The sequence below is a fragment of the Anopheles moucheti genome, chromosome X (assembly GCF_943734755.1).
Source record: "Anopheles moucheti chromosome X, idAnoMoucSN_F20_07, whole genome shotgun sequence".
NCBI lineage: Eukaryota > Metazoa > Arthropoda > Insecta > Diptera > Culicidae > Anopheles > Anopheles moucheti.
In genome coordinates, this window is record NC_069142.1 from 10,564,939 (window position 1) to 10,636,250 (window position 71,312).

At 46.2% G+C, this 71,312-nt stretch overlaps 5 protein-coding genes across 6 annotated transcripts in view; 2 read left to right on the top strand and 3 right to left on the bottom strand.

The window, feature by feature from the left end:
- Positions 1–3,609: 3,609 nt before the first annotated feature.
- LOC128307334 (histone-lysine N-methyltransferase Suv4-20-like) lies at positions 3,610–35,299 on the top strand. Of its 2 annotated transcripts, XM_053045114.1 has the most exons (5): positions 3,610–3,859; positions 12,571–13,620; positions 13,712–19,138; positions 33,237–33,704; positions 33,790–35,299. In XM_053045114.1, exons 2-5 carry the CDS (start codon positions 13,252–13,254, stop codon positions 33,904–33,906), a joined length of 6,381 nt encoding a protein of 2,126 aa, XP_052901074.1. In that variant the 5' UTR covers positions 3,610–3,859; positions 12,571–13,251; the 3' UTR covers positions 33,907–35,299. The 2 variants fall into 2 exon arrangements, with proteins under 2 accessions (XP_052901074.1, XP_052901075.1); XM_053045115.1 differs by lacking the exons at positions 33,237–33,704; positions 33,790–35,299 and adding an exon at positions 19,213–20,875.
- A 627-nt stretch (positions 35,300–35,926) lies between these two features.
- Positions 35,927–40,522, bottom strand: LOC128307173 (monocarboxylate transporter 12). The gene is given in 5 exon segments (XM_053044912.1): positions 35,927–36,487; positions 36,573–37,571; positions 37,642–38,076; positions 38,151–38,270; positions 40,363–40,522. Coding segments are annotated over 5 exon segments (1,875 nt in total). The 3' UTR covers positions 35,927–36,326.
- A 7,003-nt stretch (positions 40,523–47,525) lies between these two features.
- Positions 47,526–52,655, bottom strand: LOC128306813 (gamma-aminobutyric acid receptor subunit alpha-6). Its single transcript, XM_053044431.1, has 7 exons — positions 52,603–52,655; positions 50,861–51,013; positions 50,080–50,777; positions 49,948–50,015; positions 48,989–49,741; positions 48,583–48,919; positions 47,526–48,515 (listed from the first exon to the last, which is right to left on the bottom strand). The coding sequence occupies exons 1-7, from the start codon at positions 52,653–52,655 to the stop codon at positions 48,361–48,363; spliced, it is 2,217 nt and encodes a 738-aa protein (XP_052900391.1). The 3' UTR covers positions 47,526–48,360.
- A 7,254-nt stretch (positions 52,656–59,909) lies between these two features.
- On the top strand, positions 59,910–63,090 carry LOC128306435 (gamma-aminobutyric acid receptor subunit beta-like). The gene is made up of 8 exons (XM_053043956.1): positions 59,910–60,216; positions 60,489–60,592; positions 60,663–60,730; positions 60,814–61,180; positions 61,248–61,363; positions 61,504–61,891; positions 61,991–62,206; positions 62,266–63,090. Exons 1-8 carry the CDS (start codon positions 60,155–60,157, stop codon positions 62,436–62,438), a joined length of 1,494 nt encoding a protein of 497 aa, XP_052899916.1. The 5' UTR covers positions 59,910–60,154; the 3' UTR covers positions 62,439–63,090.
- A 5,762-nt stretch (positions 63,091–68,852) lies between these two features.
- Positions 68,853–71,312, bottom strand: part of LOC128307350 (low-density lipoprotein receptor-related protein 4) — a 12,178-nt gene continuing 9,718 nt past the window's right edge. The window contains 3 exon segments of the mRNA XM_053045138.1: positions 68,853–70,040; positions 70,113–70,285; positions 70,771–71,312. The exon segment at positions 70,771–71,312 is cut by the window's right edge and continues 536 nt beyond it. Of these exon segments, the coding sequence (XP_052901098.1) occupies positions 69,921–70,040; positions 70,113–70,285; positions 70,771–71,312 (835 nt within the window). The 3' untranslated portion in view covers positions 68,853–69,920.

Sequence of the window (71,312 nt, forward strand, 5' to 3'; positions counted from 1 at the left end):
AGAATAATGGGCAATACTTTGATGGACCCAGTGTTTACAAATATAAATGCTACAAATAAAAATACAATACAATAAAACGCTACAATAAATGCTACAATAAAACGGCCATTATTTACTTGCAGGCCTAACAACATAAAAAATCCCCCAACCAGTTCTCGATTGCAAAATGATTAACGATGCGTAATTCAACATTTGCACGAATTATTAACTCGTATAGGCAGATGTAGGCGTGCGTACGTGATCGCAAGTGTGGTTTTTTTCCTCTTTGGGTTCTTTGCTTGCTAATCGGGTTGATTGAAGTCTTCGGTTTCACTTTCGCACCCGTCGAGCGTCCAACGTCGCAGGGTAGTTTTTATTGATTGCAGAGTGAAACATGTACGCGACACGCACAGTCACTGACACTCACACACGGAAAGGAACACAGATACCTTATTGTACCTAATATCTTACGTTTTCCCACGTCTTGTTGCGCTTACCGGAAAAATACAACAGCAGCAATAGTTTGAAAATCAGCCACTGATAACGGAGTTCCCTCGGAGTAACTCTATCACGTTAGTGTGCGACTTAGCTAACATCAAAAAACGCTTTCTTAACGGTGATGCGAATCTTTGGCCTCTACTGTACCGTATCTGGCAGCATGTGTCAGCCATTGCCCAGCTGACACTGTCCCGAACATAGTCGACCCGAAGCAAACACGTTCGCGCCAGATCACTGAGACCCTTGCTCACACACAAGCCGCATCGTGAGATGCGAAAGCGAAAGGGCAATCGATGTTTTAAAGGGCTCGTGCGTTTGTGATTTAGCAGTTGCCAAAAAAAGCCCACCTTAACAGAGTCCACCATACCTGTTCAACTAAAAGATTACAAGAACATCAAAACCAGCAGAATATGGAATAAATCTGTCCGGTATAGGTTTATCAAGATTCTGAAACCTCCACAGTCTGAGACACAGTGTTAAGAACAGCATTGTTCGCTGTGTAAACTTCATTGAAAAAAAAGTTGCATGCGTATTAGTGCGTATGAGCCTTCATTAACACACTCGCAAAAGCGCGCGCTCATTTCCACACCCCATTACGACGTAGAACGAAATTAGCGAATGATTTTCAGCTATCATTCAACAGCAACCACCACAACTACAAATATACGCGCCCTTGGAAACCGGTACAATTTGTATTGCCGCCAACGTGAATTTGGCGTCGGTGTGGACAGATTTTTTCCACTTCATCCCACCATTTTCGTCCGGGGGAACAACGCTCAGAAAGTCACTTTCACTGCTTACCGCTTAAAATAATTTCTTACAGCGCTAGAATTACGTACACTTTTCACTAGGGTTGAAAACAAGGGATATTGATTGATGATTGGTGCGTTCGCGTTTCGTCCAGCACGCGTGTATAAAGTCACCCGTTTTACTAACGTCGCTGACATTTACCCCCCTTGAGTTTACACGACTCGCAGGCGTACTGTTTTAAAAAGCCGGGCAGATGTTACTCTATTAAAATCAACGTATGTAATGGTCGAATCAAACGAAACGTATTACGCACGGTACTAGCGAACGCTCCGTTCCGCGTACACGTCCTTTCGCTTTGACGTTTACTTGGCAAGTGTACCCGGCGTCACTGTGTATACCGCGCGGACTTTTTTACTGCGTGTGGCCGAACGGTGAACGAATCGATCGTATCGAACCGAGTCGGCACAACCAAGGTGTATTCATTTCGAAGGTGACGGATTTGGCTGCGAACCATTTTAGTGTACATCTGTCAAAACTTTGTTTACAAAATGAGCGATAGAGGTACGGTGTTTTTAAAGCCAATTAAAAGTTCCAAAATAATGTTTCTACCATGTTAAATACTTTTCCGAAAGTGCAAATATAAATTTAAGTTTATAATATTAAAATGTAAATTTTTCTTGGAAAAAATTAAAATTTGACAAATAAAAAATCAATTCCACTATTACACGAACTGTCACAATTTTGAGCTTCGCGTAACTCGAATCCACGTAACTGGAGTGTCGCGTAACTCGGGAAAAGACTGTATGAGAAACTCTGAACTACAAGCAAACCTACTTCCACCCTCCTTCATTTTCAAACGCAATGCCGCACCAAGGAACTGTCATGTTCTGTCATGTTGAGAAACGTCAACTCCTTATAGCTTTACATCCTATATTCCTATACCTTGGCCACGACGGTAAAATGTTTCTCTAACTCCTATTAACGCTCTAGTGAATAATTCCACCAATTGACAATTGTTTTTGATGGTGTACAATCACGAAAAAGGCATCAAATTGTAGGCAAGTTTTACACAAACTAAATGTTTGTTAACATCAACGTTTCGTGATGTTGGTGAAACGTTGCTGTGAAAATACAAATTATTAATCTATTATTGATATTTGCTCTGATGGCTCTTATTGCTAATGAAAACCCTTTTTTAAATGAGTAATAAAACAAATTATTACAAAATACTTTTTTTCGGAAAACACGATAGAAAAGTTAATGAATCTTTCCCGCTGTGCTCGAATGTTTGCTTGACAAGAAAACTCTGTACACTATAGTTTCTTTACGCGAAGCGTCGAAGTACTGCTGATCCAGATGTAGTGATGGGCAGATCGGAGCGTAGCTAGACTATTCGTCAGGAATCATAAACCATTGGTTGTGAAAGACTCCCAATCAATACAAAGTTTTTTTTTAATAAAACGTAATATATTTTATTTTTGAGCTGTATGTTGTATCTCGCGTATATGCATGCAGAAGAATACTAATTCGTATGAATGGAAGTATGAATGAGTTGAATGCGTCTATTTTGTGGGTACGATAAAGCAGAGTCGACCGCAACGAAAATACCATAACTAACTTGCTACAAATCTTGCTGAAGAATAATACAGAGAAGAAGAAAGGCGATAAAACCTCAATCACAATCCAGACCCTCGTATGAAAAAGTATGTGATTCATTATTTTACATTTTGAAACGGTTTAAACATGCATCTACATTGGGTGATCGAGGATAGGATTTTGGACTGGTCCGTTCGTGTTGTGATTATCGCCGCTACTACCATGCCACCGGGCCGCTCTACAATAGTATCTAATATACCCAAATGCCCAAAATTTGTTACATCGTACTGTTACGCTACTTGCAGGCTTTAATTAGATACCATAAACTATTGTGATCATGAAATTATTTTATTGAACCCTACTCCGTATTAGAAGAAAAATCTCATATTTATCCTTTGGCATATCCTAATTTTAGTTATGCGGATAATGCGTTCCAGAGGATGCTGCATAACTTGAGTTTCTTTTAAAACATCGTGTTAAGGGATCGAAAACTCATTGAAATTTTTTTCGTTTATAACGACCGTCAGTGTAAAATTTCATTAGCAGTAATTTTTCTAATAAAAAATATAACGAGGTTTACTTCCAATCAGCAAATTAAAAATTGAGTTCTGCAAGCTTAAGTCTGCCAAATGTCAGATTTATAAATGACTTGAGAACCGCGTAATTCGAGTATTGAAACACGGTTGCTTTCCGGATCGTGTAAGTGACACTAAAGATCCAGCGGATGACAGAATCCAATCGACTGCAGGTTCGCTGTGTGCGCAAGCAGTCCGTCGACGATGTTTGTGTGTGGTAGTAGCGGACAGAAAATCCACCTGTATTTTCATCGTTCCGTAAGCAAGCAGTTTTCCGTGCTACAATCGATGCGTAGGGCTGTAACCGTGAACCGAGCCCTGTAGCTAAAAGCGAAAGAAAATAACAAACAGCCAGACAGCACCTTCGACAGGAAAGCAACGTTTCAATCGCCACAATTACAATTGTCCGAAGGTTGTACCGTGCAAATAATGGCTTTATCTTGGATGCCGATGCGAAATTCGTAAGTATTTGCAACTTTCCTTAATTGAAGCAACCAGAGTATGAAAAAAGCCAAGATGGCGAAGTATACGTTTGTTTGGTGTGGTTTGCGATGCTGTGCGTGTGTGCGGTTGTGTGCGTGTGCAGTGCGTACGGTACGGGTTTTTGTATTGCCTTTCTTGAATACGACGGTACGAAGCGCAGCCATATTGGAAAGCCAAGTTTGGGGTTGGGAATGTACCGTGTCCGTGTGTGTGTGCGCTGGTGCTGGTGGTGCTAGTGTGCTAAGAAACATCACACAAAGAGGATAAAATAGTTTGATTTAGAAATTGTTCTATAGAGCATTTGTTATGAGCAAATCGCATTCATTTATCGTAATGCAAATTTACAAATGTCCATACCATTTCCTCTCATGATCCTAGTTGGTTTCGTTCGTCAGAAATTGCTTCGAACAGCACTTTTTTTATCCTATCCCTATCATAGGAAAAGCAAAACCAGCAAACGATATCAATAGAACAATAGAACGAGCGAGACGGCAAGACGATTAAATCATCCCTTCTCTCCTCGTTCCTTGGTAACATGTGAGAAGAGTCGAGAACACGAGCGAGTTTAGATGGAGCGATCGTTTACGAGAGAGGAGAGAGAGAGAGAGAGAGAGAGAGAGAGAGAGAGAGAGAGAGAGCGAAAGATATGATCGGTATCCATCATTAGTGCTGGGCGCTATAGAGCGAGAGACTCAGTGCGCTATGCATCTACGTATATCTCTTGCGCTACGCCAGTGGTCACCAGGCGAGAAGTTGTGCAGGGTCCCAAGACGTGCGATTGTTGCATTGGCGTGAATAGTGCGACAAGAATGATAAGGAGAGAAATATCAGCCCTCAACAAGCAATCATCACCTCGCAATACCTGTCGTCGTAGGTGTTGTTATTGATTGCAAGGTAGCAAAGTAAAGCAGAAAATGTGCGTATATCAAGTAATCGTGCATTCTGTCGCAAAGCAAACATTTAACTAAAGACAGACCTTTTATGGGCTGGCATCTCTCTTTCTTTCCCCCCCCCCCTCTTTCTCTCTCATTCTGTCTCCATCCCTCCTCTCTCTCTCTCTCTCTCTCTCTCTTTCTCTCTCTCTATCCCTTTATCTCTCTCTCGTTCTTTTTAATTTATTTGCAGTACTTTTGTTTGAGATGTGTGAAGATTTCAAACAAATGCACACGCACCACTAAACCGACCCTGTAATGCGATATTTTTCCCTACGCCTGAGTGGCTGGGGCATCGAGTTGCATTAAACTGGCGATCGGTTTGGGCCAACATCAGCTCAAAAAAGCTTACATCCTCACAGAGATCAGTTCTCTATCTACTGACAAACAGGAAAATAGCTCATGGAGATTTATTTTTAAAGATGAATAGAGGATCATCAGCGTGCACAGAATGCTCTGGTGTGGATACACTGGAACACAAATTTGCTTTGTGTTCCAGAGTGTCGTCGGCCTGGAGTATTCTGCTGCAAGCCATCCACAACATCGACCCCTCCCTGAACCCTTCTTTCCAATCCCTCCGCTTACCTGTACTAATGAATATTAGCAAAAGTAAGCGGATCCTAATCCTACGTTTGTTTGCTAACTATACATCCACATTATTTGAAACAACAATGCTGTGATTGATATAGAAGTCCTTAAATGTTCACTGTAACCTAGTTTCTTGTTTTCTCCGTTTTTTTCTCTCCTTGTTTTCAATTGTAAGTTAGTATTTAAATATAATATAAAGGCACAGAGAGTCACAAATAGCTGCAATAGCAATTGCTCAAGGAGCTTTTATTGCAGGTTTACTTCGTAGGGTTACCGATCGGCCATCGGTCCGGTCCCTTCGTCCTCGCCCTCCTCTAATTGTTCCAGTGCGCCGAACGCTATTTGGTTCTAATGGCCCGCTTTTATTGTGTTTTCGACAGTTCAATGTTCTTTCCACCCATTTTGACTATGGCATTTCCCTGTCTTCATTTCGCTCTCGTATGTTATCCTCTGTTTCTGATTACCTATATTATATTTTCTTTTCTCTTTCTCTTTTTCTTCTCGCTCTATTTACTTTGTTTTGTGGCTTGCCTATTTCCTCTCTTATTTGTTTCCTTTCTTTTTGTTTGACTGGTTTAGTTGTACTCGCTTGTTCCTGCAGTTTTCTTAATTTCTTCTTTTCGTCTAAGGGTTTAGTTTAGGGCTTCTTCAGTTATTTTTTACCATTGTACAGCCCACTAGGCAAACAATATGATTAAATAAAAAAATAGCAGGCCTATACCTCCTGAAGTTGTTTGCCGATGAAGAAGAAGAAGAATCGTAAAAAGTAGTGTTTGGTGCCACCATCTTGGCTATCATTTTGACAGTTGACAGCTGTGTGTATGTGGTGGTGATTTGTTTATGTAAAATTAATTTCTGGTGTCGTTTCTTGGGTTGTATTGCTGGTCGGTAGATAACAGAGGATATATCCTCACTCGCAAACGAAAAAGAATGGACGAATAAACACCAATTGCTGTATATTTTGTCCCATTTTGCTAATATCGAATGATAGCGGTCCTTTTTGTTAACTTTGTTGCAAAATAAACCGTAAAGGTATGCGTGAGTTGTTTGAGAGTGCAAGAGTGAATGAGAAAAAACATCACACTCCGTGGTTGTTCACACTGAATCACAAAATCGATTTCTCAACTGTACGCACACACAGACTCACCAAACCGGTGACAAATTTTAGCTCTGACTCTTTTGTTGGTGTATCTCGCCCTATCTTCTATCCCACTCACGCATGTAAATGGCAAAGAGAAAGCCCTATAATAGTGTTTTCTTTTACTCTTCTCACTAAACCAATTCCGAAAGGTAAAGCCGAAGCAAACCTATTGGCTTCTCTCGTATTTTCCATGACCCATCAGGAGAAAGCGAGAGACCAACAACAAGCGTGAACCCAACTGTCTCATCTCGAAATGTCAGCTGGGTGAACCGTCGCCATTGTGACACTTCTTAATGTGAGGTTTTTAGGGAAGGGAACGTAGTGATGTTCCAATTGATTGAGTTATTGCATTTTTGTTAAAATTGTTGTAATACACCTAGAGAGTTTGCAGGCACAATTTACAGCAGAAAAAACATGGTTCAACCTGTTAGCTGGAATGTGAAGGTTCTTACGCTGTGCTTCATTTTTTTGGAGAAATGAGAGTAAGTCCTGTGTATATGCATGTATAAATATACGTGTGTGAGTGTAGGCTATGCAATCGAATCTTCTAATTTTTTTTGCGTTCGCTTGCGTGTGTTTGTGTCTTATTCAATCACTAAATAACGCACTCAACCAATACGGTTGAAACAACAGAAGAATTTTCCAGCAAATGAATTTTCACTGTTGGTGTGCGTTTTTTGTGTGTTGGTGCTCTAGTGAAAAATTAAGAAGTTCCACGGTGTTGTTAGTTTCACGCTATAGCCTCAGCCGAGTATCGTTCCACATAGCCACACACATACATACTGCATACATACTCTTTTGCTCACGCTCTCTCATTTTACCTCACTCTCAGCACGTTCTCACCCAGCGAATTGTTTTCCGAGCCGCCCTGTTCTCGTTGCGTAGGGTGGGCCATTCGATTTTGACAGCTCGTTCGGCAGATCAGTCTGGCCTGTCCGACCGCTTATCGATCGCACTAAGCGATGTTCTAAATTTTGCCAATTTAAGAATAAGTATTCATATATGTGTGATGTGGTAGTGTGTGATTTGTGTAAGTGTTACAGGGATTTCTTCGACCTAGCACAGTTGTTAAGATGTTTCCTTTATTAAATAGGAGGGCGTTACGTCGACTGGAGTAGGAACAGTGTGATGGATACGCGGTGCGGTGAGCAGTGGAAGTGTGAATTGCGTTTGAAAGTCAGAACCAGTGCGATATGGTAGTGGTGGTAGTGAAAGACGGAAACTGAAACCGTAGTGAAACGGCAAACACGAAGTGCAATCGAGTGCATTTTTGTGGTTGACAGTCTCGTATACGCTGTCCCTGTTTTATTTTTTTGCATATTACCCTGCCCTGGCCGGAACAGTTCTTGCGCGTGTTTGTGTGCTGTATTCGTCAATATATATATACTTATATATGTGTGTGTGCGTGTCCTGTCAATCAACCAATTAAAACGCTACCAATCAGTAAATCAATCAACCGTCCAGCCAAAAAGGAGAAAGATAAACTATCCAATTTGAAGAAGAAATACGCTTACATTCAAGGGTGAATCGTCATCTCCTTCTTGCACGGCATAGTTCCATCTCGTTTTGGTGCAGCCAAAACTATGCACATTGCTCGTACATTCGCTCTCGCACGCACGCAGTTTCGTGAGATTGAACTGGTCGTCTGGGTGGTAGAAGGAATGCAGTGTGAAAACGTAACTAGATTTTCGTTGTGAATTTTCCACCCAATGCACACCGGGGTAGGGGAACAACTTTTCCACCTCGGCGAGTCTTGCTCTTTCTGCCTCTCTCGTTTTCTCTCGTAATCAGCGCTACTCACGCGAACAGTGTGTGGCAACAGAATGGTCGGTATTTCAAACATTTCCCAACGTGCAAAAAAGCTAGAAAAGGGTTGTATATAAAAGCCAGAAAGTTAGAGGTGAATGCAACATCAAAATATTATTCCAAATGCCACCGAGCAAACTAGTTTAAACCATATTGTGTTAAGGTTTCATAAAAGAATACCAGTAGCAGTCTAAGTTATGAAATGTCAAGCTACATGTGAATTGAAGTATAGGAAAAGTAACAAAAATGTCTTCAAATCGAAAAACGAAGGCAACGAAGGAAATAACCAACAAAAAAGCTGCCATCAACCGCTCTCTACATTCTTGGTGTTTTATGTTGTCTATCTTACAGATTCCGTCCATCAAACGCAATGCTGTAATGTTACGTAGTTGGAAGAGGAAGTTGTTTCCACTTTTGCTCCAGCTGCGACGCAAATACGAATTTTTTTTGCTACCACGGATGTAACAGTTCAATACCTTCAATCATTGATACACACCACCTACACAGTGTCACTGGTTGCGCATGATGCAGCACAACCCAGGGAGAAACGGTCGCGTGTGTATGTGTGCTGTACATGTGTGATTTGGCGAGGTGTAAAAAAAGATCTAGAAGAAAGCGTCTCTCTAACCGTTTTGTCTAGACAATCTCGCATAAGCAACGTTTCGCAAAGGTGCAGCAGCACTTGCAGCAGTGGGTATAACAAAGAAACACTGTTTTAGGAAGGGTTGATGAGGAGGACGAATGGTGGGAAACCAAACAAGCAGGGCGATGAGATGATTGCACCAACACATCGCTATGGAATCGCTCTTGGGAAATCAACTACAGGCAGTACTCGAGATGCGCGTTTCCTCTTATTTGCGAATTTGACAATATGCGGTTTTTTTTTTAATTTGACAGCTATACTACTTTATAGTACAAAATTTGAACTAAAAGCTGAACAATTGGTCGAAAATACCTTTCTTTGTCATATAAAATATTAATTTTTAGGCATAGGTTCTGAGGCTTGAGGAGTTGTTAGTCCGTAGGCGCTCCGGCGAATCGGGCAGACTGTGGTGATTCCTGTTTTAACAAGCTTCCTTGGCAAGGATGTGGGTACTCTATGAAGATTCTCTCCTATGACAATCCAAAAGAAGTATAAACAACCTTACTCGCGGATTCAACTTACGTGGAAAACCGAGATACGCTGATTTTCCCGGGTTAGAACAGTCCGCTATAGAAGTGTATTTCGGAAACTGCCTGAACATAAAGGGTGCCCCGAAAGTATGAACACGATTTCTAAATGACGTTTCTAGATAACGGATGACGTAAAACAGCTGATTCTTGATATGTTTGATTGTTTACATTCAAAGCTATATTGATTTTGTCCAATAGCGTCTGTTGAAATGCGAGGCATTTCCGTCGAAAAGCGCAACAGCATTGTGCACAAATGGAGCTCGACTCCTAACATTTCGTTAAGTCAATTAGCGAAATCGGAAGGTGTGAGTATCCGAGTCGTACGAACCGCCATCCGAAAGTTTCGGAAGGAGTCCAGCTTCGAGGATGCGCCGAAAATTGACCGAAATCCTGGTCCTGTCGATCAACAGTTGGACCGGGAAATAGCAAAAGCATGCAAGCAAAGAAAGGAAATTTTCATTCGCGATGTGGCTCAAAAACTGGATACATCAAAAATTAACATCCAACGTGCCAAGGCAAGATTGAATTCGAAAACGCATAACAAACAAAAGAAACCGAAACGTTGTACAAAGCAAGCCGCATGCGTCAAATTTTGGGCTCGGAAGCTGTACGACAGGCTGCTGCGTCGCCAATCCTCAATCGTGATGGACGATGAGTCGCACGTAAATGTTGACTACAAAACTCTTACGGGTAGTCAATACTACACCGTGCCGGAAAGCCAGGATGTCGAAGAAGCCGACAAATCTATATTTCTCGAAAAATTTGAAAAAAAGGCGATGGTGTGGCAAACCATTTGCGAATGCTGGATGATGTCCGAACCGTTTGTGACAACGGAGACGATGTGGACCGATACCTACAACCGGGAGTGCTTGAATCGACGTGTGCTGCCCATGGTACGAAAACATGTTGCTCCAGTGTTGTTTTGGCCGGATTTAGCCTCTGTTCATTATGCCAAAGACATGATCGCATGGTATGAAGAACATTATTACGGTACGTGCCGAAAGAAATGAATCCCCCGAATTGCCCTGAAGCCAGACCGATTGAGTTAGTTTAAAATTATGGTGTATAAACACTAAGCAGCAAGAATTGAATTGAGAATCAATGCGACGCCAGTGATAGGGCCCAACAGGGAGGTAGCGTATCAGTCGACTGCGACAACCTCGAGGTATTGGAGGAATTCTGCTATCTTGGGAGGGTCGTTACTTCGGACAGCGAAATCCGAAGACGCATTGTGCAGGGGAATCGTGCATATTACGGGCTTCACCATCTGCTGAGATCCAGAAGACTACGAGACCGCACGAAATGTGAGATATACTGCACATTGATTTGTGCGGTGGTCCTCTATGGACATAAGTCTTGGACCATCTTTGGCGGTGTGCTCTAGCATGAAGTATGGAGAAGGAGGATGAACCACGAGCTTTCTGAGCTGAACGACGAACCGGACATCCTGACGGTGGTAAAAGCCGGCAGGATACGATGGCTGGAGTACGTAATGAGGATGACGGACTCATGCCCCACCAAGAAGGTGTTCGATAGCGACCCTAAATTCGGCACGCGGCGCCTGTCGAAAACCTGTCGAAAACCGGGAGTCTCCATGGATGGAAAGCTGCAGCCAGGGACCGAGCATCCTGGAGAATTATTGTTGACCTGGCCATGTCATGACGACGTGCTCCGAGAGAGAGCGAGAGAGAAACACCGGGGGCTTTGCTTTGTGGGGATTGTTACCACGAGCGATTGCTCCTTGGCGATCGTTTGCCATAAGTTCAACTTTTATCTTCGATCGGTTTAGCTCATATCTCAGTCTCTTGTAATGTTCAAACCCAACAGTGTGGAAGATAGAATGTTTTGTTTTCCATTCCATCAGGAAACCCTGCATTGAGGCATTACTACTAACATGCACAGTCCGTAACATACAGAGGTTTGATCCATATAATGGAACTGTTCAATCACTTGGGAGAACATTTCAAACGGATAGTGGGACATTGCAATCATAATGCGGAAGTTTGCAATCATATTGCAAGTTTGCGCAATTGCAATGTTCTGTTCAAATCTAATTGGAGCATTCTCCTGTATGATTGAATAATCGAAACCACCTCTATTAAGGAGTAGTAGGCTACTAGCCTATGAGCATTTATAGAAAAATTGTTCAATTTCCACAAACTTGTAGTATGTATCCATTATATAAAAAGAAAAATAAATCGACCAATGCCGCTTGAAACTATTTCTCTGCAGATGTGGTTTGCAGACGATCCGCTCCCATCTACGGTAAGATGTGTGAGTGCGGAGATGCCTTTACGCAGTGTTTTATAGCATTCTTTTATTGCTCCTCACCTGTTTCCCACTACGCACAGAAATGTGGAGTATGCTATTTACGGAACCACGAATTAAATTGCTTTAGTTTAACGATAAACTGTTGTTGATGTTCTGCAAAGAGACGAGTTTTCTTGGTCAAGCACAAAGCAAAATTATTCAGCGAAACGAAGCAAATTATTTGTAGATAATTCGCCTTTCTACATATGGTTAGGATGAATATTGAGTTTTGCCCTACCCTACCGGTTTTTAGCAATTGCATAGCATGTCGTTCAAGCAATTCAATAAGAGGAATCATATGCAGTCCCTGAGATACGCTATTATAGCGGACCACTATCCGCGTATCTCGTATTTCCGCGAAAGTCGAATCCTGGTTCAATTTCGTTTATACTTCAAAGTCACAGAGTCGACTCCTTTCCTGTACTTAATTTATCCAATAAATTATGCAACTATTTGAAAGAATACATTAAACTCAAATAAAAATTAATGTTGTATATGACAAAGGAAGATATTTTCGACCAACTTTTCACCTTAATAATAATAAATAATAATAATAATAACATCAGCAATACCACAAGCAAGCGATCTGGCATTTGTGGATTGAAAATGTCACTGTTGGGCGGTGGTGTGGGTGTGTGTGTGTAAAAATGATTTATTGAACAATTCTTGGAAACTTATTTATCATTTGCTTTATAATGCAGAATAAACTTATTTATTTCCGTTTTCTATTGTGTTTTAGATTAAAAAGGCCACAATTTTAGTGCAAATGCTGCCAACATCATCTTTATAGGCACCGCAGCCGCATACCCTAACGTATCTTCACCCTGCATTCGCTCGACAGCGCGTATACGGTGGTTGACCTACGAACGGAGTAAGCCACAGTGATTGATTCGGCTTTTCAATACCCGTTTAGTTTTCGGCTGGTGCGCGTAGCTACTCGTAGCTGTGTAGACCCGGTACGAAACCAACGGAAGTGGTGGCGGCTGCGGTAGACGAAGCATCCGACGAAGGTGGACGCAGTGCGAGTGGCGACGGTAGACGTACGGCAGGAAAGGCAACGCAACAGCGGGTTGAGGTGACGGGCGAGTGCGTTGGCGGTAGTCAGCGTCGCGCCGCTAGAATTACAGGACCATCCAGCACTAGGAAGCAGCAGCGGCAGCACGCTGGAGCAGATACGAAGGCGAAACCGTCGTCGTCGTCGTCGTCGTTCTCGCCAGCAGGAGCAGCAGCAGCATTGTCAGGGATACAGCAGGCAGGTGAGTGCGTAACAGCGGCCGCATCCACCTCCACTGCATCGGCGTCGTCCTGTGGCGCCCTCAACCCACCACGGTCCGCTGCTGGTAGCGGAGGGGGAGCAACAGCCGAGGTGTCATCCTGTGACGACGGTACCACCAGCATCACCACTACCAGCACCGGCAGGATGGTGGTAGCGTCGTCCGGACACGCATCGGGCAGTGCCGGACATCAGCAGGCACGCAACAGCAACCACCAGCACAGGCTTGCCCAGGTTGCCAGCCCCGGCACGGGCATGACACCGAAGGAGCTGTCCGACAATGACGACATCGCAACCGGTCTGGTGCTCGACACGATACTCGGGTTTCAGACACACAAGATGAGCCTGAAGTATCGGCCACTCAAGGCAAACAAGGACGAGATCAAGAACATCATCGAGGAGTTTATACGTACGCAAAACTATGGCAAATGCTACCAGCAGCTTATGAACGGCAACTGGATGCCACGGTCCGTGTTGAACAAGAACAAGCTGGCATTGAAGCGGCTAGAAGCACACGTAAGGCACCGGGAGCTATAAAGTTTACTATATATTTGCAATAACGTCATTTTACTCACGTGTTCTCTTATTTTCCTCTCGCCGTAACCAGATCTACCGCTACCTTCGAGTGTTTGATCAGCATTCCGGTTTTGTGATCGAGGCCTGTTATCGTTACTCGCTCGAGGGTCAGAAAGGTGCCAAAATCTGTTCCACCCGGCGCTGGATGAAGAATGAGAAGATCGAGTGTCTGGTGGGCTGCATCGCGGAGCTGACCGAGCGCGAGGAAGCGGATCTGCTGTACCCGGGACGGAACGATTTCTCCGTAATGTACAGCTGCCGCAAGAACTGCGCCCAGCTATGGTTAGGACCGGCCGCGTACATCAACCATGACTGCCGCGCAAACTGCAAGTTCGTAGCGACTGGGCGCGATACCGCCTGCGTGAAGGTGTTACGGGACATTGAGGTGGGCGAAGAAATTACCTGCTTCTATGGGGAGGATTTTTTCGGCGATAACAACTGCTACTGCGAGTGTGAAACGTGCGAAAGGCGTGGTACCGGTGCGTTTGCTTCACGCACCCAGCGGGTGATAGAGAGTGCGGCACTGTACAATGGTGCGGGCGATACAAGCTCGAGCGGCAGTGGCAGTACCGTCGGTGCCGGCGGCACTGGAAGCGAAGGACCCGACGGCAGTGCAAGTTACGATTCGGCACTGGCGGGGATCGGTGTGAATGGGGTTGTGGTCGGCATCGTCGGTACGGCGAACGGTGCCGGCGTACGGTACAGGCTACGCGAGACCGACAATCGGTTAAACAGGATGAAGAACAAGCGCAACAATGGGGCCGGCACCGGTACCGGTAGTGATCTAAGCGGTGCAAAGTTGACAGCAATCGGGAAGGAACCACCGCCCGCGCTCGGTATGCTGACGATGCGCGAACTGCGCGACAAGGGCATGACGAAGTACGATGCGGAGATGCTACTCGCACAGCAGAAGCCCTACTGCACGAATCCGTCGCTCGTTACTCCGCTAGCGCCGCACGGACGGGCACACGACGGGTCTTCGTCTAGCGGCCAGTTTGGTGTGGAGCTGGACGACAGTAGTAAGGCCGATAGTAAAAAGGTTGTGGCAGAGAAAAGTGCGGCACAGCTAAAACGTGCCACCCGCTCATCGACCTGCAGTAGTATGAAAGCGTTGGCTGCGAAACCGGATGAATGTGCAAAGGTGCAGGAAAAGAAACGTGACGAACCGTTCGAGGGGGGAAATGGTAAAGTGCAGCATCAGAGTCGCTCGCTCAGCACCAAGCCGAACCCGCGGCGAAGGTACAGCAGCTACAGTATTGTCGATACGACACCGTTTGGTGAGACCGTGGCCGGAAAACTGTCCGCGTGCACCTCTACCACCCGTCAACCGGCGCACGATACGAAGCGGAAAAAGCAGAAACATTCAACCGAGAACGTTCCACGGCAACGGTCGGCCTCGGTCGCACCCGGGAAGGTACGGGAATCGCGCTCGGGGAAGGATATTGCCGACGATGTGATCATAATCGATGATGATTGCAGCAGCAGCAGTATGCACTCGTGCAATTCGGGCCCCGACGCCACACATCTGCCCTTTGGTCAACAATTCGTGCGCAATCGGAAGCGCCGGGCCAGCATGTACACTAGCAGCAGCCGAAGCATCTATACGTTCCACGATGACACGTTCGACGGGACGCCACCGAACGGGTGTTACGCACTCCGCAACCCTCATCATCAGCCCAACAGTCAGCGTCGGAATAGTACGAATCCGTTCGCTGCCGGCATCGCGGTAGAGGAGTCGCAACAGTCATCTACCGCCGCCAGCCGCAAACAACAACCGGTTACGCATCGTGCAGCCTCCCAGCTCGCAACACCGAGTCGCAAACGGCCCCGTGAAACGACACCGGACGGGCTGGGCGGGAATGGGTCGGCTAAGCGTCCCGGCACCACCACGGGACCCGGCAACAACGGTTCCCAGCAAATCATGACCCGACGGATGTCGTTGCGCGTGGCGAACGCTTCCAACCTGGCCACGGGAATGGGTACGGGTGAGACCGTCACCGCACAGCCGGCGATTGCAGATTCCGAATCTGAGATTAGCCCGCGGGTAACGCGCGGCATGTTACGCCTGCTGGAAGATAACGACGCTGCGACCGAACCGGCTGGGAAGCAACACACCAAACCGTCTCGTTCCTCCGCGCCACGGACCGAGGCGGAGGACACTGGGAGTGAAGGGGTGAGAGTGAATGGTGATAGTCATCGGTTTAGAAGACGTTGGTCAACGGTTACGAGCACACTGGGCGATGAGGAGCATACAACCGCGTCCCCAGAGCAGCAACCACGCATGAGTAAGGCTACGTCATCGAACAGGGGGGGTCGAAGTCGGAAAACGAAGGCCCATACGCCACGGTTACGCGAAGAGGCCGAACAGCAACCGGCAGATGTGGATGGTACGAATGCTACTGGTCGGGGGGAAGCCGGTGCACTGCTGAAGCGCTTGCAGCAGCAGTCACGGGGGCTCTCGACGGGCGGGAGCGTCCGTACGCGGAAGCAGCTGTCACCAACGAAAAGATCTCGCGGTAAGGATTCGGTTGTCAATGGGAGGTCGGTCGGTGGGCAAATTAATCACACTTGGAAGCAAGCATCCGTCAACGCTACGGAAACAGGGGACTTAACGGGTGAAGGGTTCGGATATGAGGAGGAAGAGGAAGAAGAGGATCACGACGATGAGGACGATGTGTTGTGGCAGCATCCTGCGTCGCTTGTTGGAGGGAAAGGCAGCAGCAGTAGCAGCAGTAGCAGCAGCAGCAGTAGCAGCAGCAGCAGCATCAACATCATCCCGACGAGCTCCAGCGCATTCGGGTTGCAGAAGCGTACTACCGACCGTAGTCCCATCTCGTCGAACTTTTCTTCCTCTTCCTCCTCATCGTCCTGTTCCTCGTCATCCGTGTCGTCCATCTCGTCGGTTTCGTCTGCAAGGCAGAAGGGTCCCGCGCAACCGAAGATAGCTGACCAGCACCGTTTAAAGCTGAAGCTGCGCATGAAACCTGTCTCCACGACGGACGACGACGATGGTGATGGAGGTGTCGCTGCGGGTCCGCATTCCGATCCGCACCGGGTGAACGTCGATCGGTTACGGCAGCCATGGTCATCGGCCGGTATACGGCCGGCACAGGTTCCCAGCACCGCAAGCAGTAATGAATCTGGTGGGAAACGTGCCGTCGCTGGGGCATCGCGCAGAAGGGACGCGCACAATGGGGATGGGCAGTCCACGTCGGTAGGGAGCACTACGTTCGGTAGGGATGGTGACGGTAGCGAGCAACCGACACCTGTGACGACCGTTTCGGATGAGGACGATGAGGACGACATCATACTGTCGAAGATACTGCAGTGTGGTGGGAAGCAGCGCTCGACGGCAGAGGGTGACGGCAGTGCGTATCGGGAGCGGCGGGGGGAACAGGATGCGGCTACACACACCCACGGTTCCAACAGCATCAGCAGCATGGCAATCAGTTCCTCCACCCCGTCGCAGGCAGAGAACGTTGCGTTGCTTGCTACCGTCACTACCGGCGCTACCATATCGACCAGCGGTGCCAGCTCGAAGTTATCTCCTTCCTCCTCCACGGTGCCTACGATGGAACCGTTGATGAGAACTCCCGAACGTAGGTTGAAGCTGACGCTGCGCATGAAACGGAGCCCGGTGATCGATGAGATCATCGAGTCTGGCAACAGTCTTAGCGACGCGGACAACAGTGGCAGCCCGAGTGCGTTCCGGCGCGAGTACGAAATACTCCGCATGGAAGGTTTGCGGGATCTCGATGAGGAGGAGGAGGAGGAGGAGGAGGGGACAGAGGAAACAGACCGGCCGTACCGATCGACGTGTCGTGCGGCAAATCTTAGCAGACGATCCCTTACATACGATTCACCAGCCAACAGTAGTACTCATTCACTAAGCGATATGGCACTTCATTCTAGAGCGAAACCGGAAGAAGCGTTCCGGCACGACGGCACCGAGCCAGCGAACGCTGGCGACAAGCGACAGCAGCAGCACCACCACAAAGAATGGACGCGTGAAGCGGACGAGGCCGCGAAGATCGAAGAGGAGGAGGAAGATCTTACGTCGTATAGCAGCAGCTGTAGCAGCCTGGTGTCACAGAAGCGCAAAAAGCGCCACAAGGCATCGAAGGAGGCGCGCCGGCTCCGGAAGGAGGCGAAACGCCAACGTCGACTGCAGCTGTATGACGCCGTTTGTTCGGAGCAGAGCGAACTGGTGAAGGAAAAGCTCAAGTGTCGAAGCTTTATAACACCGCAGGATACTGTTCCGCTCGAGGATAACGACGAAGCGGGTGGGGACGGTGGGGATGGTGGTGGTGCGGTGGTAGTACCACCACCACCACCACCTCCTCCGCCACCACCACCAGTTCCGTTGACTCTCGGGGCGGGGACGGCCGGAATTGGGCCGCACAATGGATCTACGGTCACCAGCATCATCACCACCACCACCACAACAACTACCGCCACGCCATCCAAGTGTGGACCGGCCGGGGATGCACCGGTATACCAGCGGACACACTACCCCACTAACTACTTCCCCCATCCCCACCAACAACAACCACTACAGTCTGTGATACTGCAGCCGACGGCACTGCGCGGTGTACGCACCGAACCGACCGGTGTCGCCGGGAGGGACGAGTGGGGTGATGAGATGCACCGGATAAATGTACGATGGTCGCTTGCGAACCCATCCACCGGTGGTGCAATGTACGGCGATACGGTAACCAGCGCCGCTACGGCATCCGGCACGTGCGAGGGTGTTGGGAATGGGGGGATTGGGCTACCGATGAAGCGATTGCGGTTGATCTTTGGCAACGAAACGCACACGCGGGACATTCCGTTGCTGGAAGCACCGAACACGGCGAACACGGCGAACACGGCGAACACGGCGAACACCAGCACGGCGAACGGTGTTATTATGGCACCGTCCAACGTACACTGTTCGTCGCCGAGTGTGGCACCGATGTCGCCGATTGCGGTCCCGCCATCCAACACCGGTGCGCTGCTCCGGCCCGGCAACGAGAGTGTAACGCTACTGCGCAACGGGGAGCACACCGGCAAGGCCCACTGTCCCGTGTCGAACTTGATCATCAGCAACACGCCGGGTGTGATTGTGGGACCGGCACGGGCGATGACGATGCAGCAGCCACACCATTCCCCGACACCAGCGCTGATAGTAAACACCGGTAGCAATGGCGTTATCAACAGCACTGGTGGTGGTGCCGCTGGACCGGGCAGCAATGGCATACTGCAACGACCGCAACAACCCTTAACAACACCACCTGGTCCGGCGGGGGATGCCACTGGTGGTGGTGGTGGTAATGGATTGATGCTACGCGCCCAGTACGTTCAGCAACCACCCGCAACGCTCTCGACCGATGTACCGTGCGGGGCAACCTATCCACCTGCACCGGGCGGTGGAGACGTGCAGCGGAGCAGCAGTACGGTTGGCGGGCTGCAAGCAACAGTGAGTATCGTTCGTCACGGATCGATTCGTCGTACGCGATGGTTTTACAAGTTTTTCGTTACATTTTTTTTCAGAGATTCCTACTCCTGTCGTTCCCACCGACGCTTGACGTTCAACCGTGTGCCGGTAATGGTACGAGCTGGTAGCGCGGAACATCCACGGCGTTGGACGATAGTGTACCGCTGGGTGGAGGATACGATGATGCTTTCACCGCTTAGCACCCCGTGCTGGTGTTCAATCCCGCAAAGAATCGATTGCAGCCAGAGGCACAAATTTAGACAACGTTCTAAATGGGCGGCACGTCCGGGAGCTCCTAACGTCGGTACACCTCTTGAGGTTACTGATACCGATACAGAAGAGGATACATTTTGTTTATGTATTTGGAGAATTCGCTACTCTTTCACCAGCGATCTCGTTTTTCATTTTGGTAGTGTAACACCCCACGCAGAGTAGGCGAGAAGAAAACAACCCCCCCTCGCTCGAAAGAGGAAAAGGAGAGGGAAGATATTGTTTGAAGCAGCACGTGAAATTACTGCAGACTATCTAGGTTATTATTGGTCTAGTCGACGATCTCAAAACACGTTAAACACGAAAGCACAACAATTGGTTATTATGCGTGCGTGCGCGCGTGCATGTGTGTACGTTGTATGTAGAGAGGGGCATTTTCTGCCACCTGGACCACACACCGTACACGATATCCCCCCATACCGTCAGAAAAAAAAACACAGAATACCCTTTTCCCGGGTCGGAAGATCTAGCCTGCAATAAGCGCAACTGGATCACTATGTGTACAGTAATATGGTTTAGAGATGTAGACTTAAGCAGGATTAAGTAATTAACCCCGTCCTTATAAGCATCGTGCAAATGTGAAAGATAATGACGTTACTCTTATCTTTTTTTGGGTAGTTAAAGCCTATTATTTCGGCAATGTATTGATTTTTTCATAATCATTTACCTAGTTTCCGATCGTTCTGCTATCGAAACTAGTGTTGTGTATATTGTTAATACTTATCATTTAGTTATATGGTTTTTAAACTTTTTTTTTGTTGTTTCTGTTTATTGTGTAATTACGAATTTGACGATTTTTAACCGAAAATGACAACAGCTTAATAACGCTGGCTTGTTTTGATGGTGTTTACATTTACAAACTGTATAAGTGTGCGCCTGTATTTGTACTGTATCGTTTGAAAATTGCATTTTATATGTATTGCTTTCTCCGCATAATACAATCGTGTCGTGTCATGCGGAGAAAATTATATCGTCGTCAGTCGTTTGGTGAAGCGTTCGCGCACTACCAAAAAATGTAGGGTGTAGGGGTCAATGTTTTGGCTATGTGGACTGAAATACGCAACGCTAATGTTGTGTTGTAACATGAACCTTATATGTTTTGGATGTTTTTTTTTATTTTAGTGGGCCAGTTCAGGCAAATATGTTCTACACATACACGTCCCCACACGTACTTTTTAAAACAAAATGGTGATGTTTTTTTTTGCCCCGTTTTTTTGACAGATATGTCTGTGCGTACGCGTGTCTGCTGTACGATGATGTTCCATAACGCCTGGGGTAAACTTGGCTATGATGAAAAGATGCGGACTAGATCGAAAAAGTATTCGAGACACAAAAATGAAGCATTCAATGCTTCGTTTGTTTTACCGAAAAAGTTTAGGCAGACTTACGTGATATAGCCCCTATGATTTACCGACGAAATAGAGCTTTGAATGTGTTTTTTCCCATCGACTACTACTGTTCAGCTAAAACGACTTGTAAAACAACCACACTTTTTTTTGTTTTGTTTCGTTAGAACGGCCTGGCCGTATCGACTTATTTTACCAGGATAGTCCAGCCGGATAGTCAGTCCTTGCTACGCGGGGGATTGGTCCGGATGGGAATTTGGTCCGGTCCGTTCGTGTGAAGACCGGCTCCGCTACCATCATGCTACCGGGCCGCTCCAAAACAACCACACTTATGTTGCAGACTTTTGTGACGTACAGACGTGCAGGAAGTAGTGATCCAGATGCGAATCGCGGACGGTCAGTCGAGGGGGTCAGGGTTAGGAGGGTATATCGCCGTACACATCTTCAATAGTGCAATAAGTTCAATACTTGCACGTTACTTACACACGGTGCATTTAAACGTTGAACGGCACGCAAACTGCTGAAATGAGGTACCTAGCTGCTACACTTTCCCGTAAATAACACGGTTTAAAATATACGCGCTACACCAAGCCCGACGGTATATAGCGTTCCAGCTCGCTACATTAGCCAGAGCTCCGATTGTTCTTATGATTTATTCAATGTAAGCTTAGCTGTATCGCGTTCACCACCCTCCATCGATGATGTGCGGTGTTTGGAAGGGGGCGCACATAAGGAAAGGGAAGAAAGGAGAAGTGGGTGGGGAGCGAGACCATTAGTTTTTATCTATATTTTTTGTTTAATATTGTGTTTTTAATGTAACTAACCTAGCGTACGATAGCCGCTAGAAATAAGCCACACATATAGTTCAGGTAACAGCAGTAACACACGCGCTCCACCCAACCGTGAAGTGTTGTGCTCGATGCAATCAAAGATTAAATTGGCATCTAGATGTACTTCCCCCAGAAGCTTGCCCCCCAAAATCGGTTGCGGGGAAATGCAGTTGGCTAACGAATTCCTATTTGTCACCCTGGCGCTGACTGTGACTGTTGGCTCGGGATGTGCACTTATGATTAGGAGTAAAAGCGAAAAGCTGTTAGCTGGAAAAAAAGAAAAACGCATCCACAATGCCAGAAACGTCCCAAATGCGAACAGCAGGGGTGGGATGCGGGATGTGGAAGAGATTGGGGGAGGGGGGGGGGGGGGGGGGTAGGAGTTTAGCGACACGACATTTATATTGTACGATACTGAAGTGTAATTTAGATGTAATAAGCTCGTAGACTGACTGGAGTCGGATGAATAAAACGGTCTCATCATGTACTGCCATTTCATACTGCTGTTTCTCTTTCTCGCGCGCTCTCTATCTATTTCCCCTTCCCTTTCCGTTCTGCCACTTCCTTTCTATGCTTTCTTTCTGTTTTCTCCACTCTATGAGATTAGTTTTTAACTCCATGTCAAAGGGATAGCTTAAGGCAAACCTAGTATGTAACGCGGCCCATTTGTGCGGGGTGGTGGAGTAGGCAAAGAATGTCGAACAATTTCGAACAAACAACAATGCCATGGCAGATCGATGTTAAGTTTTAAGGATGTGCGATACCTCATTGTCCTGATGCGACAGGGTATAAAGAGTAGTTAGGCGAGGGTAGGGCAGTTGTGTAACAGAGACATTAGATGGGGATGTGTTAAGCCGCAGGTTAAGTTACATCCGTGTCCGCTGAGCGAATCGGTAAGGCAGAAGAGAAGCATGCACCGAAAAGCAAATAGTTTGTTTGGAATAGTTACGGTGTATGGATGGGGGACATTGAAGCACTTATCTATGCACGGCCGGTACTAGACTGTGGGATGTATTTATGTAGTTCGGTTTTGTCCAACTCTGATTTACGACGGGCAATTCGCTATCATCCTAGTATTGATGTACGTCATTGGTAGATGTGCTAGCTTCTGATGGCCAGAAAGGATAATGCTTAATCTGATACGAACAAGCAACTTCCTCAAGGTATTTTCACTTAGCACTGGTAGCTACTATTCCACAACAATTAAGCTGCTACGGTTGGTCCCTTCGACAGAATGTAGAATTTTCTTCTAACCACGCCAATGAGTTTTTAAACGTAGGTTACAATATGGTACTTTCTACGACTGATTGGAACTCAACTAGTGTCAGCAGGTTAGCGCTGGAAGGTGGTAATGATGGTAAATCAGCAGAAAAAAGTAGCGAAGCATAAACAGGCGTCACAAAGAAGTGCGTCCTACGAAGTTTGTTGGAATTATGTCCAGATGGTTTAGTGCACCGGTTTTGACCTTTCATAACAGCGGAGAAAGCTATTGGCAGGGATAGACGATGGCGGCAGGTACGGCAACTACAACAAACACCCCTACAAAATATGCCAAACCTAGCGTGTAAGATCGCTAGTGGCCAAGCAAGAACATGCGGAAGAAATTAGAAGAAAAAGAAAAACAAACAAAGGAAAGAAGGTGATTGTGATAGTCAAAATGGTCGTACGGTGGACACGGGAGCCTCTGTGTAGCTTAGGTGATTGGAAGACATTGTGAATACTGCGACTAATTTGAATGTAATGATTATGAAATAGTTTAGTATCTAACTTGAAAGTGCATAAACAAAGAGGAAAACAGAACCCACACATACACACAGCAAAAGTGAGAAGATATTAGCGTTGGGCGCAGCGCCATGAAGATGGAAGGTGCTGCTGCATAATAATCATAGTAACCGTAACGATAACACTAATAAACTACATGATATAGAATTGCAAACACACGTGCGATAAAAGAATGTATATCTAGTGGCAGAGGTACTTTGTTTTTGCGACTGTTTCGTTCGTTTTTCTTTAAAATACTTTTTTTATTTCCTGGTCACGGCACCAACGATTATTTTGTTTGAAGCGATAGTAGTGGAACGTTATCACTAATATTCCACTCTGTTAAGAAAACCGTTTGAAGGCAGCTTTTCCCAGGGAACGGTTTTGAATATGAACGAGGAACTCTTTATGGCGTAATCAAGTATGAAAACAGATTTTTCATGACCCTCTTCGGGGCCAGTTTATGACGCTAAAACATGCGCCAAAAAATATGAACGGTATTAATGTTTTTTTTTTGTTTTGCTTCTTGTTTTCATGCCAACCCAAGAAAGCATTGGGTAATAAAGCGTTTCAGGTAATGGAGCAGTTTTATCGGTACCTGTCCCTTAACCAAGCTTAATGGGTTTTTGCGAAAGAGGGTCGAGAAGCCAAAAACTATAGTAGCACTCAACACAACCCCAATCCTCCCGCCTAGATCCTACCCCCGAACGTGCGTTTTAGCCTAAAGTTGTGAAGTTTCGCTTCTCACCAGTCGTTAATAATAAATGGCAAGCAAATTGAATTATTTTTATACGGCCAATAAGCAGGTCTGCTTGTGTACAGCGGATTTGCAGACTGGCAGAGATGGAGCAGTGGAAGCTAGATGTTGCGTGTGTTTTATGGAAATAAGTTTTTGTTTCCACTTTCTCGTGCGGGGTTTGATTTTGTTTGCTTGTTCCGTCGGGGTTTGCGTCTCTCGCTTTCGGTAAGTTTTGGGATAGTTAGTCAAAAATCAAAGAAAAATCCCAGTGGAATGCCACTCATAAACTCGACTGCGACTCGTGCCAGAAACCTCCGAAACCGTTAGCACGGACACATAAATTTCAATCATTTTGACAGCGCGGAAGAACATTCCGGCCGTTCGGTTTCAGTTACCGCTGCTTGCCGGACAGAAAGACGATTGGCACGTTCGTGCAAAAAAGCGTTACCTCTCTCCCGTGCGTTTCGGTGTTCGCTAGCCAAATCGATGCGAATGTCCCCTGCCCCGAACGGTCTAGTGGTTTTGAGGAAAATGGTTGAAAAAAAATCTACCTTTTTGGCATCAAGACTGACAACGCAGAATAAAAAGGCAGACCCCCCCGGCAGTATGGTGTCGGTTTTCTTCGCACTGGTCCTAACAAACACGAGACATATCAGTTGATCGATTTGTAGAGACGAAAACGTTAGCCAAAAAATTGGTGTTTTATTAGCAAATGGGACTTGTTCCGTATGCAGTTGGCAACATGACGCGAACTGCACACGAAGAAACCGATTAAAGCAGTGTCATATATCACCGAAAACGATATTTAAGGGCGACTAGAGCAGATGATTAGTCTACCAGGTCGGAAGATATGGGAATCTTGAACAGCTGCCCACTGCATCTGACCTTTTGGGGGAAAATCAGACAGAGGGGGTGATATTTAAGGATCTGCAACGGCACGGGTTCATTATTATCAAAATGACATACCCATGCCATTTCAGGAGTTGGGGTTCCACAGATACCTGAACTTTGAATGTTTGATATTGCGGAACCGTTGTGTAAATACGTTCTAATCATCTCAATTTTATCAAGATTAAGTATAGTAGCCAGAGAAAATAATGCGACACAATCAATTTCTTTCTCAGAATCAACGAATTGGCCGCTTTACTTCTTTAGAACTCTGGAATATGGCCAACGAGCCGAGCCAGTGATGGAAGCGACTGCCAAACTGTTTATTCTGACACGGGAAATAGCATCCTCAAGGACTCCAAACAACTTTTTCCATGCCTGTGCCTTATGGAAGTTTGCTAAATCTAGTCACGCAAGCTTGTGCTGCCGCGACTGTTGTCCTCTCGCTTACCAGGCATCCTGTTATTGAAGATCTCACAAGAATCTTTACAGTTGTTTGGTATCATTCTTATAGCGTGTTCCGAATGCCAAAATTCCACTGAGTTACCTGCGGTACTCAAAAGTGAGGAGCAAATATGTCTATTTCTTCCTTCGACTACTGGCTTTGTCGCTGTCAAGAAGAATTTCCAAAATACGACCAAATATACCTTGGGTGGAGAGAAACCTCTGAATATTTTATGTTAACAAACCATCACAGGCCAAACCAGGCTGGCGGTATACTGCAGCTGAGCAATATTAGTTATGGAACAGCCACTTTTCCTCCATTTGTTCCCCTTAGCAGATACAGATATTGTACTTGTGAGCATCTCCTAAAATCTCCCCTGAAGTTGAACAAGTTGTACATCACATATCCATCAAGTCAATGCGGTATGGGGGCCCACTTCTGGAAAATTACGCTTACACCACTGGCATGTGGAGGAGGGAACGGTAATGAAGTTGGAAAACTTGTTGCTGGTGTATTTCACCTTCACCTCAATGTTTCGTCCTGCTCCTGCAACCTTTGTCACATCGCACTGGTTTGAATTTTTTATGAGTACTCCGCCACTAGGCATATCCCCGCTGCTCAGGGAGAGTCCTTGCCTTTTACTGCAGTCTCTATGTTGAAATTGTGTTCGCGTGCGTGTGTGTGTGTCCACGCGCATTCGCATTAGTTCGGGCACGGTATGTGTGTTCGGTGTTGTGTTTGTCCACAACCGCACAAAGAAAAAAACGTGACCCGGAGAGCACGTCCGAAAAGCACTCTTCCGCACAGCGTGTGTAATAAGGATACGTTTGGCAGGCTTGGAGCCGCATTTATCAGCGACCGTAGTTTCCGAAGCCTCTCGCAATCTCTCGCCATTCTTATCACGGTCATGCCTCTCTCCGTGGTTAGCGGGCAGGATATACTGCAAGATTCTTGTTTTGGTCTGCCTCCCTTTGCCAACGTTCTGCCAACCGCGTTATCACGCTCGAGAAGGGATGTTGAGGATGTTCTACCCGTGTTTCCTCCAAAGTAGCACGGTCTCGGCAGACTGGAACTTTCGACAGCATTATTTAAATTCAACTCTCCCTCCCCATTCTTTGGAGAGTTTCAAATTTTTGCGGAATTATCCCGACCCGGGGGAGAATCAGGGGAGCTGATGGGTGTACAAAATGTTTCTCTGCAGTAGAACGATAACTTGGGTGCTTTTTGGTTGATACGCATACGCGCACTTGCGAAACCTCCAAAACTTTGCAGTGGAGTCAACAACAGAGAGCGTGAGAGAGAGAAAATATTTATATACAAAAAAAAAGAAGATATATACACGAGTGGTATATCCTTTCGCTGGGAAACAGGCCTCCCCGAACACCTTGTCCTTCATGCAGTTAGAGACCGATCGCGCATAAGGGAAGTAAGGTTTATCTCGCGTTTGTGCGTCAGTCCATTCCAAAATCGCACAAGGCCGATGATGGACGGACGCTCCCGGTGAGTTCGCCCGTATCCCGAGGCCCTTTAGCACGCTCGTTCCGCGCGTTTCACCCCCGCACAAGTTTATTTTCCCACCCTTCATCGTTCTCCTAATACTACCTTCGAAACACCCATATACACCAACTCCCTTAACCGCAAAAGGGGGAGGACTGCCAGTGCATTTTTCGGTGTAAAAGTTGTAACGCAAAGTTCCTGGTACGCAGTGTGAAAGGGTTCGAGCCCCCTTGCAGTTAGTCCGTGTGTTACCCGTTAGCTCACAACCACCTGTTTCGTTCTGTTCCGACGCGTTTTGTGTGAAAGCTTGCGACTTGGAAGGACTCGTTCGCGTGCGGGCTGGTGCGCCTACAGGTAGGCAATCTGCTGTACATAAAGTCTGGAACGGATGCATACAGCAGATCAGTAGCGGTAATTTTCCCTCGGCGAAGTAGTGTCCACACCAGTTTCATTTGTGTTGTTACTTCAGCGTTTCCAACGACGCTTTATTATCGTAGCAGCGAGCAAATAATAAAAAAAGGAAAACAATAACGGAATGGGAAAAACGGCAAAGTGCGCAAGAGCGAGATCGCACGCGACGGAGCAACAGTGTGGCGATTGAGACATATCGTTCAATCAACGAATTTTGAGAAAGGCTCGTTTTACGACACGTTTGTCGCCTACGCTTACTAGCACGTAACATGACAATCCTACCGCACACGTACACGAGCGCCATTAACAGCAATCACCACAAATAGTTTGCAACACAACACAACAAAAAACATCCTATGAAATATTACTAAACAACGCCACACGGTGGTGTGCGAGAGAGAGAGAGAGAGAGAGAGTCACACACATGCAGCAGCAAAGGATGTGTAAAACAGTAGCGGATGGACACGCACACGTCTGTTATCATTGTATGACATCGCGGCAGGCATCTCACCTGCGTGAGATGAGATGAGCGGATCGGGACCGATCGGGTTGCTCACCGTGTACGTTGTTTGCGGACGGTTACCGAGTGATGGCGCTGACTGCAACTGCTCAGGGTGCGCGCGAACAGCAATCAGTTCGCGTTTGACCGTCGTGGCGTTTGGAGTGTGCCGTTGGAACCAGTGCACACTGGCAAACCCGGATGGGCACGGTACTGCAGCTGAGTGATAGTGTTCGTAGAACGGTCGGGGACCAGTAAGGTTGTACACTGTGAAGAGCGAGTCACAAGCTCACTATAGACTCGTAAACATTCAAAACGATACTTTATAAAAGCATAACAAAGGCTAGTGCGCTTAGTAGAACGTGTGGTTTTGCGTGTAGTGGTAACTTAGATAGGCGAACATTTTTGCTCAACCCGTGCGCCAGAACGATGGCAACTGTTGGGGAGAACGGTAATAGTGATGGCGGTGAGGTACCGGAAAGGAGTCCGGTCGTGCCGGTCGTTGAGGTACCGCCGGTACCGGAGCTACCACCACCAGCCGACCTGTACAACGCGGAACGCGTGGAAACGTTCAAGGGTGAGCTGTTGGAGTTTCTTGGCGAGCTAGTGCCGCCGGGCGAACCACCGTGGGATATTGGCTTGATCGAAGGGTACGGCCGTGGGCTGGTGGCGACCCGCGACATCGCGGTCCACGAGCTGGTGTTTATAGACCGGCCCGTGCTGGTGGGACCACGCGTCAACAACTACGAGGTGATCTTCTGTGCCAGCTGTTGCTGCATATTGCGCCGGCTGCAACTCTGCACCGGTGGGTGCCGGTTGCCAATCTGCAGCCGGTGCGACTTCTCGGTCGGGGCGGCATCACCGCACGCGGCCGAATGCCGGCTGATACAGAGCTGGCAGCCGAAGGATGCCGGACGCTACTCGAAGAACATCCTGTACGCGCTCACCTCGATCCGGGGCTTCCTGCTGTCCGACCGGGACCGTTCGATCGTGCTGCAGATGGAGGGCCATCCGCCGCGCAAGGAGATGACGACCGAGATCGAACGGTTGCTGAAGGACGGTTACTTCTGGAACCTGGACGGCGAGGGACCCGCGGTACGGTACCTGCGCCAGGTGGTCAACGTGCTCAACACAAACGCGTTCGAGACGAGCCGGATCGTCGCGGACGAGGAGAACAACCATCACGAGATAATACTGCGCGGGCTGTACATACTCGGTGCGCTGATGAACCACTGCTGCCGGCCGAATGTACGCTACGTGTTCGACGATCAGCTCCGGATGCGGGTCCACGCCTCCCGCCCAATCAAAAAAGGTGAACAGATCATGAACAACTACTCGAAAATTCTGTGGGGTACGCAGCACCGCATCATTCACCTGTGCTTCTCCAAGAACTTTCTCTGCAGCTGCGACCGTTGCAAGGATCCGACGGTGAGTATGTTTTTTTTTGTTGGTTTGCGTGTGTCTGGAGACCGCCTGTGATGCACAACTATCAGCACAACCATCAACCGAGAACGGGACACGGTGGGGAAGTTTATGTTGCAGCCCATGTTTGCGACTTCCCGTCTATATATAACGCCCAGCATCATCTACGGCCCTGTCACGGGGCCAGGGCATCCCCACCCCCGGCCAAACAGATGATTCGTTATTTATATTTTCGCGTTTTACACTCGTAATCCGATGCCAACGTAATCTTTCCTTTGGACCTGACGTGGTCCACCATCCTCCCGCACTTGCACGGGAAGATGGGGCGAATAGACGAATAGCGGAGTTGACACGATACCGATCGGTACTGTAGGTTATAGCGGACATCTTCAGACATGAGGTGACGCTTCGTAGCGTTTGGTGGGTTGTAGTTGTATCGCGAGATGTCTGAGAGACAGCTGAACCGCTGCATCTGTGGTGCAGTTACAGGCGAGTTACAGCCGTCCGCTTATAAATGATGTCACCTGCAACCGTGCGACTTCACTCTTCACCAGCAAATGGTGTAATTCTTGCATTCTTCCCAGCACGGTGCACGGGTTCGTCACCCCTCAAGCACCAACACGTGTGCAATGTGATGTTCGTGAACGGTACGCCGGTAAGTTATTCCTCGTGAACGGTTGTCCGAGGATGGCAGCATAAGCGACTATTTTTGAGGCAAGTTTGCTAACCGTTTTTTTTCTTTCTTTCTTGCTTCCGCTTCATACATCGACACCCCCTCCCCCATATACGTCTAATATTGGGGTCGTTATTTTTGGACGGACACGGTTGTCCACGGGTCCGGGCACGGGAGGCCCCATTAGAGGGGGAATGTTGTAGCAGCAGGGAAAGAAAACACAAAATACGCTGTTGCATACACTAGCAACACGCACATGTGGAGAAGCCGATTGTCGAATTTGCGCTCATATTACCCCCCCTACCCTTCGCTCCCACCATCTACCTTTCCCATATTTTCTCTCTTTTCTTCCTCTTCCATCAGAAGGGACTGTTGAAGGGTGTGTGTTGACTGCCCTTTCCGAGCTGCCTAAGATTGATTTCCACCACCGGTCGGGGTGGTGTATGCAGAATTAAACTAAAATACCCTTTTTCCGATCGTTTGTCCATGGTGGGAGGTAGGCAGGGTGGAAGAACCTTACCGGGGACGCTTGGCCATCTTTCGGGTAGTTTGTCAGCTGTGGATGTGCGACAAATGGCGAATTTTAATTGCTGTCAATGCTGTCGCCTTTGATTTTCGTCGCCTTTCACAACTGGCTGCGTCCTGGCGTGCGTTCCGGCTGCGTACGTGCGGTTGGGGCGATGAATGTTTCTACAGCGAATAGAGCGTTTTGGGAATTTGTTCTTTTTCTTCCCCCTTTCTGCTCTGGCACAACACCCCCAGACCACGATATGTTTGCTTGTTGTGCACTTCGTTCAAGTGGCGTTAAATTACTCAAAAAACGCAACCATTTGCTTAACATGCGCCGGGTGTGGACGTGGATTGATCAAGCGAAGCCCGGACTACTGACGCAATAGATACCGTGCAATAAGCTTAAACAAACGCTCTGACAGCTGTAGATGACTTTCCGTTACACAATCTTCACCTTACCATCCTTCCCATCCCCTTAACGTCTTCTCCCCCCCTCGATCACCTTTTCTTCCTTAAGTCTGTATGAACTGTTTTGGCAGCAGTTGTCTGTTAAATATTTCTTACATTTCAAACGCGAATCAATCACCTTTCGGCGTCCGGTGACCTTTTAAGGGGGCCATATTTTTTTTTGCCATTTGGACACTGCACCGTGTCCTTTTTTCACTGCCGGATCGGTTGTCATCCCCGTACGCTATTTATGGACATGAGGCATCCCAGTCAAGTACCGCCAGTACTAACGCTCGTTGTCATTTGCTTAGTTGCTGATCGGTTTGTTGCGAATGCGATTCCGTCGTTGATTGATTGATTCGTGGTGTCAGTTTAATAACTGCACTCCCATCGACCGCCTTTGGGCTTTATTTCTTTCCCCCCACGACGCCATCTTGTTGTGGGATCGATTTAAAACACGCAACAAATCAGAAGCATCCGCGCTACTGCGGTATTTTAAATCATGAATATTCATTGCCCGCCTCGAACGCTGGTTGACCTCGATGCTTGGCGTTGCACGGGTCACTAGACGGGGTTATTTAAATTTTTATGCTTCCTTCATGCTGCTCCACTTCAACGACTGATTGTCATTTGATAAGAAATAAAAATTCCCCACGACCAGAGCGCAGCTAGCAGGGCTCTAGTCAAGAGCCGTAAAGAGCAGCTGTCATGATAAAACGAGAAATTATTAAAAATACCATAAAAAGATACATTTGTCACGCAAAATGCCTAACTTTAGGCGTTTCGTTTGAAACGCGCCTAGAAGTATGCAATTGCTTGTGTTTTTATTTTGTTTGGCAAACCACTCGTGTTCCAAGCACTGGTGGAAAGTTTTGTGGTCACCGCACAATCCGAATAGTGTTTTTACAATAACCCGTGCCCTCGTGCATGAAACACCCAAATAGAATAGACAGGTTGCGTGTCGCGTTGCTTAAAAGCAGCCATTTAAAACAAAAAACCTACCTTTTTGAGACGAAACTACACGGTAACAACGTGCTCGCAAAGGCCAACTCCCTGTGAAGGGTTTCCCCACCAGCTCCCCTGGATCAATGTCTCAAAGCCTCAAAGCTCTAGTTGCCAATGTTTATGTTCCCCCGGTTCGAGCCGGAATTGGTGCCGTGCTGGTCAGTCGCACGGCCGGTGCGAGTTAGCGTCATTAAATGGGTACTGCTGGGACTGCCGTGTTTATGGACGGATGCTTTTGCAAGTACCGGCCGCCTGGCAGGTATATGTGATCCTGTCGACATTAAACATCCGCCTGCCCACGGCAGTATTGGGTCCTTGTGTTTCCGCCGCTTCACACGGCACTTGCAGCGAAATGGTGCATGAACACGATAGCCCGCTGTGCGCAGTGGGAAGTACGCAAGCACACGCTACGGTTGAGTAACACGAACTTCGTTAGAACCGTGTCGTCTATTACTGCTAGTGAAACGGAGCTAGGACTTTTTGGCTGCTCTATTTAAGGGTATCAATACAACCGGAGAGGTAGATTGAGAGTAGTTTGATATAAGGAGCGCAATTAAACACGAAATAGGACTTCGGCTCTTCACATGACACAGAGGAATCATTGCGGAAAAGAACAAATATCGCGAGACACTTCATGTTAAACGCCTGTATGTATGCAACAAATAGCAATAGTAGACTATTATGATACTTTATGGTCCATATATGTTCGGCTTCCTTCCAAATGAAAATTTGGAAAATTTCATATTTTTCGAAAGAATAGTCACAAGGAAAAATCAGTAAAACAAAATTAAATCGTGTTATGCAAAAAAGTAGCTCAAAAGTTTAATTTGCATACTTTTAGGCGCTATGAGCTTAAAACAGAACCTATCTAACTAATCTAAAGCGACGATAGGTTTTCGTCCCATAGACTTAGTTCTAGAAAAATATATATTGATTGATTGAACTCTTATTAAGTTTACTCAACTGACAGCTTCTTGTCAGCATTATTATTTTAATTTTGCACAGCTGTAAAGAAAAGGTCCTAATAATGTCTAACAATGCTGACATTCTCAGGATATTCTTCGCGATTTTGTCTTTGAACGACTCTCTACATCGTGACGGTCTTTCTCTACATCTTGACATCTTCTCTGGTGCTCTTGTAGACGTTCCAGGAGTTCATTTAGATATCTACTAGTGTTTCGGTCTTATTGAGGCTTAAACGAATGTCGGAAGGTTTCACGTACAGTTAAAGCTCGTCGGACTACTGACCAAATCTCCTAACGTTCAATAGTCGTGTGCTTTTTCTTCTCTCCGCTGTTAGCGTTATTATTAATGTTATCTTTTTTTTTGTTCCGCAGGAATCTGGTACCTACCTTGGCGCACTAAAATGCGTACGAGAAAGCTGTCCCGAGGGTCGCCTGCTCCCAATCAATCCGCTCAAAATCTCCTCCCTGTGGCGATGCGATCAGTGTAATCTGAAGATGGACAACATTAAAGCGAGCAAGATTCAGGAGATTGCCGGCCGCATGATACTGAACAATGCGATCAAACGCGAGGCCAGCTACATCATCGACTACCTGAACGACCACATCGTGAAGTTCCTGCTGCCGACGAACCAGTTTACGGTTGAGCTGAAGCTGCAGGCGATCAAGAAGATTCAGCCCGATCGACCGCTGGCCGAGCTGCGCGAAAAGGAAAAGTATTGCGTGGAGATACTGGACGTACTGCACCGTCTCAACTATGGCGAGTGTTTCGTCAAGGGTGTGCTCTGCTACGAGCTGTTCGTAACGCGCGTTACGATTGCTAAGCTTCTGAACGAAAGTGATGTAAGTGAGGCTGGATTTAGTGAAGTGACCTCTAGAAAGCATCTTCCTCTCATGCGTCTCTTCTCCAACATTTTGATGGTTTCAGATCCCAACGGAAACGCCCGACCTGGAACAGCTGCGTACCGCCTGGAAGATACTCAACCCGAGCGGTAACCGACCCAAGGACATTCAGCAACTGGTTGTGAAATACGGGATCGAGTGAATCTCGCCCTCGGTGCCCGCAATACGTAGACAAACAAAAGCCAAAAGCGCTCTTGTACAGAAACAACAAAAACAAAACACATATCGACACCTCGCGACAACACTTGTCTGTTATTTTTCACTTGTTTTTCACGGCACTAGAAGAAAATGATCCGTTCTACCGTGCGTTCCACGCAAACGGACTTAACGAAGCTAATCCGTGAGTGAGACGAGTGACAGTGAATAGGAGATAGGAAAGAGAAAGGAAGAGAGAGAAAGGGAGAGAGAGAGAGAGAGCTATATACATATAGAAAGAGAAAGAGGGTAGGCAACTCCCGATAAACGGGTATATACTGCTTGGGATGTGAAGCCAGAAGCTGTTGCACTGTTGTTTGTGATTTAAACGTGTGGGTTTCAACATATACACTTTAAGCGCACTGGTCTAGTGAAGAGTGAGAATTGGTCGCAGATGAAGGTGATTGATTGCAGACGAATAGTAGTAACAGTGCTCATAGGACGAGCCGCGGGAGGGTTGAGAAACGAACCAACGTTCAGCCTGTCAGCTGAATGTACCGAACGGACCTACTTTTATCCTTTTGGATTGTATCGTTTCAATCTATTGCTCATAACCGTGTGGGAGGAAGAAAACGTCGGCAAATTCCTTGTTGCAAGCGTCAAGCAAACGTAAAATAGTGTCAGTATATCGTTTCGCGCACTACGGCGATTGGTCTAAACATTGATTTGCTCTAAAAGAAAAACAAACGCCCGAAAGTATGCAACCCGCATGACTTTATGGTTTGTTTGTAGCTTCTAACAAGGCTTGCCGCCTTAGGACCTACCAGTGCAGAATGAAATCAACTTTTCTACTATTCTCAACTCTCAAATATGTGCACCTTTGCTCATTTGATACACACTAAATCACTGTCACGCACACGACGTTAACGTGGTGGGACGACCGAAACAGACAGCCGTCAGCAACACGCGTTCCAGCCGGGCGGCGCGTTGCATGGTTTCGCCTGCTATGTTTGCGTCACACCAGCGTTTACTATAAAGTTTGTTGAACAAATTTTATCCCCTTTCTCGTGTTTTGATCAACTTTATAAATATATATCTATATACATACATGCAAATCATACAGTAAGCAAAGAAAATTTAAAACCTAACTAGCGTACGAGGTGGAAAAAGGCGTGTTGGTAGAGCAATACCCCATGCCCTTCATTTCTTCGGGGTTCAGACACGTTCCGATTTTGGCTTCCTTTGTACTTGCATACTCTGTCTCTATGTTCGTCTCCTCCTACACCAGAGGTACTACATTGCACACGTTTGCATTCCGCATTCGGTGCCACACTTAGTATGACGCGCAGTAATAAAAGCGAACCAAGTTTGCCATTTCCCCACTCCCATCCCTACCCTCCCTGCCCGGGGTTGGGGGAGGGAAGTGGGGGTGGATGGTACAAGTCTTAAAATAAAAGACATCTTTAAGGTGAAACTGAAAGTGAAAGAACGAACGAAAGGTGAGTAAAGTTTAGTGCAGCAAAATTCCCACTAGAGGGCACTAGGTCTAGTTAGGCGAAAAATGGTTTTACTGGGTTAATTTATCTACGCACTGCTAACAAAGCCAGTGTTTACAATTTTTAGCTAATGATGTTGTGAACAAACTTTTTTGTAGTAAATATTTTGGTAGCTTAATACGCATATATTGTTTTAAAAATTTAATTTGCAAATTAAAACCCCCCAACAATTATGCAATTCGCACTCACTCATGTAACTCACTATCGTGAGTAGCTTTTACCTTTGCAGGATATAGTAAATCAAACAACCCATTGCATACCTTTAGGCGCAGATTATCAAAGACACAAATTCGAGTTCATTCGCCGGTACATCGAGTGCTGTAAAATTGATTTTCGGATCTGAGGAACTCACCGCATGCGTGAACGTTTTCTCTAAATTACGCTGAAATGTATGCAAAATGTTGTACAATTCATTTTTCCGATTCTTTTAAGAGTGTTGTATCGAATATGATTCAATTTTCGTAATTGTAAAATTTATTTCGAACAAAATTGAAGCAAACAAAAAGTCAAAACAAAAACAAAAAAATCAGCTCTAAAAAATGCTAACCTAAAATTAAAAAAAAACTGAAGAGTAACTGGTGTTAGTGCTTGTTTCAGCACGCAACCTCCCTCTCCTGATGCGCTCTCGTTAAAAGCTTATTATCTAACCGGTACACAGTAGTAAATGAGGTAAGACAACAAAACGAAAAATATTTTCCTCCCGCAAACCGAGACACTAAACCGAAATGGGGGGGTCGCAACATTGAACGACAACCCAGCATGACAGGTTGGCTAGATGTGGATGAAAGATGTGAAAAAAGGGAAGCTCCATTTTGACTTTCTTCCTTGTGGCACGTTGGTGTGTGTGTGTGTGAGTGTGTTTTTTGTTGTTTTACTCTAACGGAATGCCCACGTTGGCGGTGGCGGTTTGACGGCGGGCCAAGTATCGCTGCATTGACGGGATGGCGAACAGCATCGCACCACTGATAGCGATCGTCGTGCCGGCCATAATGAATCCGGGCCCGTAAGAGAGTGTGTAATCGTACAGCCAGCCTGTAAAAAAAAGCGTTACATTCCGGTGAGTAAAAGCTGTTCTGAAACTCGTACTCCCGCTAACTCTTCCTCCCCTGGTGCGTACCTGCGATAGGTGGTCCCACGAACGAGGCAATGCCCTGGAAGAGCAGCAGCAACCCGAACGCATTCGTCAGCTTTTCGAGTCCGAGCAGATCGACGAGGATGACGGACGTCAGTCCGACGTACGCACCGATCGTGAAGCCGTACACGGCCGAGTACACGGCGAGCCAGTAGAAGTCGAGACAGAACACCGACAGGGCGGTTGCGATACCGCACACCGCTAGCGAGCAGTTGTACACGGCCAGCCGGTTCACCCACGTCTTGTCGGACAGATACCCCAGCACGATACGTCCGACCGTGTTCGCGATGCCGATGATACCGAGCAGATAGCTCGCATCCTGCGATCCAATGCCGAGGACCTGTGCCTGCGCGGCCAGATATACGTACGGCACGTTAAACCCGACGCTGGTGAGAAAGTTCGATACGGTGAAGACGATAAAGATGGGATCCTTCAGTATCGAGAAGTTCATCATCTCGCGGAACGTGTCGCAGGTTTCGCGTGAGCACGGTATGCATCCGCAGCACCGTTCCGGTGTATCCGGTTCACCCACCGGCCGATGGACTCCGTTGCCCTGTACCGAGCCGTAGCTACCCTTCTCGTAAACGGACAGGTTCGCCTGGGACGTGTGGCGAGATGCGATGTTGTGCACGGAACCGGTGTAAAGGGCATCCTTTCGATACATGGTGCCGCTTTCGGTACGCTTCAGCACCACCTGCTGCTCAGGCGCTGTTAGCAGTGGTTGACTAAGCCCTAGCCGTTTCGCTTCATCGGTCGGGGTGGAACGGGCGTGCTTGTCTAGGTTATGTCCACTAACTGAGTGTCCGTTCTGAGGAGTGGGCAAGAGCGGTGCTTAATTAGAAGCCTAGAATTCTTGGGCTGGAAAGCAGAAACCTACCGCATTGAGATCTATTTTAGGTGCCTCCACATTGCCGTGGCTGTTGGAGCGTTTCAGATTACCCTCGTTAGCGTTGGCCGTGGTTGGTTTCGTGCTGTTGCCCTGATCTGAAATAGACATCTCCGAGTGAGTGATCTGAGAGTCGTAACAAAAACCATCGCGCCCACAAACACTTACCAGCGCTGGAATGTTGCGTCAGCTCCTGCAGTTCCTTCCCGGCGTTAGGTTCGTGTACCAGCGGCCGGAACATCAGACCAAAGAGCACACAGATCAGCACAATGCCAGCGATCGCCAACAGTGCACCCTGCCATTGGAATTTCTGTATCAGCACCTCCGTGAGAGGGGCAAAGATGGATGTCCCTAGGCCGGAACCGCACACCGCAATGCCGGTTGCTAGGGATCTCAGTCTTTCGAAGTACATCGTCACACTCACGATCGCGGGCAGGTAGATCAGACCGAGTCCGAGCCCGGTACCGACACCGATCGTGATGAACAGCATGAATACGCTGGTCGCGTACATGCTCACCGCCAACGAGGCACTAGCCAGCAGTGCCCCGGCAATCGTAACCGCCCTACACCCATACCGGTTGACCAGCGACGACGAGATGGGCCCTGTGGGATGAGAGAGGAGCGTGAGAACTTGAGATGTTCGGCTGTAGGACTCTGTGAGCAGAATGGTAACGCACCTGAACATAGTGTAACGCCTACAAGAATTGATGCGATCCACGCCGTATAGCCTTTGCCTTCGTTGAAGTACGTCAGGAACTCGGAGTAGAAGATGCCGAACGAATATGTCAAACCGTCGGCTGTTGGGATGGAGTAAAAGAGCACATTAGCTTATGTAGAATTAAGGTAGGCTTTTCTCAAGAGTTCTAACATTCTAACGCTCCTCAAGTTCCGAAAGCTAGGTCCGGAGCCCTACGTACAACCGGAAGCCGGTATAGGGCATCTTTGTTTGTGGTGTGACTTACACCATTCATCTTGATTGCCAGATCCGAACCGTCCGAGGTTTCGCCTGATTATCTCCCGAGCGTGCGTTAGCCCTATTGACCGTATAGTTGTTGTTTTGCCATCACCTTCTCAGCTAATCTTTTGGCGCCTCGCTACACTACCGTTTCTTTCTCCGTTCTATCGCCCTTCTTAAGCGGAATCACCCGCCCGTTATCAGTACGTACGACGTGTCATGGCAAAATTGTAAGGTGAACATTAAAACATATCACTGCAATCGGGATCACATGCGCGCGTCGTCAAGTGTGCGTCTCAACCGTGGTTTATATTGACGAATCTTGGCTGTCTTAGGTGTTTGTCCTTTTTTTTTGCAGTCTTAATTTTGTTTTCTTGAGTACTGTTCCTTTCAGTGACGTAAAAGTCAGTTGGTGATCTTAAGTTTTCCTGGAACAACCTCCTTGTTTTGTGTTATGTAATTCCATAGCGAGAAGGAATGCAATCTGAACAGAATTTTCAGACATTTCTTAGTGATCCCTAGACTTGTGCTTTTATATATTCAGGAGCATACAACTACGTCAACTAAGCCCAAAGTTTTTTACAGCCCAAGTACTTAACAAAACATTTAAAATTGACCAACTCCTACAAGTGAAATCGACAACAGAACCACTTACAATAAATTGGTTATTAGACATGATTTAACAGCTCATGAATCTCGCAACTGTCGCGCGTCTCTTATCAGTACACGGCTAGGATCTCGCACACAGCCAACACGGTGTGTACGCCAATGGCGGTTAGCAGCACGAGATCAACTCAGCTGAAAAGCAGCAACAACGCACCCGTCCGCTGTGGTCAAGGCTGTGACATCTGAGAATTTTTGTGTTTTAACTTACAACCAGCACAACAATGGAGCGGTAGAGTAAACATGGCGCTGTTTGCCGGCAGTGACATGTAGGGCCGTTTAATTTCCCTCCCCCGGTAATAATCTGCGTGCCGATCGCGTATCGTGAGCCGATCAAACATGCTTTATTATAGTTGCCCGGGTTAATGTATCGCTGACGGAACAAAAAAAAAAACCTTTTCGTCCTTGGAGCGAACACAACACGCGCTAGCGTATGTCGGGCAGGAACGCGACTGTGGATATTGTGTTTGGATGTAGAACAACAGGCGAGAGAGAGAGAGAGAAAAAAAAAACAACCAACCGTTCGTTAACCGAGCGGGAGGGGGTTTGTGGGGATTAATCATTGGGTTTTACAAGTCGTTTACAGAAGGCTGTGATAAAGCGACCGTCTTGAAATGATGTTACTCAGTGCGCACAAAGAGAGACGACGGTTTGACTAATTGGGGTTACCACGTAGTGGTGACACAAAGTAACGTGTTTTGCACCTGCAAGAATAATCTAAAAAATCTTTGTCTTTTGGTGGGAGCGGGGATAAAAACATTCATTGTGAGCCGTTGTATGTTTTCTTTTGCTTTAAATATTGCATATCTTCTGGCGTAATATTGCTAATGCAGAACACAAACCAGCGATGCGTATTTTAGGCAGTTGTTCCCAAATGATATTTTTCACATACCCAAGTACTTCCCCAAGTAGAACAAGAGTTCCTATCTGACGTGTTATAGGGCCTGCATCAACTGCAGTAAAGATAGAAAAAGAAATATACTCTGTTCACCGCTAATAGGTAATAGCAGCCATCATTGCTATGGAAACAATAGATGTCGATAAAATACCGGAGGGGAGATCAATTGCGCGTAGCTTATCGTTAATCGATCATCGTTCAACTGACGCAATATTTGTCTGCCGATGGTACCGGCGGCGTTATCTGTACCCGTTTGCTCGCGTTTATGATTGATCTGTTATTGACAGCGTGCCGTTGGTAACCCCACGTGGGTTAACGCAGCCCATGGGTGACGATTAGTGTGCAAAGGTTGGTCCGGTTCGGTTCTACTTACTGATGATGTGAATGCTGAACGAGGCCAACACCACCATCCAGCCCCAACCACCGTCCGGCGGTGTTGGCAACCCGTTGTCTACCTCGGTGGCGCTCTGCTCAATATCGCTGTCGATCTGTTGCTGTTGCCGCTTGCGGCTTGCTGGTGGCCCGTGTGTCATCGCGTGTCCTGTGTGGAATTGATGTGAAGAAGATCCAGTTATCCCGAGTGTCCAATCGGGAACACGCGCTCGTCTGCAAGGCCTGGTGCGGTTTATAAAGGCTACTTCCCTTTAGGTTACGGTTAGGCACTGAACAGTAGGGTCACGTTACGGATAACCTGGTCAATGTCACGCATCTGTCGGAAGAGAGACAAACATTTAGCGATGATTGCACGCAAAACAGTAAGCGAATAATCCGCCACGATCCGATCACTCTCGACTTAGTTTATTCAATACAAAAACAGCACCACACGCACCAACGCTACACTGTTACAGTCAGTCTCTGCGGTACGCAGTGTTGAAATGAATAATAATGCCGACTCTGCCTGCTAGTCACAACAAGTTCACTGGTGGCCCGTGGAATTCTTATCACATCGACGAGTGTCGGAGGTTTTTTTGCTGAGATGCTACGCATCCCACACGTGGTGCTACAGTAGGGCACAGTTTGTGACACACGCATCAGCTTAACACATTCGGCATTTCTGAGTATTGAACACCAGGAGTACAAACAAAACGCACCATGAATTGAAGCGATAGTGGAAGATGGAAGCCAAAAAGGTTGAGTGAATATCTCTCTGTTTGTACCCGATTATAGTGCTGCTTAAGCGCAACTGTCCAAACGCGTGTGTGTTCGGGTTTGCTGCTGCGCTATAGCACGACATTCAACGATAAGCAACACTTTCTTGGATCTGCCTTGCGAGTCTTTGTTTGTTCATTACGATCGGTAGTTATCAAATAACCGTCGAGTTGGGATGATTCATATGTAAACAGTATGAACCGCGACCGTACACACTGCTGCACCGAGCTAGGTTGGTTAGGGCTCTTCGGAAAACATGAAAAACTGAATGAAGGGCGGGATCATCTACAACAGTAGCAGTAGTTTGAATTTCAAGGCTGGTGCGCTCGATGTCGTTCGCTCTCCTTGCTTGAGATTCCTTTACTTGATATTGATTGTAGAGTAGGTGTATAGGAGCAGTGTGCTAACCTACTGCCATCTGTAACGCAGAAGATGTAAGATGGCGCAGGATCACACTAGGCTAGTTTGGACTTAAGATAGTAAGGTGAAGCACCGTGTACACTAATCCACTACCGCCACTACCGAGCATCACTTGCCTGATGACGAACCGAACGTGTGAGAAACCGACCAACGACTGCAAGCAGGGCCGGTCGATGTCGCGCGTCCGAACCGATCCATTATCTAGTTCTAGGCGCTTCGTTATCAGTGCGTGGTAGTGGCATGGCCTCAGCCCAACGGAACCGATCGGCACACGAGCGCCGAGCCGATCGTGCCTAGCCTCGTGCGCTTAGCACTGCAGCGCCGCTCTTATCGATCGCGATCTCGTTGCGGTTTACTACCCCGTTTGTCCGTCAGATGAGATGAGTGGATGACCACTTAGCGATAGCTTACATTGTACTAGTTGGATTGTAGGTAGCATACCTGAGCAAGTCGTGCACCATAAACAGTCAATGGGAAGGTAGCGAATATGCGTAGCACACTGGACACCTGAGCACTAGTGCAGGCGAAAGTACTTAAGCGGTGCTTCACATTCCTGCAAAACCATATCGTACGCCCACAGTGCAGTGTGGACACACTTCACCCACTGTGCAGGGCGCAGCTGTGGTTGTTTTGCATTTTTGCTGACGCTTTAGCTGCTGCAGACAAGTGTACGGCTGAACGCAACACGAAAAGGTTGTTGCTTCCGCAGTCCTACCGACGGTAAATGGACGCGATGCGGAAGAACCTTGTACTGGATGGCTGAGGTACAGTTCCGCAGTACCGTTTCTTGGTACGCTGCGACGAAAGCGAAAGCACGTTAAGTGGTTCACAGAGCTTGCCCACTTTCACTGTAGGTTGACACAGACGTGTCAACCACACGCTACTACTACCTTTCATTTTCTCATCGACTTGCACAGAACGGCTCTCTTTGTAACCGGCTTGTTCTTGTTTAGGGATGCCGTGTGTGCTTAGTGCAAATGAATTTCGAACAGCCGACACAAAAACATCGTCGCTTTCCTTGTTTTTCTCGTCTCGCCCTCGCACGGGAAGTTCTGCAGTTGTTCGCACACATACAGGCAGCTATCGGCTGTATCGAGAATGCGTAAAAATAGCGTCCCATGCGTGTTACCCCATGCCTTCCCTCCTTGCGTTACCCCACGTTTGCCGGCTTTGGCCTACCACTTTACGTCTACTGCAGCTCAGGTCTTTGTTGCTGAAAATAGCGTTTCTGCATTCTGTTTGCAGTAGTATGAGGGTGACTGGTCCGATGTCCGAAGAAAAAAAAACAAACGGTGTCAATAGTGTATATCAGCCGGCCTCATTGTTGTAGTCGGCCGCGGTTGCTTAATTAGCTCGCTTAAGACAATGATGTTTGTTGGAAAGGTAGCGAGCGATAGCGAGATTAGAGAAGAGAGCGATGGATCGAGCGAGATAGCGATAGCGATGGATCGACCTTTTGACATAGCTGGGTGCAACACGAGCCTTGGGTTGGGTTGAGTACTCATCTCTTTTACCTGTGAAGTCACTCTAGCCTGATACACAGTGTTTGGTAGTGGACATCCTGTGAAAGATGTCAACTACCTTCTGTAATCTAACCATAAAAAAACCCAACAAGTGCCACCATTAATCGCAAACTATCTTGCCATTGTAGCAGTAGCAACCTGTTGCCTGGTAGACACTCAACAACAAAGTCATCGAAACCTCAAGGTAACCGCAGATGGCACTGTTGCTACGACTTGTGTACCTCGCATGTGCAAGGATAAACAAGATGTTATTGCTGACATTCGCTTAACCATTGATATCTGTCCAGAGACATCTTGTTGATGCATGTTTTACGGGTCGTCTGCACCTGAACACTGATAGCCAAACAACCTCCACTAGTGAATCCCCTCCTTCAAACCTGAGCTGAGACGCCATTATGCACCGGAAATCCAGCTGATCTTCGAATTCGCACTCGCATAGTTGATCGATGGCCGAATATCTGATTGATGGAGGTTTTGCACCGCAACAATAGCCAGCAGAAGTGCTCGGTAACCGACAGTGCTGATGGTTGATGCAATCCAGTTTATCTGGTTCACCTCGACAACGCACACCGGGGAATATCCGACGCGCATGGCGCGGCTTATCTTATCTTCCATTCCGGTGTTACGGCACCGATTAGACGCACCACGCGGATGCATATACTTACGTTTCGTCACATTTGCACAGTGTAACCGTGCGTGGTTCGATTGTCATTCATTGACGGCCTCGAATTCTGAAGAACTCTGAACCGGTACTAGCCACCGCCCGTACGCATGGCGACAGTCACTCGATCGGGTTGTACACAGTATTGCGCTAGATAGTCAGAACTCTCGCGAGGTACTTCGGTTGTACGCACGATTACACACACTCACACACGGTAATGTTTGCTGGCGGTTCGAACTGCTCTCGGAACGACTGGGCGCAGCAGTGACAGTAAGCGCCAGGCGAAGGTGTCCACAGATGGTTGCTCGTTTTTGGCTGCGTCTTGCGTCGATGTTGCGCAGGCGTTTGCGCATTCGCTGTCCCTATGGTGACTGTAGTCTACATGAACGTCTGCGACCGAGATATCATAGACGAACGGTGGAAGACACTGACAGAGACGCGCGTTACCATCTCACGGCGTGGGTGTACTGTTGATGGAAGTTGGAACCATCCGGACGGTACAATTATTGATCGACGTTTATTTTGTCTATTACAGAAAGATTTCAACAGCAACGTATCGCGACCCGTTCGCGACGGTGGCTAGCGATAACTTAAACCTCTAGGTCAATTTCATGCAAAACCAGGGGGCTTCCAAAATACCTCAACGGGCGGAGGTCCCAATAATCAACAAACACGGTTATCCCACCACCCCTTTTTCCAGCCGACATAATCGCGCGAATCGAGGCACGAAAGATAAGTTCTGGCGGGTTTATTGAAAAGAAAGAAATGGAACAACGGTGCCTTGCGTGACACTCGATTGGAAACATTGTTTGGACTTTGTGGCGAATTTCTTTCGGTTTTCTTTCGTTTTTTTTTTATTTTGCAAAACAATAAAGCGAAAACCCCCGAGCTAAAATTATTACAAACAGCCAAAATTGACGCGAGTTCGGAACGCGAATTAGGTTTGACAGGTGAGGAAACGGAGCTGTAAGCGTTACATGCAGATTGATTTGTTTTACGATCGGAGCGAAGTAAAGCGAATGCTTTGTGGTGGATCGATACACGTGAAACTAGAATTTAAACATTAGAATGCGCGCTCGTGTGCACGTTTGTGTGTGTCAGAAAAATAGAAGCGAAGTTGTAAACATTCGCTTAGTGATGAGTGAATATAATGTGATGCGAGTAGCTTGTTAGTGGGAGACTCCAAAAGAGGGATGGAAGATGGAATATAAACGTAAACAAAGTGATCTTCTTTTATGGCGTGCTTAGTGTACAGCCTGTCAAACATTAACTGGCAGTAACGTGCAGCTGTCAGAAACTATTCACAGACTATTTTAAGCTAAAACTTTTCCCAGTAATACGTCGGAACAGACTAAGATCGCATTATAGAGACATTGTTTACATTCTTCTTCTAGCGTTTGGAGTTCGGCGAAGAGGGCTTGGAATACAAAATGGAGAAAAATATATACACATACGCACAAACCTTTTGGATACAATATCGGTTAGTGGAGTGTACCGGTCGCGGTATACGGTCTATTATTCCCACCGAAAGCGCTATCCAAACACTACGAACTACGAGATAAAAAAACAACCATCTCATCGTGAGGTAGCGTCGTGTCATTAAGCGACACATTAATTATGAAAGATGGAACGATAGGGCAGGATATAGCGTGTCAATATTGTACCCAATTTTGACGGGAAGATAAAAATGCCACCATGTCGGTTTTATTCGCCAGAAACTCTTGCTAGATGAAGTACACTTTTGCAGCATGGTACTGTTCGACCAATCTATCACATTACGGTACACTGCGCATCATTGTTCATAGCATAATTTTGCTTATTTACGCTTTTGAGCGCCTGAATGTATGCAATAAAGTGCATGCAACGGTAAAAATTTTAATGCACACTTTCAGGCGCACATATAAGCAGCTAGCTACACGTGGTGCTCCTTACCGTTGAATGTGTCAAATAAACGATACCATGCACCATTACACATGTGCTGCTTCACGTTTTCCGGTGTCGCTTCATTTTCTTTTTTTTTTGAATCCTTCCCCCCCCCCCCCAACAAGTACCTGTCTTCGTCGTATTTCAGTTTTATGGTGGTGGAGATTGTTTTTTTTTCTTCTGTGTGTGTTTTTAAAACTCATCGACCGCTAAGTTGCGGCATGAAACATTTCACCACCTGCGAACTGAGTCAAGGTTGTGGCAATCGATTGGCAAACACTCTATACTGCGGTAGAACGGTGTCATGCGGATAGTGGGTTCAGAAGAAAAAAAAACCCTTGCTGGCGAACTAAACGGGGTCGGAGAAGATGTGGTTTTTTGGTGGCTAATTTTGCAGATGATGCCTTGCCATATGAGAGTAATGCGTGATTTGATCCGGAATGAACACTTTACCAGTAAGATGCGTCTGACAGTTGGCGACCCATTACGGTGATCTCTACCGTGCCGGTAACGATAAGTACGTCACTCATGCACAGTTGTGGCAGTTGTTGCGATAAACGTGTGATTAAAGTGCACACATTCTAGCCGCGGCCTGATGGCAACTGAAGGCAAGATCCGCACGTGAACTTTCGCGCGCAAACACCGTCACCCGTTCCGGTACACTGGTGTGTTTGGCGCTCGGCAGCTTGCTCCGGTTTGCAGAAGATGCTACAGAACCAGAACCGGCGAAACCGTAGCGAAAGCGCTAGAATGAGAGCTTTAAATACAGACACGACACGGCGCAGAGAGAGAGAGAGAGTAAGGACGAACCAAACCGTGAGCGAAAGGATAGGGCCAGACAGAGAAGCAATAGTAAAAGAAGAAGAAAAAAACAAATAACAAACTTGTCGTTCATTGCTTCCAAAAAACAAAAAGGCTGCTAGTATAATTTTTTCCCCTACCTCATTGCCCTCATACACTCGGGACAAAATGGAGGGAAAACGCGAGATTTACAGCATGGCAGGGAGAAATATCGACCAGCAACTACTTGTTGCTGCTGGTTCGAGCCATTGTTTGGGCAGGTGCAAAGCGTAGTATAATATTTAGTTACCTAATATGAGGTACCAGCGGCGGATCAAACGGTAGGCGGTCGCCTAGGGCCTCGGCGTGTTGGGGGCCCCAAACAATTTGTGCCGATTGTGCGATTTTTGAAAATTTTAAAACAAAGTTAAATTATAGCAAAAAAAAATTAATTTACAAGGTAGAAAATTGATCAAAAATATCTTCCTTGGTTATATAAAACACTTTTTTCTATGTGATAAATTAAATGCAGAGAAGAATATCGACTTTGTGACTTTAAAGTGTAAACGAAATTGCACCAGGACCAGAACACTAATTTTCCCGTTGGTCGAGAAAAATTTCTTCGAAAACTACCTGTTTCCGAATGTATAATACCAGGAGAGCATCCACGGAAGAGGTAGCACCTAGTACAGCAATTTTGCTCGAAAACCGCCGAAAGGTATGCAATGTTTAAACAAAAGTGCTCCTTGAATGCTGTAGTTGTAAATTCCACCACGTGCTGCTTCTCGAAGTTGGCGCACGTATGATTGTAGCTCCATTTAGAAGAGTGCAGGTACAGTGATAACTGGTGTAGGTGGTGATATAGGTGGTGTCCCCTCAATGTTTCCCCTCCTGCATCGTTTTTAAAATTAGAGGCCCCAACTATAATTCCGCCCTGGGCCTCCAAGGGGATTGATCCTCCACTGCGAGGTACTGACGATAGCGGTCACGATGCTAGGTAGAACATCTAGAGTAGTTTTATTAAATAAACTTCAAGTCATAAAGAACGAACTCCAAAAAAAGCAACAATCACTAACTAGATCTACTGAAACACGCGCCATTTTATTAGGTAATTTGTGTTGCAAACCGTTTTCACATGTGCGTGTGGGCTTGTCTACGATCAGCTTATCTCACTATATATGCCAAATTACTTGTGACGGATTTCGTGACATCATGGAAATTTATTTTACCTCGCTTTATTCTGTTTTGCTGGTGAAACCTTTGTTTGAATAGAAGGAAACCTGTTTTTGATTGGTGACACCATGTGTGATGGATGCTTTATCATCTGGTTGACTTGCTCTACTGCTTGCTAACCTGTCCACTAACAACTATTCGATGTTAAACGTCTGCCTCTTCGCTGGAGCGCCCGAATGTATGCAATGCATTCTACACCTAACAAAACCATCCCGTTTGAATATTGTTACATCGATGTTGCATACCTTTAGGCGCAATATATGAAACACAATCTACAGGAAGGCCATCGAAGGGATTATTCAGGGGGTTGTGTTTACTTTTATCTGGTGCAGGTTAAAACGTATTGCCCCTGTAATTGAAACTTTTCTTTCATCATCTTTAAAATTCTCTCTATTTTTGTGTGTTTATAAGGAAAAGAAAGCAAGTACGTTATCAAACATCACACACACCGCTGTTTTGGCAAAGGAATTCGTTTCTGGAGACAACCACGCTCCCACCTGCCTGTCTAATTTGAGTGTGCGTCTCGAAATATTTTCACTCGCAAGTATGCTGTCATGCGGAGAATGTTGAACTTACCCGCCTTAGCAGCCTTTGCTCATGGTTGTTTGGAGTGGCATCGGAACCGGTTGTTTATCGCGTTAAAATATTGTTTGATAATTCCAGAACAAAGCTCATTAGGCGTTTAAACCTCTTTCAACGGAGTCCAGGTAAAATCCGCTTGGTAGGTGTAGTACACTAGCCAGTAGAGAATGTTAAAGAACGTGAACGACATAGGGAAGAGAATGCGCGCTGCTTGATCGATGAGCGAAACGCTATTGACATGCCGGTTACCGCCACCTAAAGGATAAAAATGTCCGTGATGGTTAATAAATGCCAAACAAGGGGTCGTTAACCTTCGGGCTACCTCGGGCGGATGCTTCCCGCTGACGACGGCGCCGGAACTGATCATCACCCAGGAAGCACAGCCAAACCTGCTTCCATGTCGGTTCCTTTGGCGGTTCAGTTTGCGTGGTGCGTTCCATCGTCGAGAGGTGTGAGGAGGTCGGTTTGAACATGTGCGTTGGATCGTTGTAGATTGGACAGATGAGGGAGCTACGACGGCGGGCAGCAAGCAGTCGGGGCGACTCGATTGCGACGGCCGTACTGAGATGCTGCTGCAGCGATGGCAAATCCCGTATCTCTGCCACACCCTCCATGTCTTCCCATTCCTCCTCATCCAGCGGTATCTCACCACTACCGACCTGAAATGAAACGTGCAAACAGCTTCAACTTTTCCAGAGGTACACACAGGAGCGGCGATTTTCCACTACCTTGGTGAAGTAGTGCACACCGGCAAACTCGAGCAGTGTCGCTATGCAGTAGAAGAAGCTCATGAGGAGAAACCAATCCAGCGCGGTTGCGTACCGCACCTTCGGCAAATCGGTCCGCGAGTCAAGACTGATGGTGGAGAGCGTCAGCACTGTCGTTATGCCCAGCCCGACCCGATCGCTCGTCGCTTCACGGTGAATCCAGAAGGACACCCAGGACAGCACCACGATCAGTATGCACGGCACGTACACCTGTATGAGAAAGTAGCCCGTGTGACGCTGCAAGTTGAACGACACGTGCAGGACGGAAAATTCACCCTCGCGCCTGATGAAGGTATAGTTCTTCTGCCCGAAGCTCATCAGATCGAACTGGCTGAGCGTCATGCCCGGTACGAAGTTGACCGAGTCTTCGTCCTTCCACTGGTACACGAGCTGCTGCCGGGAGTAGGCATAACTTCCCAGCACCAGCGGGCAGGACTGGCGATCCATCGGGAAGCTTCGTAGCTCCATCAGGCAGGAGGCTTTAATTGTAAGCCGCATCGAGTAAAGTATCTCCCCATCCTGACTGAGCCGCAGCAGCTTGTTTGGCACCGTGATCGTGTGTACGTGCGAGTGCTTGCCGTTGTAGAAGTATGTGTCTGGGCGCCAGATGCGTTCCAGCATTTTAATACTGAGCGAGAGACTTTTGATTGGACCGCGGAAGCTAAGCCGTTTATCACGCCAGTACTGCCGGAAGTAGCAGTCCATCGAGTAGTCCTGTAGCACAAGGTAGCAACGATACAATAGATGTACAGCGGAGATAGCCAACACAAGTGTATTGCCCCTCACGGCTCCCTCTCGGAGTCTTGGGTAAAAACGTCTGAAATTGCATACTTTCAGGCGTTTAACCTCCATTTACACAAACACAGTGGAGGGCTACGAAGTTCAGCAATACACTTATATTCTATAATGTTTCCACTTACCATATCGAGCTCTGAAACAGGTCCCATGCTTCGTATGAGAATGTTGGTCTCCACCAAAGTTGGTACACCTGTCAAGAATTGATCGGCATGTGTCAAACCGCTTCATCACAGCCATTCTTCCCCTCAACCTACCTTGTCCGTGCGTAGGAATTTGTGAGTTTTCGTATCGCTTCAGAAGATTCTCCAGTATAATGGTAATGTTCTTGCTCAACATATCATCGACCGCACTTCGGCGCTTGAAGCGATCGCTCTTCTCCCGTTCCGGAACCTCATCCGATCTGTTGAATGATCGCACCTGTCGGTGATAGACGAGCGAGCCAACTGGATCTTCATCCGGTTGTCGACTTTTGTGACTATCATCAGCCGACGCCGGATCGCGTCGGTGTGCGTGACGTTCACCGGTGTCTCCACGCAGCCGCACAGGGTCAGTGTAGATGTAGTATCGGTTGGACTTGTAGCTGTGGTATGTGTCCGATGACAATGGACGGTACGTGTATGGCGTACGTTGCTCCTCTCGCATGTGGTGTTGGGTAGCGAACACACCGAGATCAACGGGGCGAGTTTTCGCCCGCTGTGCACTAGCTGCGTTCGGTTGTACACCTGCAATCGTTGCAAAATGGCGTACCTTGTGTAGCTCCACGGAGAGTCTACGCTGGTCGGAGTCGGTTAGCCGCCTGGAAGATGTTCCGTCACCGAGAGCTACAAAGGAGGGTGCTAGCAGTAGTAGATCGGCCTGAGATGCGTTACGGTGAGGGATCGGTACGGAACCGGTCGTTTTCAGACGAGAATTGTTATGTCCAGTGGCTGGGGTGTACTTTAATATGTCCAGGCTGTGATAATGGAGAGAATGGAGAAGATATTAACAGAACTCGGAGGTTTTGAAGTAGTTTTCGTTCGTATGGAATCATTATACCTCGGAACGATGTAGAAGAACTTGTACTTTTTCCCATAAAGACTTCCCTCCCCGTCGTTGATGGACGAGTTGGCGGATCCCATTATCCGCTTTTCCAGTGTACCAAGTGGATTCAAAACGCTCGCCAAGGCTTCCATTGATATACTGGTCAATCTATTTAGAATATCAAATTTTACATTTAAGTATAATGAATTATTTTTGACAGCTGTCAAATAATACTATCTACATGTCGTCTAGGAAATATACTTAGGAAAATCGTTACCTCGTGGAATTGATTATTAGGAATGAGTATGATCTTCAGCGATTATGCATTAACCTTGCTATTCGTGATGAATCCTGTTTCCAAGCGACCTCAATTTCAGGTCCCCATCGCTACCGCTCCATACTGTGCGGGGTTTGGAGTTGGCAACCGAACTGGAACATCCTGATAACTTCTGAATGTCTGAATGCTCATGTACCGCTCGAACGTAGACAGGCTTAAATTTCTTACGCAACACCACTTACTTGAAGGACACGGTCCTATCTACACTTGGCTTCCTTTTGCCGAGTTGGTTCACCACACCACTGCCACCCTGAGATATACCACTCCGGATGCTGGTGGTCCTTTTCCTTCACTCTCCATCCCGAAGGGTGACCCCCCCGGGCAAGCTACACAAGCTACCGGGCTAGGGCAGTGCAGCATGAAGTGGGAATTCGGCGAGTTGGCATCGTGTGCCGGGCGCGCGTTTCGCTTTTGGGTGCAAACTACTAATTGCCGTCTCAACTGCACCACTCGACCGAACCACTTAAATGTAATTAGACCAGTTAAACCGTTAAAGCCGAGAATGCTTGAGCGTCTCACTCACACTTCATCACGCGTTTGCTAAAAGGGACGAAAACAACAACAACGAACAAAAAAAAAACACGAAGCGGCATTAAAGTGGACAAACCACCCCCTCCAACAATTTCTCTCCAGGGGAGGCGAATGGAGGCATTGGGGAAGGGGACAGGGGGAAATGCTAATGGATGGATGCAAGGCTTAATAATGGGCAGAAAGGGCACAAGGCAAAATGCAAGTGGCCAGAACAAGAAACGAAAGAAAGAAAAAAAAAACACACACAAGCGAAGAAGAATAAACGAGATGCTGGAGGGAATTAAATAGAGAGAAAGCACAAGAGCTTATGTGTGTGGGTGTGTGGGTGTTAAGATGCATAGAGAAACACGGGGGAAGAGAATAAAAAAAAACCTAACTTAAAATCGATATGAAGCCTATGCTATTGGGCAGTGTGGCAAGTGTCCTTATGACGGTGTCCTGTCATGGTGGACGGGGCGACTACGCTGACGGATGATGAGAACGTCAATTACATGATGGTTTCGGCGAGATGGTGCAGTACTGCACAATTGCGGAACCAAATTTTACCCTTAGTAACCCCCCCCCCCTCCCCCTCCCCCTACTTTACCCTCCCTTCATCGTGAGCAGTGGTTCGTGTGGCCAAGTCAATGGGGACAATTAAAATATAAATGCTTTATGATGGCGGGTTCGAGCATTTTGTCCGGTGCCTAAGCGCCTGTAAACTATGCAATTACCCAAAGCACTTAGCGTCTTTCGTTATTTTTTTTGACAATTATCCCCCACAAATGCTTGACAGTTGGCAGTTGATTGTTCACTGCTATAGGTGTGCAATAGTGTTAGCAAAACCCTAACCACACAAACACACATCTCATCCATTAGTAATCGAAATGATAATCGTTGCGTTACTTACGCGAGCAGCAGCACTGGGATGACAGCGGGTAGTAGATGCATTGTGGGCGCCATGCTGCAATCGGTACAGGTGGCAATGGTAGAAAAGATGTTCAACACACGGCAAACAAACCACTTGTTTCGAAATGTACTGCAATATCACGCTGTGTAGGTTGATTGATGGAAGGTCGGTTTCGATCGACAGAGTAACATCTTAGTGTACCTCACTACCAAGAATGAATATCTTAAGCTTCGCCCGATCACACTAACCTTATCGGCAGCCGTGAGTGTCCGGGGCGACTTGCACAGATCCCGTGCCACCGGGAAGATCTTCTCGAGCTTGTGGCAGCACTGGAAAAATTGTAGCACGCACCGATCACCAACAGTGCGTCCCAGGACCTCCGTAAGCTCTGGGCGGATTCATGTAAATCCGACCATTATACGACCCGGGGACCACAGCTGGCAGAACACGTGCGTTCTCGGCGGACCAATTTGAAACTGTGGTACCGCCTGCTCAGCACCGTGGCGTACCGTTTGGGGACCGGCTTCCATCTCGCTCACTCGCTCGCTCGGTCACCCATCTCTTTCTCGAAGCGCGTGTGTGCGTGAGTGTGTGTGTGCATGTGGTTTCGTCTTATTGCGGGGTGGGGGTGGGGTTGGGAAAGGAATTTCTTCAGGCAGTGATGGGGTTGGTTTTGTGATCTATTTCCCTTGTCAGCAGAGTTTGCTTCAATGGCCGTCATGTAACCGACAGGCAGCACGCCGACTCTTTCACACACGCGGCCATTTTTTTTTTGCTGCTGTTGCTGTTGCTCTATCCCCCAACCCGCCGTTCGCACAGGATAAGGGCGAGCTTTATGTTTTATGCTACCGCTTTTGCTTGCAATTTCGCAGCAGTTACATTGCTAACGCTTGGTCCAGGCCACACTGCCTCCCATGGAACCTCCCTTTTAGTCGTGGTTTTTACGTCCTGCCAGCTTGAAATTTTGTAGTGGGGAGCAGCGGAAGATACGTGGCTTCTTACTTGCTTTGCTAGTCTTGCCTTAGACCTTCCCTCGACTGCATACCCTTCATCGGTGGGCATACCTTGTACCATTCCTTCACCGCCCCCAACAAATCGCCAGGAACAGAAAAGGAAGGCGCGTACCACACAACCACACAACCGCACATATACACACACATAAATAAGCCATACCGCTTTGCGGGTGCATAATGGTGAAACGAAACATAATAACGTTTACGAACCAGTTTTGAACGAGTACCGCTGTAAGAGACTTCTTTCCCATTTTCCACTCACGCACACATTCACCAACACACAAACGCAAAAACTACATTAAATCGTGTTTTTTTTTATTGCCATCACAAAGCTCTAGCAGTGTAACAAAACAAGCGATGTTTTCGGAAATGATTTCAAATTTGCATCCCATGTGGGTGTGTGTGGGTCTTTCTGAATGGTGAAATGAAGTAATGTCAAACGATATGCATCGCCTCACCGGAGCTGATTGAAATTCAAAAATTTAGTCAGCGAAAAATGTACATCCCCCAATACACTCCTTGTTTCCCGGTACGGCAAACCGCAAACAGAAACCCATAAGGGGCGTTTATCGAGAACGGGGTGGAAGAAACATAAAAAGTTGGGATCAAGCGCATTATGCATCGTTGCAATCAAATGGATGCAAATTCGTCGCATAAACGGGTGCGTACTCAGGGTGGTCGAGAGTGCGTTAGGACAGGTGACAGGGCCGGGTGGATAGCCCCGGTGGTATTGTTCATTAGTGATCGTACCAGAGCGTGAAACAGGATAGGATAGGAGGAATTGATTCGGACGATGCACGCTTGACTTAAGGCATTCATCGTACGGGCATACACGATTGTATGCCAACAATGCACAAGGGATACAAAACAGTTCCCATTAGTTCATGCATTCTGACGATTAAATCATACCGATTGTCCCCAATCGTGCATTTATACCGATTTGCGGTGATTGTTGTACTGCCTGTAACGCTAAATAACAGTTTTGCAAGAAATAAAATATTATGTGTTTCGTTTTGCATACCTTGAGGCGCATGATTAATATTGCAGCAGCTATTACTATTATTGTTACTTTCTAATTTAATTGACTATTGGTTTATTTGCTGCAAACATAAGAGCGGTACATTATTTTGCAAAAAGAAGGGCAGATTTTTTAGTTGTGAATTGTGACTTTACGCCAATTTCGCCTGAATGTATGCAAACTTGATTTTTGGTAATATCTATTTAACCGGGTGTTGGACAGCGTGAGACCATGGTTATGTTATTTTTTCTTTAGAATAGGGTTATGAGGGTTGTTAAAAGCCTGAAACACCAAAGTGTATGACTCCTGAACACTAGAACGACTGCACAAGCTTTTATTGATTGGTATGCTTTATATTAATATAATTATTCCTTCTTTTAGGTTAAAAAAATTAAAAAAAATTGTGTTTCCCCACTACAGATTGCCTCAACAGCACTCATTGAATAACCTATCAATAACAATCAATAAACACTTTATAAGTTTATATTTCTAATGTCTTGTATTGTGTTGCATACTTACAGGGGTACACGTAAGACATAACACGTAAGACATAAACTAATATGACGATTGCAAGAAAAACCATCAATTTGATTCTTTGTTGTACAAGTACAAGTAGCTTAAAAGTCTGCAATTTTGCAAACACGAAGTGCATGATTTAAATTGCAAATTTCGAGAAAACAGATGTATTTTATAACGTTCCTTTATGCTGCAAAATAATAATCTAAGACGCACTGCGATGCTGTGCAAAGAAATGGATTGTTGTATTTTGTTGTTTGTTACAAAGCAGAAAGGTGTTCCATTTATTTACCATCTTGCGGGTGTTGCCGGATCCATTAGGCGATTAGAGTGACGATGTATTCAAACCGCGCAACCTATATCCTGATTCTTCTGAGCGCCACGTTGCGGACAATGTAATCGTGTTTGCGATTGACCATTGTGGATGGTGGTCACAGTCGCAGCATCATCTGTTTCTAGCAAAATCTAGCTCGTACCCGTTACACACAGCTCGCACCCAGTTACAATATCCACCACGGTTTGGCTCATTGTGGTTACAGAAACCGGTAGACAGTTTGTGTGTGTCCCAGTTCAACAACTTAACGCCTAAATGTATGCATGGCAAAACCGTAGCAGATTCCGGCTGCCTTTCCCTCCTGCCCATCGCTACCTTGCTGCTTCACATGTGTTTGACAGTGAGTTTGGATAATTGCAACGTAAAGCAGTGGCATAGATTGCATTCTTTGCCGGGGCTGAAAGATTCTTTCGCCGAGCAGAAATGCCACGGCACGCAAGCATCCACGGGGCGTGTAGCTTCTTGCCAGGTGGCAGTAACAACCGGGTACGGTGGCGGTGTAACATCAGGCAGGCGTGCACCTTTGTTGGCGGGTGAAAGACGTTTTGTTGTCCATATCTTTGGAACCACCACGGTACGTGGGGGCTGTGTCCATGGCATAGATCAAAGGGAAGCACTGGAAGCGTTGAAGATATGCATAGCGGCATAGCCGCATAATCGCACGACAGACCGCACGATACACGGGGATGGGCCAATGAAATCGGGTCAGTTAAATGGTATAATGGTTGTAAAATCGAGCAGATTTTGTTGCTTGATTAAAAGCCTGATTGGAGTTTCTTTTTTTTCGAAGCAAAACATAACGAGAAGATAGTGGAGTGAGGGCCAATACTCACATCTATTACAAAAACCACCAAAGCTACTGGCATCTTCAACATAAACAGCGATACCTGTCAATGCAAACAATATTTCACGCCCATGACGAATGAACCATCAGGGCTGGGCCATCTGGACACATAAAAAAAAGGCCATAAAACACGAAGAAAGTGGAAAACCGATGAATAATTAATTTTAAAATAACGAGAGACAATCCCGAAACAATAAGCAATGACTAAGCACGGCTCTCTTTCTTTTCTTCTCTTTCTCTCTCCTTCTCTCTCTCTCTCTCTATCTATCTGTCTATGTATATATCTAGCTTTAGAAAGAACACACACACAAAATGGGGGTGTAAAAAGTATTGCAAAAACAAAGGAAAGCAATAAAACGTGCCGACAGTCGTGACGAGGCTCAGCAAATACTGGGCGCCTCCATCAATCGATGAAGATGACGGTACGATTGTCGGTGCGAGTTAATGGGTAAAAAGGGGAAGGGAGATGCAAGCTAAAGCATGAAAGTACACAGCCGTTTAAACCGTTCAAACAATGCTGCTTCCAGCTTGACTGATAAAAAATAATTTGTTTAAGAGAGTGCGCCTAAATGTAGGCAATCGGTTGGCAATTATTGAGTTTTTTAAAATTTACACGGTTTGATCTGTGTTTTAAGGCCATAGGATTATTACATTTTGATGTTTTGCAAATCAAATCCTTTTTTACACATAATGGACCGGAACGTTTACGCGATCATGCGTTTTTGTAAGTAGCAGGAAGCTTGCACACCTTAAGCAAATTATTATCCGCCTAGCCAAGGCAAGCACATCCTGCGCCTTAGGGCACATGGGCAATAGCAACAACAGCACAAATACTACAACAAAAAACCACAGTGCAAAAACCGTCCAGGCCCGAAGCATAAAGCACAGTATCCGCCTGGCAGGTTCGTCGGAATCGGAACCGAGGGATTGCATAAATTTTGGCGCATGCGAGAACGGTACGAGCATATGCTGCGTTTCGTATCGGCAGCGGCCACAGCAAAGGATACCGGTGTTACGCGATGTTCTCCAGCGCCAACCGTAAGCTTCCCGGCACCTGTATCCTGTTATCTGAAAAGTCATCTTCTCGAACGTTGTGCTCTCCGGGCAAACATTCTTCTCGCGGATGAAATCTCTCAAACGGCACCCTGTAGCTGTCTCTCTCGCTCTGACCACCGAAAGAAGAGGAGGGAACGGGGGGTGAAAATGGAGGGAAGAATGACAGGAGAATAGAACGGATACGACCTCCTTCCAGCTGGTCCACCGGGAGCAGTGTGGAGTAGCGTCGAAGGATATGGAACCTTTTTTATTCTTCTCCCGCTCATACATCTCGCGACGGTAGTCGCTTCAAACTGCTGAGCAGTCCATTGCCGTTTCGTATACTATGTCTCTTGTTGAGTGTTGCTGCTGTTGCTGTTGTTGTTGTTGTTGTCAGGTTCGTTGGTTGCTGTAATCTCAACTTCCTCCCATTCATCAGTGGTGTGTAAGGGTACCGAAAACTAGAACTCAGATACTGTTTTGCGTTATCACACGAGTGATGTGCAGTCGCACGACGGATGCTGATCGCGCACGGAAAATGTGCTTTGCTCTGTTGTGCCCCAGTGTTCATTAGTGGTAACCATCCTTGTCCAAAGTGTCCTCTAGCTAAGGCGACAACCCGACAACAGTGTGCCAGCGGACTGTGTTCCTTCGAAGGTGCTTATCCCGATTGTTTCTTTATCAGCACACCGGACGCCCGATGTGCTCCGAAACGGATGGGCGCCGTCGTTTGCCATTAGTGGCAGCTTCAAGTTTGCGAGTTTTGAGCGCTAGACAACTGGCGGGATACAATCCTGAGTTGGGGCCGAACCCAAACGTACGGCTCTTTGCCAGTCAGTGTTGTGTATCAGTTTCGTTAGACAGACCACGGTACGTGGATCTTCTGTATTTCAGCAATAGCACCCAAAAGGATGCCTTTGTCCCGATGGGTTCTATGGGTGTTTATGTTGACGCGCGCGCATGTTTGTGTGCCTGTATGTGCGAGTGTGACGGTGTGAAGTTAAGTTGCTAGAAGTTTGGCCCCGTTGGCAAACCTTCACACATTCACGCCTCCGATTGACAAAACGCATCAAGACGAGGCGGGTGGAGTGACAGAATCTTCAAGATTCCACAGCGTTACACGCGTCTTCAACTTCATCTTAGGTTTTAGCGCCCATCAGCGTTAATTGAGCGAGCATGTTTACATAATCCTTTACTGTGATTCAATTATGTAATGCATCAATCAACCCTAACAACCAATTCATTACAGCACTCACACACATGTATACGTGGTTCTCCCTCCAATCCGAAGTACTATGTTGCCATTGCTTTTTTTTCGCTTCCGCTGTGCTAAAGTCGAGAGCAAAGCTGTGAGCGACATGTCAGACAATGATTCGCAAATGAAACGCTGGGTAGGATTTTTGATAAATAAAATAATCCCAACCAGTGCTCGCTCGTCCTTACTTTGAAGGTCCGCCGTGTACGAGCGCACTCCGTGCCCGTGTGTGTTCGTTTCCTTTGTGTGAAAGTCACGTCCGCTGATGGTTCTTTATGTCGTTGCCACGAATCAATCTGGCATATTAAAAAAAAACGGGAGCCTTTTAAGGGAGGGGGTACTGAGGGATGATAAGGGTTGAAAGTGTTGGAAGTAATTCTCGTGCTTTGGCTGTAGCGGCGGGAAGGTTCCGCTAGAGGTCACGGTAATGAACGGGACTGGAAGCAAGTAACGTGCTCAAAGCCACCATTCAGCGAGCTATCAATCATTATTTTAGTTGTGGTGACTTGCGTTACGGCATATTAACTGTTAGATATATTGCACTGCTTTATAGAAAACTATTTCTAACCTGTTGATGGAAAAAAATTTAAAAGCCACGTACCTATCGTACAAACTGCTAAATCAAACTCAATCATTTGCTGCTGGTTTTACTGTCGTTCAAATGGTTTTCCTTTACAACCCCTGAAAGTATGCAATGGCTATTATCGGAGTGATTTTTTGTTTTATTTTGAAACGAGCATTGCATACCTTCAGGCGTAGTGATCATTAAAATTAACAGGATGCCATCTAATTACAGCATTTCTAACTCGCGCACACTTCCTTTCTTTACAGCATCCGAACAACTGAAGCAATTACTTCAGTCCAACACCACACCGTACTGCTGATTGTGCTCGTAGACCTGCTGCTAGCAAGCAATGCACTAAAGTGTAAGTTTCGTTCATTAGCTCACCATCATGCACCTATCGATCATACCGTCCGGAACTAATCGTGCCAGCATCATATGTCCGTGTCTTGCTTCACAGTCCACCGCCTCAACGTATCGTGTCCGGCCCGTTTGCGCGTACTGGTAGGGGCGTAGATGTCGAAGATGCAGCTGCTTGTAGAGCTCTAGCACGATCTCTCACCTGTGTGAGCAAAGCACGCGCCAATAGCGAAGGTTACTATTCACCGTAGTGTGATAAGATTGGCGTGTACAAAACCCCAACTTGAATGCCTCCAACCAATCAAAGCGCCTAACAGTAGGCAATCCGGGCAGCAAATTTATTCCTGCCTTACGCTTATTAATCATCTTCCCATTTGTTGTCCCTAATACAGGTGCGTGTTTGTTGTGTATGTGGGAGTGTGCAAGGCATAATTCATTTAGTGGTAAGCGGTTTTTAACGATACACAAACGATACGAACGGCACGAAAGCCTAACTGCTTGGAATTTGGCAGCACCAGCAGCGTAACGCAACCTGCCGCTATTATCACGCGCTTAGCAGAGCCGAGTTAGCAGCATACGGGGGAAGCGTTAGGCACCGTCAACCAACTATCAAACATGTGGCAAATTCTGATTTTCTGCTTTTTAAACTCAGTACAAAGTATTCATGCATTGCGAAGGTGAGTAAAAGCACAAACAAGCATGTTGTAATTAGCTCTGGACACTCCGAAATGTTTGCTGCACGATGCACATCTGTAAATTTGTCATCCAAATTGCATACCTGCAGGCTTTGGTTAGATGATTAGCATCGGATAATGTAGAATCTTAATAAGCCCCTAAATGTATGCAAGAAATGATTCTTGTTTATCAACAACATTTATCGCTCTTGAACTCCCCTGAACTGTAAAAACGCGTATTGTAGACAGACAGACCATAATGTTCCTCTTTACAGCGTACATCAGAAGTCGATGGCGGCAGGCCGTCTGGAGAATGTAACACAGACAATATCACGTATACTGGAGGGCTATGACATTCGGCTAAGACCAAATTTTGGAGGTGTGTACACCTGAGTACTGCAAGATCGAAAACAAAACATTAATAACAATACACATTCAACAACCCGCAGGTGAACCATTACACGTGGGCATGGACCTTACGATAGCGAGCTTTGATGCCATCTCGGAAGTGAATATGGTGAGTGTAGGGTATAGAGGCCAACCTCTTACATCTGCTGCATATAAAGCTATCCTTACCGCGCCATACCACCTCACCGACAGGATTACACTATCACTATGTACCTAAACCAATACTGGAAGGATGAGCGACTCGCGTTTAACGCGTTCGCCCTCTGGGGAGACAATCAAAAGGATCAAACGGGAGAAATCATGATAGAGGACGACGGTGCGAACGATGTGATTACGCTTTCGGGTGACTTTGCCGAAAAGATATGGGTACCGGACACGTTCTTCGCCAACGATAAGAACAGCTTCCTGCACGATGTAACCGAGCGCAACAAGCTCGTCCGGCTGGCCGGTGACGGTGCGGTGACGTACGGGATGCGCTTCACCACCACGCTCGCCTGCATGATGGACCTGCACTACTATCCGCTAGATTCGCAGAACTGCACGGTGGAAATTGAAAGCTGTAAGGCTAGCGTGGCTTACCAGCTTTTGGTGTGGTGTGGCCTAACGTTTCCTCTTTCTTCCACCAGATGGCTATACCGTTTCGGATGTGGTGATGTACTGGCGGTCCACGCCTATTCGAGGTGTGGAGGAGGCCGAGCTACCACAGTTCACTATTATCGGTTACGAGACGAACGACCGGAAGGTAGGTTGCCGATAGTTGATATCTTGCCTGAAAGTATGCAATCCGCAATACAAATGAAACATTTTTGCAACATTTTGCAAAACGGCTTATGTTATGCAATGCACATTACATAATAATGTTTTTAACCTTTTAACCTTCAGGAAAAATTAGCAACTGGCGTCTACCAACGGTTGTCATTGTCGTTCAAGTTGCAGCGCAACATCGGCTACTTTGTGTTCCAGACGTATCTGCCAAGCATACTGATCGTAATGCTGTCCTGGGTGTCCTTCTGGATCAATCACGAGGCCACTTCCGCCCGCGTTGCGCTCGGCATCACCACCGTGCTGACAATGACCACCATCAGCACCGGTGTACGTAGCTCGCTGCCGCGCATCTCCTATGTGAAGGCGATCGACATCTATCTGGTGATGTGCTTCGTATTTGTGTTTGCCGCGCTGCTAGAGTACGCTGCCGTCAACTACACGTACTGGGGTGCCCGTGCCAAGAAGAAGTGCAAAAAGAACAAGGAAGCCGAGCGGAAGGTGTTCGGTAAGTTGCCCAAATGTATCTGTTGGTTGACGGTATTTAATCTGCCGCTAACGGTCGTTATCTTTGTCGGGGGATTATGTTTTTTTGTGGCCAACACAGGAAAGACAGAAAAGACCTCAACCTGCTCCGCAGACGATATTATCGAACTGCAGGACATACGCATGAGCCCAATCGCATCGCTACGTAATCGGCACTACTCGAACACGATCACCACGACCGACAGTGTCGATTCCACCAAGTTTCCGCCAAGCTTCCGCATCGCCAGATCGTACGGATCGAGTACACGTAGTGGTCTCCGGTATCGCAGTTCTAGAGGTTTGCATTAAATTTGCTCGATACCTTTTCAAATCTCACCATGTTGTTGCGTTCCACAGGTCAGGGTAGGCCCAAGATGTTGCATGCGATCAAGCGAGGCGCCTCCGTCATCAAAGCGTCCATACCGAAGATTAAGGATGTGAACGTGATCGATAAGTACTCACGGGTCATCTTTCCCGTGAGCTTTGCTGCCTTTAACGCCGGCTACTGGATATTCTACGTGCTCGAGTGACCCACAGTCAACTAAGAGCGCAGCAGGCATTTACTAGCAGCCGTAGTAGATCACGCTCTGTAGAAACACATCTCCCGCATGGTCCAGAAATGTCCCCACGTACACCCAAAGCAGGATGAACTCAAATTATCCGGAGAGAGAGAGATATTGCGAGTGGAAGATGAAAGCAACTTGTTGTGCGGTGCAAGAGAAGACAAAGCAGCCAACAGATGTGTTCCCAGTCTTGTTTCGGCCCAACCCCATTTCTCTTCCCATTGCATCTATTTGATCGACCGCTCGTAAACGGAACTATTTGAAGTGTTGAGCTCAGACAGCAAAAAACAACAACTGCAACTCCTGTTGTTGAGCAATTTCACTGGTAGTAAAAGGGGCAAAGTAGATGAAATCATTATACGACATGAAGAAACAAAACAGTTTAGGCAAAATTAAGGCTTCACGAATTTGTAAAAAACAATTAATCAAAAATAATCAAAGATGCAGTCATATTATTTTTCCAAAAACCTCACAAACACACAAAAGTAAAGAATACTACATTAAAAAAAACATCAAAACATCTTACTTATTGCGAGTTTTATCTGTTTGATTCAGTTTTGTGTTGAATGGCAGCATATCCTGATGAGAACGCATGTCTTTGCTATGCAAATTGCAGTATTGTGTCCAAGTTGCGCGCCATCTACCGGGAAGCGCGTGAATTGTGCGTGCTCGGCTGGTACCAGGTGTCACCTCTTAAAACATGCTCTCCTGGTATCGGAAATCTGAAAACAACTGGTTTGTATAGAATTTCGTACCAGCCGACGGAAAGTTTCGCCGAGAGATGAGGGATACTTCCCATTTCATCTATCTTCCTTACAATAGTGATCAGTACTGCGGTAAGTTAACATTTAAAATACATTTATTAATATTTAATTTTTCTTTTCTCTTTATCATTACAATGTTATTCAGTTTTTCTTAGTAGTTTGTTCATACGTCACTGCAATTCCCCGTTCCTTTCTGCCTACCGTATCACTGCCCTCCCTTGCCTACCGTACACACATACGACAATACAGCCGAGTCGCCCCGGACTTTGTCCACGATACGACCCGATCATAACATACGCTCCTTTGGTGAGCTCAGCACCCACCATCATCCATCCAATGGCTGTAAGGTGTTTGTGTGAATAGATGCAAGTGTCGGTGTATGTGTTGAGTGTGTTGTGAATTATCAGCATCTGACCTAGATTATACCCTGCGGTAGAATATCCTATTTGCCTGTTCCTTTATTTTCCAGTCAATTAGCTAAGTAATAGCTGTGGTCTGCATAGTTAGTTTGTGTTTTAGTATGCATGTGTAATCATAAAGATATTTTTTTCCTGTGTGTCATGGATGTGTGTGTATGTGTGTGAGAGAGAATGAGTGTATTTTTACCAGAGCAAATTAGCGTATAATCAGGAAACGCGTAAACTGAGCAAATAAAGATCACAATAATAATCCGCCATTAGTAAACAACGTCATGCTGTTACTGTGTATAGAGAAATATAAAAGCAAAGCTTATTTAACTTATCACAAACGAACCATAATTAAACCATTTGATACGAGTTCCTTATTCAGAGCCCTTTTGCATACAGTTCGTTGTCACTCAAACCAAACGTCCATTTTCTAAATTCTACCAGCACAAAAAAACACGTATACTAACGTGCGCATTTGACAGTTGACGTTTCAAACAACCGTTCCAACTTTCCAACCGAGCGCTATTGACATGCGGCTCTATCGCTCTAAACAAAACAAAAACTACTAAACAGCAAACAAACTGAACCATCGAATCATTCGCAAAACAAAACCATAAGTCCGGCAACAATAACGGCAACATTATGAGTACCATAACCAGTTCACTAAACGTACAACTGTTAAAATGTTTAGTATGCATATGTGTTATAAATGTGTGTGTGGCCACTGGCTGTTACAAAAATTACCTTCCTAGGTAATCGATTCCTCTTTGTTGATGTACAATGTCATCTCCAATATCCATTCATTCTTTATCTTTCTTTCTCTCTCTCTCTCTCTCTCTCTCTCTCTCTCTCTCTTTCTCTCTATCTCTCTCGCTCTCTGTAACACTATACTCTCTTCGCCTGTTTGTTGTTATCTTTTTTGTGTTCGTTTGCGCAATCCCAATTGTTTCTTTCTTTCACACAAGGTTATTGTTGTTTGTTTTAATCTTGTTCATTTTCTTCATATGATGGTAATTTTGTTTCACTTCTTTCCCGTTACTTCGGTTGCTTTTAGTTGAGCTTATTGGTGTGTCATGATTCCTTAACATATTTCCTTGTTTTCGTTTTGTGTTTTTTTTGTGTAAGTGTTTGTTTGTTTGTTTGTTTGTTTGTTTGAGTTTTTGTGTGGTTTGTGTTTGTAAATTCCTAATATACATTGATTTAAGAATTTTTGCACCCCCTTTGTTTTAGCATTTTGCAAACATTTTCTTTCACTGCATTTTCTTTGTTTTCGATCGTTTGCCTTCCTTGCACGAGTCCTTTTTTTTGTTTTGTTTTGCTTGTCATTTCTCTTCTTTGTAGTTTTAAACGAGTTTTCTTTTTTGTTCCTAATAAATGCAGTACTATTCACTTTTTTTTGTTTGGTTTTCTTTAAAAATATAAATATCATCTGAATCTTTGCGAGTTAGACTCACTGACCGCCACGTTTGGTTTTCTTATGCCCAATTCATCCCCTTTTTGTTTGTGTTTCGTTTTCTTTCGTTTTGTTGCTGCTTCGATTTTGTCGACATGCTGTCCTCTTACCATTTTTTGCCCATTGTTTTTTTTGTTGTGTGGTTTTACTACGGATCTTGGCTATGCCCTCTTCGAGGATATCAAATTTAATAATTCTCATTATATTCAAACTTACGTTAGGTGTAGCTTTTGCAGCTCATTCGATCGTTAATTCATTCTTCGACTCTCTTTCACTCGCATGTAAATGTGATTTTGTTGTTTAGCTTTTGTAACTGTTTCGTCTAGGTTCTCGGGTTTTTCGCTACTGTTCAATCGGAATTTGCATTCTATCAATTCTTGTTCCAGCGTTCTGTTTTTACCCACAACACACTTTGCATGTATCATAGCGAAATCTATCAAGTATATATGTTTGTCCTGTCGAGTTGCATGTTTTTGGTTTCTCTCTCTCTCTCGCCCTCTCCTCTCTCTCTCTCTCTCTCTCTGTTTTCCTCTCTCTTTTTCTTCTCATATGTGTAATAGCAAAATCATATGCTTTCACGCTAAATGCATTGCGTAGATGTTTTTTTTCCGGGTTTGTCCTTACTGTCCACTTTAACTGGACCTCTTATATATTTAGAAATGATGTTTTTAAAATGAGCATCAAACAAGAGATTGTGATTAAGCGCAAGGGCTCTATCTCTGTCTCTCTCTCTTTCTCTATCTCCCCTGTTTTTTTCACAAGCCAGTTAATAACCCTGCCAAATCTTGTATCCCCTATATCACTATATAAGGTAGTAATAAATTATTCACATCCGTTTTACAATCATAATTCAATTACGTTAGCATTTGGAACGCTCTACGCTATAGTTTTCTTTGTTATGGTTTTCCCTCTTCCCAATCTCTTATACTAAATCTCAGTTGTCTTTATCCGTCGCGAACATCTCTGCGGTAATAAAATTTGTAGAGCCTGGCGCAAATTTCATCCTGGAGAGACCGGTTCGCTACCTACCATTTCTCTGACGGTTGTTTTTCCCTCCCCACATTTGTTTTTCATTTTGTTTGGGTTTTTGTATGTGTGTGTGTGTGTTTGTTTTTTACATATATAAACTGGGACGGCCGATTTGTAACCTTCCCGATGATATTCATATACTAACTTTAAAAAAGGAAATCAGAAAAATAAATGCAATAGCCTAAACATTAACGTTACCCATCTGCATTCCACACTTGTAATATATCAGCATCAATGGAAGCGAGGTAAGATACATCCCGTTTAGAGCCTCTTTGGTGAATTATCTCCTCATTTCAATCGCTGCGATATATATCGTTTACCATCGTTACAAGTTCAACTTGTCCGCAGCGTCCCAAATATGGTTACGTTTGTTTTTCTCTTAATTTATTACTTACCCAGATATCCGTACGTCTCTACGTTTGCACTAAAACGCGCATGCTGATAATGCGATCGGATTCAAAAAAATGCATGAAATATGCGGGTTTTTTTGACATTTGTTCACTTAGTGGTTGTTTTCACCCTTCAGCATCTTGCTACACTTCATCCAAGTACTAACACAGATGGCAGCTGTCACATACGCAGCCGTGCTATCGCTGCAACCTTTCGTTTACGCACCTTAAGGTAATAACATGAGCCAAAGTACACGTAAAACAAACAGTATATCTATGGCAGGAAAACAAATAAATGGTAACGAAAGTACAAAAACAACAGGTACGCCACTCGACGCCGTCACCCATCGTAAACCGTGGTGATGTGGAAAACCTGCTCATTATGAACCTCAATTTAGAGCCCCTTGATTGAGGCACCAGAGCGTAGCTTTTCGCAGCAACGGTTTAGATAGTTGTGCTAAGTGGCTTCCCCCTTCTTATCTATAGATTGTTGACATTTAAGGAAAAAACACGTTAAACACCATCTTGTAGAATGTATGTAGAAATTACCCACCGCATTTGAAGTACTTCATGGAGAAAGTAACTCAGTGCGTTCGGGCGCTTCTTCGCTCACCTCTTGTAACCCTCTGTAGCTGTGTTTGTGAGAGTGTGTGAATGAATTAGAAAAAATCAAGCAATCATCAGGCAATCATCATTCAGAGCTTCCAACACCAAAGCATTATCAACAAAACAATATTCTATTGTTTGACAACAAAATAGCCAATTATCTAACCGTATCATGCCATAATTAAATTGAACTATTCCGAGCTTAACTGTTCTAGAGACCCGCGAGCGTAAGCAAACGCCAGTATAGCTCAGTTACAGGAGCAAACAGGTTCAATGAAATAATAATGATGTCATGCAGAATGAACTGCAAACACTAGCTTAAAGTAGCTCAATCGAGTTATTTATAGCAGCTGGTTTGCAATAAATAAAGCACAATATGATCAATATTTCACTTTTTCTTTCCGCTATAAATTGAGCTACAACGGGTTTGCTCACATAAAGTGGAGCTATAATAAGTATGCTCGCTTGTTCGTCGTACTGTTAAGCTCAAATTTAGCAAACAGAAATGCATTGCTACACATAAACTTAAATCCAAACAAATAAATAAATTTAAACAGAAAGAAATCCGTTGATAATTTACTGAACCACTTCCAAAAAAGAATTTTCACTAACGCCACTGTGAAGGTAGCTCAGTTGTTGCTCAAAATCATTAGCTTGTCTGTATATGTCCATATTTGTGTGTATGTGTGTAAGCATGCATGAATGCAAGGAAAAAAACAAAGTACTTTGTGTGTACATGTGTCGTTGTAGTGTTGTGCAGTATTTACAATAAATTTATCAATCCCTTTTCCTATTCATCCCGTATCGCACCCAATGTGGATCCACAAACACACATACAAATATAGGTTTTGGGTACCACGAGGTATTTGTACGGGAATAACCATTCGACAACAGAAACATGATAAACGATGTGCCCAACTCCAGCCAATCGCCCGAGGTATATCCAAGGACCTTCACCTGCTGTGACCGTAAAGATCGTAAAGCTTCTCCAGCGCCCCTTTTCAGTGCCGTAACTAACCGCACCGGGTGTGTGGGTGTATGTGTTTTGGTTTTGTTTTCTTCTTCTTCAATCCCTCTCCCTTTCGTTTTAAACTAGATACATACATCGATAATCAGTCAATAGTTTCAACATGCTAACTGAGCGCTTGTAGATCAAACAAATGTACTTAGGAAAAATGAATCTAAACATACACAGAAACGTGTCTTCGTGCGTACTACCACGAACGGACAATTCACAGCATTCTGCACTACGCCATATGCACAGTACCATTACAATAAACCATGTGGCGCCATTTTGAAACGCGAGTGTTTTGTGCACACTCGGTTTCTGCTACATTTGGCACTGGAAATATCGTCCACATCTTCATCTAAATGTATCGCCTACTAATAACGTAGTTAGCTCTCGATCAGTTAGCTATCGAAGAGTTTTTGCTTATTGACGTGTGTGTGTGCGTGCGCACGTGTGTATAAGTAGTGGTGACGTGCCTGGTGAACACGTTTAAGTAAACGATACCCTAGTGTACCTCGCTCAATCAACCGTGGTCCGGAGCCACCGACGCACGGAGCTGAGTGAGTGTGCGCTAGATCCAACGTTCCAACGCACTGTGACGTGTCCTGACATAAAATTTCGTACTAGTTTTGCACTGCAACCACCAACACACGCACACCCACACGTCATATTGGTACACAACACAGCCTCCTATATAGTCGTATCAAGTTCATATTCGCCACCATCAACACCCTATTCTCGTTGCCCTTGTTTGTTTGTTTGTTTGTTTTGTGTTCTTATTCTGAGTTTTTTGTTTTAGTTTCAGCTTGTTACCTGGTTCTTAAGTACAAATTCATGCAGTATGAATTGAAAACACACACAGTACACGTGTACAGATCACCTACAAATATACAAGTTTAAGTTACTAAAATGCTTACGCGGTAGTGAGGACCCCTTACCGACAGGCCATGTGTCTCCCGGGGGTCCACTAGCTACGCGTGCCACAAGTGTGTGTTCAGGTGCACACAAAGGATATAAAGATGGTAACTGTGTGGCCTTTGTCTAATTTTACCGTTCTTCTCTGTAAATGGACACAGTAAACCGAGCGTAGATGGAAAGGATGCTGATGGGCTTGCAAGTATGTGTGTTTGTTGTGTAAATGTGTAACGAAAACTTTATCTGTGGTGCGACTCTACATCTCTCGGTATCGTTTATCTTTTTCGCTAACCACCGGATAGTTCACAGCATGTTCACGCATCTATTGGAGTATGCAACGCTTCAAACGAAAATCTTCGTAACTAAATCGAATGTTTCTGTCCCATCGGACACACTACGCCGGTTCACTGTTGTTCGGTTATTCAGGTGTCCTTTTTGTTTGTTTGTTTGTTCTGCCTCAGTTTTTGGAGACATCATCTGAAGAACAGGTCTAACCATGGCAAATGGGTTCTATAACTGTCACCATTATTACGCTCTAGTGTATTTCATTGAATTGAAATGTTATCTTAATATTCTGTGTTTTGTTTTCGTTTAACGATGTGGTGAATTAGCTGCCTGTATAGTCATAACATTCCCAACCATTGTGTCTTAGTCCGGTTGTTTGAGCAGATATAGGTCCAGGATGTTTCGGTGTCTACGGTTGGATTTACTTTGCGTTCGTTGCAGATATTCAGGGGACGTTAGTAAATGGGAAAGCGCCAACTGCTATGGCGAGACTGCGTGTCGGTTTCGTGTTCGCACCGGCGAACAACAGGAACTGTACCACCCAATGTTCCCGGAGCACTCATCCGGACCTCGAACCATACATGAGCCGCACCTAAACGGGAAGAACTGCCGACACCGGTGTGATCTGGGACGTGGGTGTCGACGCTAGATAGCTGCCGTTGCTGGTACCATGATGCGGAACGCCCAGATATTTCTCCTCAAAAACTCGCTCCTGTCGGGAAAGAACACGTGTTATCAATACAACCGTCCCGTGAACTAACGCTCCGTAACGCCTGTAACGCACCTGTGCCCGATCGTACTTTAACCGCTTCCAGATGGTGTTGCGCGACGATCCAGCATCGCCCGCCGGACAAAGACCTTCGATACCGTTGTAGTTTGGGTTGGTAAACGTCAGCACATCGCTGGCACTGCGCGAGCTTTTCTTACTCTGTTTGCGTTTCGAGTTGACAATCAGCACTGGAAAGGTGAAAGCACATCACATCACAAAATTCGCCGTTTTACTAAACAACCAACACCAATCAGCGCGAGAACATGATATAATACCAACGTGCAAGTACATGCTTTGATTGAGATTCATGCTTATGGATGGAGTCTTAATGCTAAAACGGATGGTTGTGAATCATGCACGACTCCTACGAAATCTCAACAACGCAAAAATCTTTGAGTTTTCGCAAATCTTCGATCAATATTGTTAGGATTTAAGAATATTTTACGTGTCAGCTCACGATTTAAACGACTCTTCACAGAAGATTTACATGAATAACTCTTTTCAAAAGATTCATTAGACACCACACCACCAACTAGTACAGTTGTAACGACATGCATACATTCAGGGCTATAGGAGTACTACGGAGGAAGAATGTGAGTGCACCGGGTGCCTCAATGTGTGCGTGTCGTCACTATGCCAACCACTACATGCTGTTTGAACAAGCGTCAATTACCTAGGATGGCGATGATGACGATGATAAGCAGCCCGGCCAAGATGGCGGTCGCTATAATGACAAGCTGCGCGTGCATTCGACTGCTGGTCAGTACGGTCGAACCATTCGAGCGGGTCGGTTTCTCCTCGCTCGCCGACAGCATCTCGTCGTTCGGTTTCATCGGCACCAGGAAGGTCGGTTCCAGATCGCAATGGTGCGCATCCGGTACGTCCGGGCAGCCGCACACGTACCGCGTCTCCGCGTACAGACACAGATGCGAACAGCCGCCATTATCCCGCCGGCACGGGTTCCAATCGTGCGGTTGCCGCTGACCGGACACCGCCCGTATCTCCAGCGCACCGCGCAAACTGAACCGTGCCACCTCCACGTTCGACGCACTGTACTTCGGGGCGCGCAGCACCGATTTGTTGTACCAGTCCGTCCAGTACAGGTGCGTTGCGGTCAGAGTGAAACCGAACGGGTGCGTCGCGTGCGACACCACCTGCTGGCGGCGCCGACCGTCAAAGTCACACAGCTCGATGCGGTCCTGCAGTGCGTCCGCC

Bases quoted from the DNA above. Each gene is read 5' to 3' on its own strand.
- LOC128307334 (XM_053045114.1), top strand. From the start codon at position 13,252: ATGGTGGTAGCGTCGTCCGGACACGCATCGGGCAGTGCCGGACATCAG. The intron at 13,621-13,711 runs GTAAGGCACCGG...CGCCGTAACCAG, and splicing joins TGAAGCGGCTAGAAGCACAC to ATCTACCGCTACCTTCGAGT. The intron at 33,705-33,789 runs GTAAGTGAGGCT...TGATGGTTTCAG, and splicing joins AGCTTCTGAACGAAAGTGAT to ATCCCAACGGAAACGCCCGA.
- LOC128306813 (XM_053044431.1), bottom strand. From the start codon at position 52,655: ATGGCGCCCACAATGCATCTACTACCCGCTGTCATCCCAGTGCTGCTG. The intron at 51,014-52,602 runs GTAAGTAACGCA...TATTCTAAATAG, and splicing joins ATCCCAGTGCTGCTGCTCGC to ATTGACCAGTATATCAATGG. The intron at 48,920-48,988 runs GTAGTGGAAAAT...GTTTCATTTCAG, and splicing joins GTGTGCACTACTTCACCAAG to GTCGGTAGTGGTGAGATACC.
- LOC128306435 (XM_053043956.1), top strand. From the start codon at position 60,155: ATGTGGCAAATTCTGATTTTCTGCTTTTTAAACTCAGTACAAAGTATT. The intron at 60,217-60,488 runs GTGAGTAAAAGC...TCCTCTTTACAG, and splicing joins AGTATTCATGCATTGCGAAG to CGTACATCAGAAGTCGATGG. The intron at 62,207-62,265 runs GTTTGCATTAAA...TGCGTTCCACAG, and splicing joins CCGGTATCGCAGTTCTAGAG to GTCAGGGTAGGCCCAAGATG.